We start from the raw sequence: 72,089 nt of genomic DNA on the forward strand, positions 1-72,089 counted from the left end.
GAAGTGTATACATATTTCGTCGCTGTTAAATGTTGTTGTCGCATAGGGGTAGTAGATAATAAACTCTTGCGATTAAAAAATACTCTATCGATGACATAATAGATGTAGAGAATGATGTCCGACATCTACAACTATTTTCCATACTATATTCCAGGGATGGCCAACAAGTCGACCGCGGTCGACCGCAAAGGCTTTAAAAGTAGCCCGCGAAGCCAAAGTTGAACAATTTGTTCTAACTTAAATAAATGATTGAAATTCTTAATTCTATAATTTAATCTTACAATAATAAATTATTTGTGAAACATACACATACTGTTTATATTTATCCTGTAAGATAAACAATGTAGTAATACTGAACGCGCTCTGTCGGCGCTAGTTGGTAGCTGTGTGGCCGTGTGTCTCAACTTGCTTTTTCTCTGTAGCGAACATAGACAGGGCGCATATCAGTATCAGTGTGTGTTAGAGAGTTAGATAGTAAAGTGACAGCCAGTGAAGTGACAGTCAGTGATAGCGAACAGAAGTAAGTATGTTATTGTTTTAAATATTCCGTAATAATATCTTTAGTAGGTAAATTCTAAAATAGTATTTAACCCTATTATTTTAGAATGAATAATCCAAGTACAAGCAGGAAAAAACGTATCATTATCACAGTGAATGGGAAGAAGATTATTTCTTTACTATGATGAAAGATAAATGTATCTGTTTTATTTGCGATGCAACAGTAGCTTTGTCTAAGAAAGAAAACGTTAAAAGACATTATCTAACAAATCATAAAAATTACGAAAAAGATTATCCACGTGGCACTGCGTTAAGAAAAACAAAAGTGCAACAACTGAAGGCACAAATATTTGCACAACAAAATAGTTTTTTAAAATACAATACAAATTCGAAGACAGCTACGATTGCTTCATTCAAAGTTGCTGAAACTTTGATTAAACACAACAAACCGTTTCAAGATGGGGAAATATGGAAAGAGGCATTCATTAAAGCTGGAGAAGAATTGTTTCAGAATTTTAAAAATAAATCTGAAATAATGACATTAATCAAAAATATGTCGTTATCGCGAAATACAGTTATGCGTAGAACAGAAGGAATGAGCCGAAATCTTGAAGACATTAGACATGAAAACATTAATAAATGCGTTGTATTATCACTGCAGTTTGACGAATCTACGGACTATATCGGTACTGCACAATTATGTGTTTTTATTCGAATGGTTTTCGATGATATGTTGGTTACAGAAGAATTATTAACTATTATTCCAATGCATGATCGCACAAGAGGTCAAGATATCTTTGATTTATTTAAAAAATTATATTGCACGAACAAATTTTCCAATCTGCAAGTTAGTATCAATAACCACTGACGGGGCTCCATCAATGATTGGCAACAAAAGTGGCTTCGGTGCTTTGTGTAAAGGTGATGATGACATTCCAAATTTTATTGACTATCATTGTATCAAACATACTCAAATATTATGTTCAAAAGTGTTAAAATTCAATCATGTTATGGATGTTGCGTTTAAAATTGTAAATTCCATAAGATCTAAATGTTTGTCACGTCATCAGTTTCGCGCTTTGCTGAATGAATGCGGTGAAGAACACAATGAACTGTTACTTCATACTGATGTAAGATGGTTAAGTCATGCTACATTTTTAGCAAGATTTAGAGAACTTCTGCCACAAATAACCTCATATTTACAATCTAAAGGTGATTCATATCCGCAATTAAATGATCAAGAATGGCTTCTCGATCTTGCTTTTTTCTGTGATGTTACTGAAAAAATAAACCAATGAAATCAGCAACTACAGGGTAAAAGTAAAACAATAATACATATGATTAACATTTTAAAGTCGTTTAAGGAAAAATTAAATATGCTTGCAATGCAACTAAAGCGTCGTGATTTAAAACACATCAAAATCTGGCAGATGAATCTAAAAATAACAAGACTGTTGCTTACGACAAATATACTGAAGTTATTGGAATGCTTCTAAATGAATTTAATAGAAGATTTCTCAAACTAAGTGAACTTGAAGATATTGCCTGTTTTTTATCTTACCCATTTAATGACATCGACGTTGAAAGTCTGCACAGAAACTTCACAATTTTCTTAATACTACAAAGATAGCAGAATTAGAAGAAGAAATACGAAATATTAATTGCGATATAAATCTAAAATCAATGGTTTCAGATAGCAATTTTTGGAAACTAATAAGCAAAGATAAATATCCAAATATTTGGACAATTGTTGCTCGTTTCAATGCCTTCTTTGGCTCCACATATTTATGTGAATCCGCATTTTCTTATATGAATGCGATCAAAACAAAACAGCGATCGGAAATAACGGATCTGCATTTAGAGTCATGCTTAAGAATTGCTTTAAGTTCATATGAGCCAATTTTTGAGAAACTTGCTGCTCTTATGCAATGCCAAGTTTCATCCAAATAAAAATTGTATGCTTAAAATTTGTTTTGTTCGTATTTATTTTTTGAAATTTTTTTAAAAATTTTAATTAATATTGTTGGAATTCATAAAATAAAAAATATGTTTTGTTCGTATTTATTTCTTAACATTGTATTTTTCAAAATTTTAATAAATACTGTTTGAATTCATAAAATAAAAAATATATCGTAGGCTTAGATTGCAAACCTGCTAACTCATATTCAGCATATTTTGCACAACTTTCTTAAAACGCATAAATTTTTTGCTTGTCACGTGATTTCAATTAAATAGGTGCATAATAGCGGTGTTTCATAGCCAATGTAAGGTATTTTTCTCTTTCTAATAGTGTGAAAATGTAATTTTTGACCAAAAGTGGAAGTTTGCAATTTAAATCGGCGATATAATAACTTCTTTAATTATCTTCTAAAATTTTAAAATTGTTTGCCCATATCCATAGTCGACCGCAGACTATATTTTATGGGAAAAGTAGCCCCTAAAAGCTAAATGTTTGGCCACACCTGCTATATTCTATCATACTATTGTATTATTATGATTATGTACAACATACCATCTACGGACTTACATCACAACATCTATCACATACATTCTCATTTAACAAAAAACATATTACACGCACACTTACATAAACGCAGACACCTTAAACCACTGCGTATTAATACGTAACGGTTCCCAAGGCCGTCACCAATTAAAATTATAAATTCATTATTTAATATATTTTCTCTTTGTTACAGATTGCAAACGTTTTTACAACTAGCTTTAATGAGTGAAAGTTTCCTAGAATTGACTCTGAACGGCTGAAAGCTTTGATGAAATTGATATTGAAGGAATTCTCGATAGAAAGACTCATCTCGGTGTCACGCATTACCTAATAAAGTGGGAAGGTGTGGATATGAAAATAGCGAGTGGATAAGCAGGGAACTGTTGAATTGTGAAAAACTAATTGAAGAGTTTGAACGTAACTATAGAAGGTGGTTAGGATTCGAGTGTGGTGAAAGTGTAAATTCTGATGTGGAATTTATTCCAGGGCCTACCCCTCCATTAATTGACATTACGGATGAATCTATTTCATCGTCTATTACTCCTAGCACTGATTCAGATAAATCAGATGGTGTGATTTATATAAAGAACCATAGAAATAATACTGGAAATATTGAATATCTCTTCAGCAGGAAGTATATGAATGTAGTTGAGGATGAATGGATTTCAGAAGATGAATGTAGTAATTTTAAAAAACTTAGTAGTAGACTATTGAAAAATAATTAGCTTAGTGAATGAAGATGCTGTCCAGAACCGCAATATTCGGGAAATTAAATAGAATCGCACATGCGATCGATAAAGCGCAAAATGTATTAGATGGATTGAGGAAAGATATACGGTCTGAAATGCGAGCGACAGCTATAGATTTATCCAGCGGCGGAAGTGATGAGGATAATTTGTCATCGCATTTATACTTAATAACGGAGAAGAATAAAGGGATAAAATCAGAAGAAACAGATTTCAGTTTCAAAAAAGCGAATGCTGACTACAGATCTAATTAGTGCTGAAAGAGATGATGATTTATCTTCGGATTTATACTCAAGAGCGATGAAAAATAAAAGAAGAAAACGGCGCGAGATTCCAGCTGGCGAAGAAGATGTTTCAAATACATCATCCATTTGTGATATATCGAACACTGTTTCTGCATCAATCTCACGTTTGCATTATGAAGTTGATGGAAATAGAAGTAGCATTAATATTGAGAAAGATACTTCCCCACCTCAATATAGTGATATAATTAATAATGGAAGGCATCCTACACGTAATATAGACACTAATGTGTAAAATAGTACAGCAAACGTAGTAAAACCTGTGATTAATACTAGTACTAGTCCCATTCGAATAGAGGAGAGGAGAAATATGGATAATCTTACGAATACTTCTACAAACAACGCTGTCTTAACTCGACTGGAGGAGAGGAATAGTACTGCAGTTTCTACGTCTTCAGTTTCAATTCCTTCTAACACATCTAACATTAGTAGTATTCCTTTGGTAGGGATAGTAACTTCAACAGATGCAACGATCAATCAACAGATGGCATTACGTAATTTGCTAGATGAGTTCCTAGAACAGACTAGTTAGTGAGAAAAGAGTGAGCATGCGAACTACGGTTGGCAAAGAAGAAATTAGACGCAGCTCGCGAACTACATCTGATAAGTACTATCAGGGCTAATTGTTTTAGCGGATAATTTTATTGTTACACTATTTTAGCAACATCCTTGACATACCTTAATGGCGAGGTTGAAAATCGACCGATAAACATGAAGAGAGTAAATTTTCATATCACCCTATACAGAAAAAGAAAAAATGGCCGTTAATGCACATAGTAATTTCGGATGTGAATTCGAATTTTCAGAATTAATCCTCCGATCATAAATAATTATTGTAAATAACTACATTATTTTACAGTTTTTGTTTTTTCCTGACTCTAATCCTAGACTCCGCATTTTGTAATTTGATTCAGAGATGGTCAAAATGGGATATTCCCACCGTAATCTGAATTTCGCGAATACAATACTTCTTTTTCTTTCCTATTTTATTATTCGATAAATGACAAGTAGTGTGTTGTTAGGCAGTCAGATGTGTTGAAGTATTTCAGATACATTTTTACCTTTCTTACATATCTCATCAACATTTGTTTTCACTTCATAGAAAAAACTATCAGTATCTTTCACACGTGCGACAATTCATATCGTCTTCTGAAGCAATACCTAACTGTGACCCCGGAGGATAATAAACAAGAAAAATGACTAAGATATCCGCTCTGCTTACCTTCAAAATATGCCTCTTCTCAATGCAATGATTCGAACGCGGCTTCTATCGCGTGTTCGATATCATTTACGTTGATGACCACAAAGTTTTTTGTTTTGAAGCATATGTCTCTATACTCATCAACCAACGGCTTTTAGTACGTTAGCTCGATTAAGATGTTGTATTTTATAGAACCATAGCATTCAATCGATTCGGTCATCAACGTAAATGATATCGAACACGCGATAGAAGCAGCATTCGAGTCATTGCTTCGCGAAGAGGCCAATTTGAAGGTAAGCAGAGCGGATATCTTGGCCTTTTTTCTTGTTTATTATCCTCCGGAGTCGCAGTTAGTTATTGCTTCAGAAGAAGAGATGAATGAATTGTCACACGTGCTAAAGATACTGATTTTTTTATGAAGTGGAAACGAATGTTGATGAGATATACAAGAAAGGTAAAACTTTACCTGAAATACTTCATCACATCTAACTGCCTAACAACACACTACTTGTCATTTATTGAATAATAAATAGGAAAGAAAAAGAAGTATTACAATCGTTAAATTCAGATTTCGGTGGGAATATCCCAGCTGACCATCTTTGAAACAAATTACAAATGCGGAGTCTAGGGAAGTCGGGAAGAACAAGAACGGTAAATAGTGTAGTTTGCGATAATTTTATATATGATCGGAAGTTTAATTCTGTAAATTCGAACTCTCATTCAAAATTACTATGTGCATTAATACCTTTTTTTGTTTTTCTGCAAGAAGTGATATGAAACATTAACTCTCTTCTTGTTTATGGGCTGATTTTCAACTCTGTCATTAAGGTACGTTGATGATATTGCTAAATATTAAATTAGACTTAGCGGTTTAATTGTGATAATAAATTATCCGATAATACTATTAGATGTAGTTCATGGTCTGTGATCATTTTCAGCACATCATAAATTACACATCGAACATTATGAAAGGAATGCTGTATTCAAGTGCTAAATTCACCAGCTTTTATATTCTGACGCATATTTTCTAGATTAAAGAGATTTCAAAGTTTTTTTTGTTTATTTAGAAAATAATGTAGTTAAGTGAAAGAATAGTAAAAAAATCTTCAGCTTATATTCCAATGCATATTTACTAGATTAGTTTGTATTGTTTTATAAAAATTTATTTAATAGAGCACGGTGTTGCATTTCTTTTAAAAATAAAATTTGAGAGGATAAGCACTAAATTCAGTAGCTTATATTCCAGTGTATATTAAATTAATAGAGCACTATGTTTTCTAATAGTACTCATAATTTTATATAGAAAATGATATTGTATTCAAGCACTAAATTAATTAGCTTATATTTCAGTGTATATTTATTAGATTAATAGAGCGCTATGTTATGTTAGTACTCATAATTTATATACAGAAAATGATATTGTATTAAAGCACTTCATTATCATTAGCATTGTATTATAGCACATCAAGCAATTCATTAGCTTATATCCCAGTATATAGATTAATAGAGCACTGTGTTATGTTTTCTTACCATATTTGTCTCATTAAATACAATAGTACTGATAATTTTATATAGAAAATAATGTTAAGTGAAAGGATTGTAGTAAAATAAAATAAAATTTTCAAAATAAAAAAAATTAAATAAAAAGATTTAATTTACCCTTTCTTCCTTTGCTTCAATTAAATAGTGAATATAACCTCTACAAAAAGGACATTTTCTTTCAAATATTGATTTTTTATTGTCAGCTTCTAAACGATCATTACATGATTTACATATGGAATGACCACACGAAACAAAAATTACATTTATTAAATTGATAAAACAAATTCGACATAGATATTTTTCTTTTATTTCATCCTCCGTCAATGAATTTATTTCAATATCCTCCTCCTCCTCCTCCTCCTCTTTTTTATCAGATTCGTTTTCTTCATGTTTTACAATACATAATGTTAAATTGATTGCATTGTTCGTATATGGATAAACAATATATTCTCCGTCTTCTATGATATATTCATTTGACTGCAAAAAGGGAAATACAATAAAACTATTCAATTTAAATTGGCTTAAAAACTTTTCTTTAATGCTACAATTAAAGTATTGCATAGACGACATTCAATTGGTAACTTTTTAAAATATAATGACTTGCACCTAAAACATAATGGATGCGCACATGGAAAAGTAATAAATTTAATTATATTTATTTTACAAAACTGACATGTAATAGCGTCTCGCTCATTTAAATATTTTGTGTTAGTTAATCCGAATGGAAAACTGTCTTTTGCAGGCTTCCTCCGCAATTTTCTCTCTTCAAAACCTTTACTTAAAAGTTTATGTAAAATAATACCATAATTAATTTTATGCGCAAATCCTTCATATTTTTTTATCGATGAATTTTTTGTAGTTAATATCATTACTGCAGTATTGATTACCTCGTTCATTGGCGAATTTTGTATTTTTATTTTCATTCTATAACCCGCTTCTTCTTCTAGATTAAGAGAACGCTTAATTGCAAAATAAGCCTCCTGCTTACTAGAAAACTGGAATTGAAAAAGAAAATTATTAATTTCTCTGTAAAACTATTATTAATTTCTCTGTAAAACTAAGAAATATATTTTTGATCAGATAAAAATAAATAATATTTGCCTTTTCAAATTGACATGGTTTTCTAAGATGAATGATGTTGTTACAAATGTATTTGGTTTTGCTTCCCAATTCGGCTTCTCAACGGCTTCTCTCGCTATTTCCTGCAGTAGCAACATCTTCTCTTGCATTATTCTCTGCAACAGCCTCTTCTACAAAGTTATCATTACCATCATTCAATAAAGGATGGTATTCTTGGTTATTTTCTTCCATATACACTAACCTTTGTGGCACTGATAAATACTTCTGCCGATTAGGAGTCTCCCCCACTTCATCCTGTTCTTGCAAAACTTCATTAACAACTTCTTCTAGTCGCTCATCATTGACTGGAAACATTTCTTGAGACATCTGCGAATAAATATTTACATTGTACTCTAACAAAATTAACAAAAACTATATAATAATAATAATATATATAACTTTTAGGAAAAACTTTCTTTTCTATAAAGGTGACGAAAATATAAATATAATCCAATACAAAAAGCCAGTTTTCAATCTTGACACTGAAAAAGAAAACAATTACATTACTATTATTTTAATTTTATAAACTAAAACAGAATTATTTTAAGGGATTAATTTTAGAAAACAATTACATTATTTTAATTTTATGAACTAGAATATAAAGTAAAACAGAATTATTTTAAGTGAATAATTTTGCATTTAAATATTAGCTGGAAAAATAATTAAAGAAAACAATTACATTATTTTAATTTTATGAACTAGACTATAAAGTAAAATAGAATTATTTTAATTTAATAATTTTACGTTTAAATTTTGACTGGAAAAACAATTTAATATTTTATTAATTAATTAATTTAAATAAGTTTTACTTACCTTTTTAAATGAAGATAGCAAGTTGACGACGCAAATCTAATAGCGAAAAAACAACGTGACACAAAATAACGTAACACAGTACACAGTACTGCAAAACGTGGTATGAATCCGTTAAAATTTTGGCGGGTATTTATATGCATCGGTTATCGTGACGCAAATGCCTTATCAGTTGACTTTAAAACTGGTAAACAAGGTTAATGCGAAGTCATCATTCGGTTTTTCTCCACCCTAGCAAGCGAACACGTGCACCGCGCGTGCTTTATCAGCATTTTTTTCCCGCGAAATTTTTTTTTTGACGATCACGAATCACGATTACGTGACGTGATCGTCACGTCAGAGAGGGGTGGTAGTGGTGGTGGAGGCGGGGTGAGTGACGTCATTGATGATGGTTGAACGGCGGGGGTGATGACGTCTGAGGGGGATGAGATCATTGATGATGCTTGTCCTAGAACCGGCATTTTTACACTTCTTACCCCTTCACCATATCAAGCTAGGATTAATGAAAAATTTTGTAAAAGCATAAAGAAGAATAGTCCCGGATTATTATACATAGGCAGAAATTTCCGAATGTAAGTGAAGGAAAAATTAAAGAAGGAATATTTTTTGGTCCTCAAATAAGAGTGGGTCAAAGATGATATATTTAACTCAATGTTAAATAAAATAGAAAGTGCAGCTTGGGCTTCATTTAAAAACATTTACAAAAGTATTCTTTGCAAAAAAATCCGACAATTACCACGAAATTGTTAAAAAATTTCTTACTTCGTACAGAGCTATGGGATGTAATATGTCTTTGAAAATACACTTCCTCAACTCACATCTGGTTTTTTTCCCGGACAACCTCGGAGATGTAAGTGATGAACACGGTGAAGGAAAACCGCTGTGAAGGGAAGTGGAATAATAACATGCTAGACGATTAGTGTTGGACATTAGTTCGGGATGTGCCTGAGACTATTTATACAAAATTCGCGAAATCATTCGTGCCCAGGTATAGCCATGCAAAATTATTAAGTTTACAGATTTTAACTCTACTTTCCCTTAATTTTTTTTCGAAGCGTAATTTATTTTAAACTATGGGTGATAGAAAAATTGTATTTACACACCTGTAATTTACGCAAAAAAGAAATTAAAGAGATGGTATCACAATTAGAGAAAGATTAAAAAACATTTTTTGTCTACCAGTGTTATCAAAAAACTAAAATATAATTAACTAATAAAAGAGAATAAATGAGAATATCGAATAATTATGGTAAAGTAAAAAAATGTAATTTTATTAGTATATTACTATGTAATATACATATGTAATGTAATTACATATATACTATGTAATTTTATTAGAAGGTTATTTATTATAAAAATACAGCATAACTTACATAATATACTCGTATTTTATAACTTATAAGAAATAGAATATCTTAGAATAGGGAAGAAAGAATACAAAACATATAAAGGCATAAAAGAAAAGTAATTGTGTGAATAAGATAAAGCGGCTGTTTTTTAAAGGAAATACAGAATAGAAGAGATAAATGGTATTGAAAATTAAAGAGGTTATTAATGATATGGCTGAATCGATAAAGAATGGAAAGTAATGTACAGAAAAGATGTATTCCGATTTAAATTATTGAGTTTGATCAGTGAGATTGGAAACCACTTACATGAAGTTAAAGAGGTTGAAAGATTAAGGCTGCGGTAAGATATACCATAAATCTATCTTTGGATTTAATAAAAAAAGGATATAAAGAAGGAAGACTAGGATAGAAAGAATAAAACATGATAAAAAAAGAATGTTATTATTTAAATGAAACTTCTTGTAATTTAATTTCTGATTAGTATTACATTCTAATCAAAGTATGGAGAAACTTATTGTTTATTAATAAACAACTTTTTGTTTGTTTATAGTTTACACATTCTTATCGTGCTGGTGATGAATCATTTTATAACGTAAGTTATGGTTAGTCGGAAGGGTCGGGTGGATAAAAAAAAAAAAAAAAAAAAAAATACTATTCAATCTATCCGTCTTACATAATAACGATAACGGGATGATTTATAATATCAGTCATCGTAAAAAATGAAATTTAAATCACGTAACCTATCCTCTTTCAGAATTTTACATTAAGCGAACAATATAAATGTACGCCATTTGTTTGTTAACTGTTTGGATAAGTTACCTGTACTTTAATTTACTTCAACATAGCTACTTACTGATAGATATGCTTGCATGTTTACAAAAATAATACCATAAAACTTAATGTTTAATTTGATTGTTCTTTGTAAAGAAATACAAATCAGGAAAATAGCGATATAAATAATAAAATTATTTTTAGCATATATTATTAGTATTAAAAATTATGAAAATATGAATCTGTGTATCTACAAATAATAATAACGGAATTCGATAAGGCAGCAAAATATAAAGCTGCTTTAATTAAATCAATTTTAAAAAATATGAAAAACTGAACTTAAATAAAAGATAAAGCAACTTAAGCAATTTGTTTTTGCACTACAAAAAAAAGTACTTTCAAGGAGATCAAAGTTAAAAGCGATATTATTATTTCCCGACATTTGGTAAGAGTTTAAAATCTTTAATTAGTTAAACTCTTAAAAACCCTTAAAAAGTTAATTAGTTAACTCTTAAATTAGTTAAACAATTAACATTACAATGCCTTATAAATTTAACCCTATACAACGGATTCTGTGTCAAGACATCATAAAATATTATTATATACGAATCAAATGACTTTATTTTGGATTATTTTAACAAAAATTACTTAAAAAAAATTATTCCTACCCTTTTGATTTATTTTCATCTTGGTAACACCTCATCTAGAGAAAAACTGTCAAGTTGATAAGCTGAAATAGTGTTGAAAAAAAAATTATAGATTTCCTACAAAAAGGGATGTGATAAATTATATCCGAGATAAGGGATACTTCTATCCTAATAATGAGCTAAAATTAAAATGAAGATTAAAAAAATGATTGTTGACAGAAATAATAAAAAAATATGGTATAAAAAATATTTTTTCCAATGATGGAAATTTAAAACAATTTTAAAACTACATTTCTGATTGTAATATTCTGGAAATATAAAAACAAATAGAACACTAACACATATACGTAAAAACATGAAAATGAATAGAATCTCTTAACCAAGGTTAATTATATCGTATTTTAGAAACAATAAAAAAAAAATATGAAGACATTTTTTTAGTCTTTTGAAAACAATTTTATATATTTTACGACAAGTTTGAATCTAGGTCAGCCCGGCCATTTAAAATTTATACTGTTAAGAAGAGACTCATCAATCTGTTGCATGATGTTGGGCGCGGAATGGTGATACTCTCTACTAATACTGCAGCTAATATTCGCCGCAACTCGGGTTTAGAATTTTGTTCGGGGATAACTTTAACGTATATGCGTTAATTAAATTCTGTAACTTCGTCATAATCACACAAATGTCTCATGCCATTATTCCTTAATTCAATCAATAAAAGCTTGATGTTACTTTACAAAACGTTTCTGAATACAGCTTAAAAAAAAATACATTCAAAATGTTTCATTACAGTTTTTTGAAACTTTTCTTTTGTTAATTCTACAGCTATAAACTGATATAAAGTAAAATTGCTAAAAAGTCCTGTTTATGTATTATAAATTTAATAGCGTCAAAAGAGACATTGTCCAGCAAGGATGCTCCATAATAACAAGAAAAGTATATTAGTAAATTTTGATATCGGTATAAGATGTCTAAACTCATCGTCTCTAATAAATTTCTCTGCATCACTAATATTTTAGACAGGAATTCCATATATCAGAGGGTGTCTATATTTCTTGTCAAAGGATTTGTATCAACGTTAAGTTTGAATGTATATCGTCAATAGATAATTTTTAAGTGTATCTTTAATGTAAGAGAATCATTTATGTAGGCCGGTAAAGCACTGTATGGGATATACATTCTGGAGCTTTATAATAATTTATAAGAACTGAGCTTCGTGGGAGTATATCGCTGAAATATATATATATATATACATATGGTGGAAAAATAAAAGTGCAACTGCTTTGTTGATTATTAAATAAATCTCTACTTTTAATCTGAGACAAAAATCATATCTGAAGTGCTTTACATTAAAACTACTACCAGTAACGTATTTCCAACCTAAGGACGCGAATTGTTGAGCGAATAAGTGAAACAGAATCGCAGAGGACCGAATAAATAGACACTGTAGTAAATGAAAGTAATGCTCAGAAAAGAATAACTGCTGTATTTTTCTTTTCATAGGTATAACTTGAAATATTAGAGAAAACTGGAATCGCAGATACATTTTTTGTCGAGTGAGCAGGTACGTAGATACATATGTGATTTGTTGATCACTGTATGTACAATGATTGCATTGTACTTTATTAGTAGTATAATTTGAGATATTGGTTAGCTGGCATCTCTCCCGTCACCACCCCATTCGGTCGCCTTAGAGCATAGACCAAATGTCCGTGCCAAAAAACGGCTACTGTGCCTCAGAAACAGATTTGCGACCTCGTATCCTAAATGCTCCTAATGAGCTCCTAACTAGCGTGAGCGGTTAAGCAGGGTGCCTTACAGCACCCGCTTAAGTGTCCCTACCACTCACTTGTCCACATTAAAACTAAATCGGGGAGGCGCACCCCTTGTTACAATTAAAACTATATAGTCATACAATAAGACGGTAATTTAAACCGTCACGCCTCGGTCGCTGTCAGCCAGCTAGTGCCTGTCCACCATTTAAAGCGCTTGGAGCTTTTACTGGCTGGTGGCCAGCCATTATTTCGGATAAGGACTTCCCACAGCTCCGCTATAGGAATCAATAAATCCCATTTAAATTTAAAATCTAACGATGACGGTTGAACATCGCAACCTCATCGAGGAACCCCCTCACGGTCCGACAATGCGGCTCTCGCCACATCGACTCGCCGTTTATGAGCGGCCAGTTTTCCCCCTGACCTCTAAGTTCCAGGGTGGCCCGGTCTCTGGCCCCCCCCCAAGAGCAGGGCAGTCAAACATCAAATGTTCGTTCGACTGGACCTCCCCGCAGACACACAACTCATCAGCCGCTAGGCGAAACCTGAACAGATATTGCATCAAATTCACATGGTTGGTGAGCAATTGGGCACCCGACGCTCTTAAAAATAAATTCGAGGCATACCATCCCCTCAGATCCTGTATAAATCTATACAGGGATCTTCCCTTATTCGTGGTGTGCCATTCATGCTGCCATGCATCCATCGCGAGGTTCCATAGCCGCTTCCGCAGGCGGGAAATGGGCAACTGAACGAAATTTGGACCCGGTGCATTGTGATAGTCGTTCCGCTCCGGTTCTAGCCCGGCTCGAAACCGCATCCCAAATACCTCGGTTTCCCGACCTCTTCGCAACTTCCACATGGCTGCTCGAACTTTCACCACTAAATCGATTGGGAGAGCCTTTCCCAATACGGTGGTAGCCTCGTAGGAGGTTGTTTTAAAAACACCAGTGAATACTATTAAGGCTCTGCGCTGGGCACTCCTTAAATTTTGAAGCAGTGCTCTATTTCTATCCAACCTGTGCGCCCAGACTGGCGTCGCGTATGCGATCATACTCTCGAAGACACCTCGGTACACCAAGTACATTTGGCGACCCGACAGCCCGTAGTCTTTCCGAGCAATCCTTCTAAGTTTGTGCATCACAGAGACAGCGTCCGCCGCAACTTGCTTAATGTGGTTGCTAAAAAGCAACTTATCATCAAACAAAACACCTAGGCACTTATGAACCCTTACTCGGCTGATTACACAGCCTTTATATTTAATGTGGGGGTTTCGACTGCATGATAATTTGTCTGCACCCTTCAGAAGCATAAACTTCGTCTTGGGTACAGAAATCTTTAAATTTTGCATGTCGATCCAGCCCTCGGCGGTTGACAAAGCTGCCTGCGCTCTACTTTCCAGCTGCGGTCGTGAATTACCACGAACTAAAAGGAGACAGTCATCGGCGAAAGCTTGGGCCGTGACCCCTTCTGGAAATGTCAACCCCAAAAATCCATCAAACACCAGGTTCCACAGCAGGGGACCGAGAACGGAACCCTGCGGGCTTCCCCTGGTGACGGATTTTTCCACAACTAGGTGCGTATCTTTAAACAGTGCCGTACGGTTAGACAAATAGTCTCTTACCACGGCCTGCAGGGCTCTGGGAACATTGCGGCGTTCCAAAGCATAGAGGACAGAACTTCAACACAAGGAAGGAAATGCTGCCTCTATATCAATAAAAATAGCCAAAACATATTTGCAGTCGGCGCTTTCCACCTCGGTAAGAGCATTTAAGATGCAATCCTCGGTGCCAACCCCTTTCATGAAGCCATATTGGCCTCGATTTAGAATACAGCTCATATCAATGTTTTCCTCGAGCCGTTCCACAACCAGCCTTTCAAGCAACTTGCCGAGAACCGGCAAGAGGCTGATGGGTCGATAACTGCCGACCTCACCAGGATCCTTTCCAGGTTTCAGGAGTACCCTTACCAAGGCCACCTTCCAGCAAGCCGGAAAGCAGCCCCAGCTTACGCATCCCGTGAACAGTCTGCCAAGCGGTTCTCTTATGACAGGCAGTAGATGGTAAAAAATATCCGGGTCAAGTTGGTCAATCCCCAGGGCCTTCTTCAGTGCCATTCGAGAAACCACTCGGTCTATATCATCGGGTTCCACGGTCCAAACGCCAGGGAATGGTGTTTCACCCGCCCTAACGCCAATTTCCGCTTCACCCTCCGGAGCATCTGGAAACAGAGTATCCAGGAACGCCCGGTAAGTCACCACAGATGTTAAAGTGTGGTCACGACCACCTAACCCACACCGGACGCTGGACAACACGTGCAATGGCCTTGGCTTGTAACAAGTCTTTGCGAGCTGCCAGGGATCGCGTTGCAACTCGCGCATGGAGTCTTTCCAAAACTTGAGTTTGGCTTCCTTCATGGCGTGAACATATGTGTTACGGGCACGCCGGTAGATTCGAAGACGCTCAGCGCTAATTTGAGATATAGAAGTTGTGCGTAGAATTTACAAAATCTTACATATTAATATCAATTTCTACACATATGTCAACTAAATTAAAGCAATCAATTCCGCTGCTGAAATATGCCCTCTGTTTCCAGAGGATGACAATCAATAAGATAAAATAAAAATCATTATTTACATATTTAGTCAGCAGTGTTTGACTAGGAAATATTAAAGTTAAAAGTGGTGTATCTAATCTTTTATAGGAATAAGTAGCTCTGTAAACATTTTAGTTAGCTGATTCATATCGTGTTTGGCTATTTGGGATTCTTAAAAATTTAATAACATCTGCATAATAGAAACAGTCATAACTGTCTTTGTGAAATTAATACGTTTATTTCTCAGCATATTCGGCGATTCCTACATTTAAAGTAGACGCAGGAAAATGGATTACAATAGCCTTATTTTGAGGTATTGTTGCTGTTGATTAATGTGGAAAGTGAAGATCAAATTGTTACTGTTATCTTGTATAGTTAGGTTTTGTCCTAAGCTTAAGCAGCTATTGTTTGCAACTGATGTACTGTTCAGTCCTTAAAGTACACGGTATGATTGCAAATATACACATCGCATGTAGAAGGAGGATATTTGTTTTCGTAACAATCTGATGTAAAATGAGATCCGATATAATGAACACAACGAGGCGGCTGATTGTAGTAGGGTCTTCGGTGTTAATATTACAATTCCGTAATGACAGTCATTGAAAATAGTTTTTATTTCGTATAATATTTTTTCTTACGTTCATCAAAGTAAAAAGTAATCTTTTGAAGTGCGGCCTACGAGTGGTAGTGTCTCGACCTTTCATCCGGAGGTTCCGGGTTTGAATCCCGGTCAGGCATGGCATTTTTGTACACTAAAAATCATTCATCTCATCCTTTGAAGCAATACCTAACGGTAGTCCCGGAGGTTAAACAAAAAAAGAAGAAGAATCTTTTAAAATACAAATTTGTAATTTTTTATTTTACCAGGGTGCACATCAATGTAAAAAATCAACAGGATACCTACTTGAAATAATATTTTGGTATAACGTTGCAATTAAATATTTTCTAAATATTTTATTTTTATTATTGATGGGAGGAGTGATAATATGCATCCATGTATCTGACTGGTACTGGTATGTATAAAAAATTATTTTTAAATATATCTTTCTTTATTTATCTTTAAATATTGGTATATCCGGAAGGGCAAAATAAAAATTACCAATCACTACACTTTTACAATGGAATTTGTAGTCGTCAATTGGATTTTTTATGTTTGTGTTTAGTAACTCATTATTTGTTTTATTGATAACATGGATAGATTGTGGCTTTTTAAATATTTCAATAATATTATCTAGTAATACGTATTTTAACTGGTTCTTACAAGTAAAACATTAATCTTATTGCTAATAATAAACCTATTAATTCATTTCGCTGTTGCAATACTCATTGATCAATAGTTAATTTAATTGTTGCCGTAATCCCAACAAATAATCTTTGCTTGCTAATGTAATTGGAGTAAAGTAATAATGTAATTCGGTATGCCTAGTAATGCAATTCCATAATTCCATTAAAAAAATTTATAAAAATGTAGTATTTAAGTTATTGAGAACACAGTTTTGTCCGATATTTAAGCATTTACACAATTTTTTCTACGAACTGTGTAAATGAGGTAGCCATTTGAAAAACGTATGGTGTGTCGTTTCCGTTCTCAGAGACTGAAAGTGTGGTGGTAAATATTTTACAAGAGCAATTCAAAATTTTATTAATATTAAAATTAAAATCTTTATTGAAAACTTGCGTTTACAAATGTACTCGTAATATACAACTAATCCATGTAGAATAAAAAACCTAAAAAAAATTTACGTGCATTGTAGACTTAAAGGTAAATTTAATGGCAAAGATCAAACTTTTTATACCTTCTGGAATTTTGTATAAAGTTTTAACTGGTGCTAGACTTATAAAAAAATACTCAGGCCCAAACTAAAATAATTACACGTGTATCTTTCTAAAAAAGAAGCATATTTTAAAACGTTAAAATGCATTTTATTTATACAAAATATTGACTGATACGGATTTATATTTACACGATATAAATACAAATATTTACACAATATATATATTTTACGCATATTGACACGTGTTTACGGATTTATATTTTTTAAACATCACTTCCTGCATCAATACACTAATATACTTAATTTTGAAATTTCCGATCCTTAACGCTCTTGATAACTTAGCCATCATCATCATCAGGATACCTTTCAACGAAGTTAAAAGAGTAAAAATATATAAAAGAATAATTAAACTCAATTAATATAAGTCAAGTATTTTAATTATTTAATTTTAAATTTTTAACTTCGATCGAAAATGTGAAAATGCTCTGATGATAATGAAAATGCACTAACATTTGAATAAAAAAAAAAAAAAAAATTAGTTTATATTTGTGAAATATAAATAAGATTGCATTTAATTATGATATGAATGTATTTTTGTATATGCGTGTGTATGTTTATTTATTTAAATAATTAATTAATTCATTTATATGTTACACGTTACAGTAATTTACCGTAAAAAAATTAAAAGTAAACTGTTGTGTTTCCTGAACTGATATTTAAATTTAATTTTCCTACGATCATGACGTTATGTCACTGGGATAATCTGGGTAGAAAACAGCAAAGATAAGCTGGTATTTCAAACAAGTAAAAAAATAAATTCCAAACGTAGTTGAATGTACGGTGGAGGAAATCCTGTGTTACTCCTTTCAGATCTTTTGTGCATCAAAATATGTTGAAAGATATTTGGAATATTTCCAAAAATTTTACCTACTTGTTACCCGAAATTTCATACTATTATATTTGATGCGTAATATAAACACAATATTGAATATTTCATGAAAGATTTGTTGAATAAGATTTACTTTAATATTTAATTTGAAAAGTGATAATATAGATTTAAAGAGATAAATGATTTTATTTATTTTTTTATAAATAGCAATGTTAGCTAGAGTAAAAATAAGTAACTAATTTAAAAAAAAAAAAACACAAAAAAAAAAACGTTATTATAAAAAAGTCATTATATTTAATTACTTTTAAAACTTTCATTTCTGATTAAATATATAAGGGTAGAAATATTTTTCATTAATATGCTTAAAAAAAGTAATCGTTCAAAAAATAGATCAATACATTAATTAAAACGGAAATGATACATTTAAAAATAGCTAATGTGTTATTGTTTATTTAAATAAGTAAACAGGAATCAATTTATTCTTATTCTTTCCTTAGTATAGTTATTTTGAATGCTGTTTAAATTATTTTAATAAAATTAAGAGTTTTATTTTAATTTTACAATTACAATTAATTCAAGATAAAAATATGTATTGACTGTACTTGTGGAAACTAGTAGGGAAGAAATAATTACTTCTTGGCTAACACAGTCTCAATTTTTTTTGTAGAATTAAATATAATTTAACCATTATTAAAAAAATGAAACATTACATTTTTTTTATGCTACCAAACATTATTCTATCAGGCTGAAAATATTTGAAGTGCTTTTGTGTTCTTGAATGATAAAAACGTTATTATTATGAAAACACTCTTAATAAGTTTCACTGAAATTGGTTGTTACTGGTTTAGAAGCTAATCTAACATCTCTCCCTCTCTCACACAGACACAGACAGTCACACACACCCTTACATTAACATAAACAAATAATCTTTGTCAATTGTTTGTAAGTAGGTTTAATATTGATAACATAGGAGTAAACAAATAAGTTATAACGATAAAATAAAAAGGACAAAGTTTATAAATGATATTGTCCGATATAAGAACTATAAATAAGGTAGATGTTCTATTAAAAGGATAAAAATAAGCAATTGCTTTAGCCGAAAGGATCAAGGTAAACCATAGAAAATATCTTTCTTAGAGTAGCATTAGCTATATGAGAAATAGTATTTTATTATATACCTCCTCTATGAATCATGTGAGACCTTGCCAATGGTGAGGAGGCTTGAGTGCTCAGTGATACAGAGTAGCTGGACTGAAGTGCAACCATATCGGAGAGGCGTCTGTTGAGAGCCAGACTAAGGAATGATTCCTGAAAGAGGGCAGCAGCTCTTTAAGTAGTTGTTAAGGGTGTAGGTCAAAAGGACTTAAATGGCCATATCAACATCACCCAATCTTCTGAATACTGCATAGCTGAAAGCAATGAGAAACTACAGCTGGTTTTTTTCCAAGAAAATGTAACTCTCTGCATTTTCATATAACAAAGATGGAGGCACCTTCCTTGGTAAAATATTCTGAAGGTAAACTAGTCCCCTATTTGGATCTCTGGGTGAGACTGCTAAGGAAGGGGTCACCAGAAAATTAAAAAGTAACATTCTACAAGTTGGAGCGTGGGATGTTAGAAGTCTAAAAAAAGAATGGTAGGTTAGAAAATTTAAAGAAGAAATGGATATGTTAAATGTGGATGCAGTAGGAATTAGCGAGGTTTGGTAGGAAGAGGAAAACGACCTTTGGTCAAGAAATTTTAGAATAAGCGACTCAGCTTCAAATAAAGGGCAGGCAGAAGTAGGTTTCATAATGGACAAAAGATAGGGGAGAGGGTAGAGTATTTCAAAATGCATAGCAATAGAATCATTGTAATAAGAATAAATCAAAACTGAAGCTGACAATGATTGTTAATATGCCTACAAGTGCACATGATGATGAGGTAGAGTGTGCATACAAAGAAATTGACTAAGCAATTAAACACATAAAAGGGGATGAAAATTTAATAATATTTGGAGATTGGAATGCAGGCATTGGAAAAGGCAAGGAAGGAAATATTGTTGGTGAATACGGGAGGGCAAAAGGAATGAAAGAGGGGACCGACTTATTGCATGAAAGTATAATTTGCACGATGTTTAATTTAGTAATTGCCAACACCCAGTTTAAAAGTCATAATAGAAAAATATACTCATGGAAAAAGCCAGGTGATACTGCAAGGTATCAGATGGATTATATCATGGTTAAGCCCTCTCCCCTATCAAAAGATAGGGGAGAGGGTAGAGTATTTCAAAATGCATAGCAATAGAATCATTGTAATAAGAATAAATCAAAACTGAAGCTGACAATGATTGTTAATATGCCTACAAGTGCACATGATGATGAGGTAGAGTGTGCATACAAAGAAATTGACTAAGCAATTAAACACATAAAAGGGGATGAAAATTTAATAATATTTGGAGATTGGAATGCAGGCATTGGAAAAGGCAAGGAAGGAAATATTGTTGGTGAATACGGGAGGGCAAAAGGAATGAAAGAGGGGACCGACTTATTGCATGAAAGTATAATTTGCACGATGTTTAATTTAGTAATTGCCAACACCCAGTTTAAAAGTCATAATAGAAAAATATACTCATGGAAAAAGCCAGGTGATACTGCAAGGTATCAGATGGATTATATCATGGTTAAGCCAAAATTTAGAAATCAATTCGTCGACTGCACAGCTTATCCTGGAGCAGACATTGATAGCGACCACAATTTAGCGATAATGAAATGTAGATTGGGGTTTAAAAACCTGAAGAAAAGGTGTCAGATGAATTGATGGAATTTAGAGAAGATAAGATAGAAAATATAGAAAAGAATGGGAGAATGTTAAAAAGGAAATTATTAAATCAGCTGAAGCAAACTTAGGCGGAACAAAGAGAACAGGTAGAAAACCTTGGATATCAGAGTATACATTGCAGATGATGGATGAACGTAGAATTTATAAGAATGTTAGGGATGAAGAAAGTAAAAGGAACTATGGACAATTAAGAAATACTGTATACAGGAAGTGCAAATTAGCAAAAGAAGAGTGGATTAAAGATAAATGTTCAGTAGTGGAAACAGTATTGGTAAAATAGATGGAATATACAGGAAAATTTTATGGTACATAAATTAAAACCTAATAATGTATTAAACAAAGGTAAACCGATTTATAATACAAAAGAAAAGGTTGATAGGTGATGGAATATATTGAAGAGTTATATGGAGGAAATGAATTAGAAACTGGTGTTATAGAGGAAGAAGAAGAGGATGAAAAGGGAGATGCAATACTGAGATCTGAATTTAAGAGAGCATTAAAAGATTTGAATGGCAGAAAGGCTCCTGGGGTAGTCAGGATACCTGCAGAATTACTGCACAATGCAGGTGAGAAGGATTGATAGATTATACAAACTGGTGAGCAATATTTATGAAAAAGGAGGAGTTCCATCAGACTTCAAAAACAGTATTATTGTCATGATACCAAAGAAAGCAGCAACAGATAAATGTGAAGCATACAGAAGAATTAGCTTCAGATGCATGTTACTCATGCATCTAACATATTAACTAGAATTCTGCACAGAAGAATTGAGAGGAAAGTGGAAGAAGTGTTAGAAGAAGACCAATTTGGTTTCAGGAAACGTATAGGGACAAGGGAAGCAATTTTAGCGCTCAGATTAATAGTAGAAGGAAGATTAAAGAAAAACAAACCGACATACATGGCATTTATAGACTTAAAAAAGCCATTTGATAATGTAGGCTGGATAAAATGTTCAGCATTTAAAAAGAAAATTATTAGGGTTCAAGTAGAGAGACAGAAGAACAATTGCTAACTTTTACAGGAACCAAACAGCAACAGTAATAACTGAAGAACATAAGAAAGAAGCCGTAATAAAAAAGGGAGTCTGACAAGGATGTTTTCTATCCCCGTTACTTTTTAATCTTTATATAGAATTAGCAGTTAATGATGTTAAAGAAAAATTTAGATTCGGAATAATAGTACAAGGTGAAAAGATAAAGATACTACGATTTGCTGATGAGATAGTAATTCTAGCTGAGAGTAAAAAAGATTTAGAAGAAACAATGAACGGCATGGATGAAGTCCTACGCAAGAACTACCGCATGAAAATAAACAAGAACAAAATGAAAGTATTGAAATGAAGTAAAAGTAATGTAGATGACCACTGAATATGAAAATAGGAAGAGAAAAGATACGGAGGTGGAAGAATTTTGTTACTTGGGATGTAGAACTACTAAAGATGAACGAAGCAGGAGCGATATAAAATGCCGAATAGCAAAGGCAAAACGAGCCTTCAGTCAGAAATATAATTTGTTTACATCAAAAATTAATTTAAACGTCAGGAAAACATATTTGAAAGTATATGTTTGAAGCTTAGCTTTATATGGAAGTGAAACTTGGACGATCGGAGTACCTGAGAAGAAAAGATTGAAATGTGCGTTTGAAATGTGGTGCTATAGGAGAATGTTAAAAATCAGTTGGGTGGATGAAGTAACAAATGAAGAGGGTGTTGTGACAGATGAAGAAAGAAGCATTTGGAAAAATATAGTTAAAAGAAAAGATTTATAGGCCACATAATAAGGCATCTGGAATAGTCGCTTTAATATTGGAGGGACAGGTAGACGGGAAAAATTGTGCAGGCGGCAATATTTGGAATATGTAAAACAAATTTTTAGGGATGTAGGATGTACGGGATATTCCGAAATGAAATGACTGGCACTGGATATTGAATCCCTGAGAGCTGCATCAAACCAATCAAATGACTGAAGACAAATAAAAAATACTATATTTTTGGAAACTATTCGTTTTTTTATCGCATTCGTAAATAACATTATGTAATTTCGGTTTTCACTACTCATATTTTCCAGGAAACAAATACAGATTTCACAATTTTGAACCTTTCAAACGCGTTCGGATTTTTTGAATTAGCTCGAAGGTATAATATATATTTTAGACATGATAAATACTCGTATTTAATAATGATTTGTTTAGTGAATCGATTTAAAACGAAACAATTATTATCATTATTACAAATTAAGCGAGATTAGCGATATTAAGTACAGAATTGTATCGTTCAAAAAATAATTCAGTATCCGATATAAATTTGAATGAAATAATTTAGTTTAGCAATTATTCTGTGTCGGAACACTGAGAAGAACGGCGTGCTGTTTTTATCCATACTAAAAGTTAGATAATTACAATCCACCGTAAAAAGAGTTTTTAACTTCTATGGCCAAATTCTGAAAGGCAGAAATGAGTAATTGTCTCTGATGTAGTTGAAGTGGCATCATTTACAAAGTAGATTATAATATTATAATTAATAATAATTTTGTCGATTTCCCTCTGTCATCTTGGATAAAATCTATGGATGAGTATATTTTTACATAATTTATTCATACAATCTTATAAAATCTCTATTAGCATTAATTTTAATGAAATTATATAAATAAAATCTTACTTAAATAAAAAAGGAATATTATTTATTAATTTACTTGTTTTTATTCTATTATTGTAACTATCGTTAGTAAAGGTTAAAGATTAATAAATTTATGACCTTCTCCACAAAAATAAATAAAATAAATATCCGTTTGTAAAATAAATAATATACTATGTTAAACCAAAAATTAAAAAAAAAAAAAATTTCTATTCTGCCTTTATATTCGTTTCTTCATCAATTAAACATAAGCAGCTGCAATATCTTGATTCATTTCAGATGCAAGGCAAGTTTTTTTTTGTTGTAGCATTAGACCTTTCACTAAATGTATTTATTTCATTGTACAAGACACAGAAGAATTTCAATTAAATTGACTGAAAGGTTAAATAAAATTATTTGTACTGAATAAATAAATGTACAATGAAAAAAGGAGATAAAAAATAAAACGTTCTAATGAAGCTTTAATAGTGTTTCTAAATTATACATTTTATTAAAATCAATTATTGATTCTTTACTGACTAGATTTATTTATAATACTAAATTATTTATTTTTTGTAAATTACAATTTTCGCTCACAAAAGTAGTTGAGAAATTCTTCAGAAATTATTTAATGGTAAAATAAATTTGGAACTGCTCCATAGTCAATTCTTAATTGTTAATTTACATGACTGGTAACGGATAAAAATGTCTGACCGTTAAGAAAACTGGCATGAAAGTAACAGCTAATAGAAATCAAACAGAATATAAAAATGTATATAAATATAGTTAAAATGTATATAATATATATATGTACTATACGTGTTATAGAGATATAAGTAAAGTCAGGAATCAGGGATTTTTGAGTAATTTGTAAACGTTTACACTCAAATTTACAAATAAAAAAATAAATAAAATCACAAACTTACTTTTTTATAGTTTTCATATTGTATACGTTAACAGATTAGAAATTAATAAAATTATAGAAAAAGATAATCTCAAATTAAAAATTTACGAATTGATACGGGAAAACATGAAAATGTTACTTGTCGTTGAATATAGATCATTATATTCCCAACTGATATCCGTTAATGATATGAATACCGTTTGTTTCTTCACTGGTAACAAAGAAACTCATTTACCTTTATTTAAATAATGTTTTGGAAAATAAATGATACATTCACTTCAATTAATACGGTTAATTTATTTACGAAAACTTATTTTGAATATTGAAGAAAAATAAATTCGGGTGAAGGATTACGCTTTGACAGGCATAATTCAAATTTAACGAAATTTAGGTTTGCTGAAAGACTAAATTATAGCAGAATAACGTAGAAAGTATTAATAAATGACGTTTACTACAAAGACTGATTTCATTATTATAAAGTACTATAAGCTGCAAAATAATAATCTGTGCTTTATACTCTGCAGTCTTGCCGATGAGTTTGAAGTTTAATAATAAAGGTTAAAAGTACCAGATGGTCTTGTTTTATTTTTTTTTTGTTAACTTATGCGATTTTATTTCATTACTAATTTTATTACTAAAATCACGAATTAAGATACCTATTTTTCTCATCCTCCTACCCAGTTTCGAAATCTTACAATTAATAGTTTTCCAGTCGCTACCCATTTTACAAGTTAAAGCTATTTCGGTCAGTAACGGTTATTTTTAAAAATTCAAAAAACAGATGCTTTTGATCAGTATAACTAAATAAAACTAACCATTGTTACAATGATTTTTTTGTGATTACGGGCTCAACTTCTAAGGTAATTAGCCCAAATGAAAATTCTTAATAAATATCTTAATTTCATTACTAATTTTTTTCGAAAAAAGAAAAATGTCTAATGAGCGCTTTGATAGTTTACATACCCGTCTGAAACACACAAAATATTTCAAAATGTGCTTTTTTTTAACTGCGTAAAGAAATAATTTATCTTTTTTCATTTTCTTCGCCAAACTTGTGTGCTTTCAACCAGTTTTTGAGTATTTTTGTTATCAGCGATTTATTAAACGAATAGTGATTTAATTTTAAAAATTAAAATAACTGATATGTTAGTTTTGATAACCTGATTAAGAAGATTTTTATAATAATGGAAAAAAATAGGAATAATTACTTTATAGGTAAAGTTAATTTAGAAATATATGTTATTAAAATTCCACTCACACGAGAGCGTTGCCAAACTCTAGCAAGAAAATTATTTGCTAGTATATTGTATTAATAGCAGCGTTCCACTAAGTAGTCCATGTAATCTATGTTATTATTTGATGTTACACAAAATTTTCCCTAATGAGGCAGTTGTTTTAAACGAATTTTTTCTTCCAAATACTACTTCACCTTCATGGTTAACTCGGCCTTTCATCCGGAGGTCCCGGGTTCGAATCCCGGTTGGGCATGGCATTTTTCATACGCTACGAATTTCCATTTGGGCTAATTACCATAGAAGTTCAGCCCGTAATCACAAAAAAATCATCGTAACAATGGTTAGTTTTATTAACTTATACTGATCAAATTAAAAGCATCTGTTTTTTGAATTTTTAAAAATAACCCCTACTGACCAAAATAGCTTTAACTTGTAAAATGGGTAGCGACTGGAAAACCATTGATTGTAAGATTTCCAAACTGGGTAGGAGGATGAGAAAAATAGGTATGTTAATTATTAGGCTTTTGAAGGGAATATTTTTAATCTTTCGTACTCTTCAGACGTGTATGAAGTTGCGCTTTATTAAAAAGTAGTAGTAAAAAAGGGGTAACTTTTTTATACTTTTTCAGATCACTGAGAAAAAGTTTAGTAACGAAATAAATTTGTACAGATTAACAGAAAGCGAGATTAGGAAATGAAATAATATCATTCTCAAATCTATAGATAACACTAATCGAGTTCAACTCTAACTCATAGGCACAGATTTAATGCGACTCTAGAAAATTAATTAGTAATAATAATAATTGTCCATGTGTGGGCGCAGTATGCCCTCAGACATATACCCATTTTAATACGCAGATTTATACAAATTTGTTAAAAAAATATAATAATTTATAATCAATAAAATACTACATTAAATTACACTAAACTAAATTTTCATTTTTGTGAGGAGACTGTTTCTTTATGTTTTATCTTATTTCAGCTAAGTGTGTACTTGCAGAAGGGTACTCCTTTATATAGTTTGGTATTTGATACAGAATACTGATTTATTAGAAATTATAATATTAAAATCTCATTAAATGATGGTTCATAAAAAAAAGCTTGCTTTTTCTTGTCTAAACATCAATAGATTTTCATTACATGTACATTAATAAATAGTAAATAGTGGTAGTTCCACGTACGAGCTCTACTTCTCGTAAAATACTCTTGACTAAGGATGTTACTTCCTTCAAATACATAATAAGAATGTCATATTCTAGTATTAAAAGCCTGGGAATACTAAAATTCTACAAGAATTGAAATGAATATTCTACGTTATTTGGTTTCTTTAATTAAATATTTTAAAAATATTTTTTGTTATGATATTATAGTAAAAAAAGAAAGAAAGTTGAAAGTTACTATTTCTGAAAACGATCACATGTCTTAGGTTGGATTAGAGTGAAAGAAAATAATCGTATATTTTTTAGGAAATTCACATGATATAGAATAACATTGGAAAATGTCATATTTATTTTGCAGCCACTTTCTGTTAATAAAATATAGAGATATTCTTGCTCTCATAAGGTTCAAAACGAATAAAAAAAAGGAAAGAAAGAGAAAAAAGTGGAAAGGAAAAAGAAATACTTTTAAACGAAACGGAAAATACATTACTCTCGTAGAATTAACGACGAAGAAGAGGAAATAAGTCGGAACTGAAAAACTTCAATTTCATTTCAACATTATAGAAATAATTTTATTTATTTATTTTCTGTAATAAATTACGTCAGTTGATAATAAAAAAATAAAGTTATTTTATTTTAGCGATCTATATAAAATAAAAATGGAAAAATAATTTATAAAAACTTAATTTATTTATGTTACCTTCAATGAAATATTTTCTTCCAGTGAATTTCCAAAAGCTGCCATACTGTAACAATATTAATACCGGTATAGAATTGGTTTTAGTGGGTTTCGTTAAATTGATTGCAACAATAACATAAATATTTTATAAACGCTTTCATAAGTTCACTTTTTTACGGCTCAAAAATTTAACAAAATAAAGTACAGATATTAATAAAATCATTCATTATGACAAATGATTTTATTTAGTAACCCAACGGTAATTTAAAAAATAAAACAAATCAATAATAATCAGATAATTACAATAACTGTGTACTCCACTTACAAATATATATGTTAAACATAATTAGGCAATTCAAAATTATTATCAGATTCCAAATAAGCAACATTATAGAAATAATTTTATTTATTTATTTTCTGTAATAAATTACGTCAGTTGTTAATAAAGAAATAAAGTTATTTTATTTTAGCGATCTATATAAAATAAAAATGGAAAAATAATTTATAAAAACTTAATTTATTTATGTATACTGAAATAAGCTAATAATATATAATGGAAAAAAAATACTGAAAGCTGGAATTTTAAAGTTTCGGAAAGGCATCGCTTTACTAACTTTGATGTTATATTCAGTCTGCTAGGAAATGTGAGAGGTCATCACAAAAGCTGCAGCGATTGGTAGTAAGCGTGGAGTTTGAGTTTCGACAGTGCTAGTAAATGATTCACTAGGCGACTGAGCATCCGTTGGTAGGTCAAACAGTTTGTAAAAATAAGGTATTTGTGTAAAGGCGAGAACATAGGACAAATTTGAGTGATAAAACAATGTAAAATGATTGAAGAGTTCCACCGCGAGTTCTACGTCAACCTTTCAGGTCAGCGGGAACAAAATAGTTCACAGACGACTGTCTGGTATATTGTAGACGCTGCTTGATGTTGATATTCAAGTCAAAGCTACGTAGGCTATAAGCCTTGCAGAGAAGTTAAAGTTTCTAGAATTTTGCTGACTCATATACGAAATCTCCATTTTTTTATGTAATTATATTTAGTAAAGAAGTAAGTAAGCTTCATTTAATTGATGAGGTAAACCGTCACAATATTGGAGGATTATGTACAAAAAGTTCTTACAGACCAATTCAATGAGAGTGCTACTCATCAAAAGTTAACTTCTTCGACTTCCAAATGACAGGTTTTTGGTCTTTTATTTCTCTCACGGAAAACAAAATGATGTCTCACTGAAACTGTTACTTCCGCCACTGGAAGAGGGTTTCAACGATTAAATTTTCCAATACGAAAGGACGCCATTCACTGACATGTAGCCAGTGAATTTTTTTTGGTTAGTCGTAGCGGATCTTATGACTTGGTTCTCTGTAGTTACTTGTTTCCTGGCTTACCGGTTCTTACATCGTGCGACTTTATCTGAGATGCCTAAGGGATGCAGTGTACGTGCTACTACTCCCCACTACTTAAAAAAAAAAAATCAGATCGATACTGGCATAGTTCACTGACAATAGACATGCTGGAGCGATACGTAGTAATTCGAGAATTACGACGCGTTTCCTTTAGCTCTAATAGTTAACATTTCATACGGTATGAAATAATTTACAGTGTCGAGTTGGATAAAGTATAATAGTGCAATTTTTACAGACAAACCTTTACATATCATAACGCGTCAGTAATTTACCCTAATAAGAGTTTCAAAATTGTGAAGTTCTTGTTTCCTGAATGAGTCGAACGTATATTCTACATTAAAAAGAACATTATTGTGAAAGAAGTAATATTACCTGATCGTCCCTGAGGGACGATCAGAAATTAAGTTACACCCCCTATATGAAACAAACACATATTTATAAGATAACTTTTTTTTATTGAACAAAAAACTACATATTTTATCTATTTTTCGACATAATCACAGAGTTTTTCTAAATACTTTTCATACCCTGAGAAAAGTTTTTCAATTCCACTCTCATAAAGATTTCGTCAAATTTCCTTCAACCATTTAAGGACCCCTTCCTTAAGTTTATCATCATTAGCGAAACGCTTCCCTCCCAGGTCTCGTTTGAGAGGATCAAACAGGTGGTAGTCGCAGGGTGTTAGGTAAGGCGGATGAGACCATACTTACCACCTGAATTTTAATGAGCCGGTAACTCAAGATCATTTCATTCACGCGTTTCGCGTTACCCTCGAGTTTGCAGTTGAAGGACGCCTAGCACGCAGTTCGTTACTCACGTTTGTTCTTCCTTTCCTGAACGTTTGGCACCATTTTGTGATCATCAGGTGTGACATTGCATTCTCACCGTATACCTAAATAATTTGGCGATGAATTTCACAGTAATTGTAATTTTTTGTCCACAAAAATCGGACTCTTGCACGCACTTCTATAATGGACGGAACCTCTAGAGCAGGGGTGGCCAACGTTTCTGTATATAAGATCGATTTTTTATCTTAAAAGTGTGTCACGATCGACTTGTCATAGGCGTAGTCTAAAGGGGAAGAAGGGGTGTGAAATGCATACTGTTTATACACTGTGTTTCAGTATAAGGTCCATTCCAGCGAGGTATGGGTAGTTAAGTAAAATATATTATTTTTTAAATCGCTTATTAATTTTTGGAGTTATAGGCTCATGAAGAAAATAAATTTCCAGACCCAACTTTTGATAGCAGCATTCCGTACATGCGGTACTTAAAAAATTCGATTTTACGACATTTTTCAAGATAGATTTTTACTAACTTAAAATGCAATTTAATGTTTTTTTTTATCAACCGCAATGTATAAGTTGTACTAATTTATTTTGTTGCCTTAACATTAATGGGAAGGCTGAGTTTGCATGTCTCTAACCAAGGATTCATAATTAGGTGTATATCCTGACAGAGATAATAATAATGAGTCTTCAGAATGGGAATCGGTCAGGACAGAGCGTTGTTTCAAGTTAGAGCGTGTCTTCCTTAGCTTCAAGTATGAAAATGCCGATTCGCAAAGGTATGTAAATCTGAAACAAGAATAGATATATTCCCTACATTTGGTGATACTGGGATATTTTTATCGGTTGACATATTTCCAAAAATCTTCTTCAGATGATCTGACTTGTAAGATTAAGTCAGTTTGTATAATTATAATTTCATTTTCTAATGCCCTTTGATACATATGTAATATGTCTGAAATTTGTTTGCTAATGCTTATCACACTTAAATATTTTTTAAAAGGAAAAGATATAAATTCCACAATTTCTTTAATTTTTTAAAACTCCTGGAATCTTACCTCAAAATCTTCAATTCCTTTTTGGATTTCCGCGACGTATTTGTTGATCGATCTTTTAATTAATATTTTATGTTTTTGTAGGTTATCTGCCATATTTTGAAAATGATTCAGATTATTTTGTTGCAGATCTTCTATTAGCAAAATAAATTTTGTTTTATATGCGTCTATACAGCTGATCATATCAATTACTGTTTTATTTTTACCTTGTAATTCTAAATTTAAACGACTTAATATTGAAGTAAAATCGGTAAGAAATGCTAAGTCGCTAAGCCAAGTTTCATCATTTAAATTTTCACAGTTTCCATTTTGTTCGTGAAGAAAATTTATAATTTCAGACAATATCACGAAATCGCTACAGAAATTTACCTCTGCTTAGCCATCTGACATCGGTATGTAGTAATTCAGGTTGGCCTTCATCGAGCTGCAGTTGGAAGAGACGCCGTTTGAGGGAACTTCCTCGAATTGAATTAACAATTTTAATGTCCATTACCTCTTTTGTGTTTAATCTCTTGCTAGCTTACACTTGCTGGTGAATTATGCAGTGATAGCTCAAAAAGGCTGGGAATTCATCTTCATTTTGACATAGGACTATAAATCCAATTCTGCAACCTATCACTGCAGCTGCGCCATCCGTTGTTATTGAGATTAATTTAAAAAGTGGTACTTTCAAATCATTGAGCAAGTTTTTAAAGGCTTTGAATATGTCTACACCTCTAGTCCTTTCCTTCAAAGAAATCATGCCCAACAATTCTTCTTTAGATGTAAAATCCTTAAAAACCATAAGAACGAAAACAAGTACTTGTGCTGTATCACTTATATCTGTCGATTCATCACATTGAAGGGAAAAACAAGAACATCTATTAATATCATTATATAACCGCTCTTTTACATTCCCACTCATACTTTCAATTCGTCGCATCACTGTGTTTCGAGACAATTGTAGATCTTGAATTGCAGCAACAATTTCACTCTTGTTCTTAAAAAGTGAATCTGATATTTCAAAAAATTTCCTTTACAAATTCACCGTCGGAAAATGGCTTACATTTTTTGCTAAGAGATAGCTTACTTTGAATGATGCAGTAGTTACTGCTTGTGACTTCAACCTTGGCTTTTAAAAAACGCTTTGTTGATTTGTTAATTGAGTTTTAAGATCCTTAACTTTATGTTTTCTCAGTTCAAAATTTTGTGGATAATCTGTTTAATACTTGTTATGTAAAGCTATAAAATGTCTCTCCAGATTACCCTTTTTAGCAATGGCTACCGAGGTAAGGCATATTAAACAATAACATTTATCACTCACCATTGTAAAAAAGTAATCGTGTTCCCATTCGTCATTGAAGTGATAAGTTCTCGATTTTTTCGGTTTACTACTCATACCCATGGGTATACTAGAATGCAAAGAAATATGACAATTTAAAAAATAAACATTGAATTAAATATTTTCCTAGAAAATTCAAAAACTGATGAACTGCCGCAATTATTTCCGTTACATTGAGAGAAATAATAACAATACTGCATATTACGATCGGGGACGACAGCAATACAAGTATATTAAAATCTAATATTGATATATTCAAGTTAAAGTTACAATATATTTATTACGGTTTACAATACCGACTTCTTAATTTAAACAGAATTATTATTATTCCTAATATATTTGTAATACTGTCCCTTATTTTTTTCAGTGTAATGACCGCAGTTTAGAGATCTGTTGCAGAGAATGCTCACTTATCAAGTAAATAGATAGGTAAGAAAAGCAATTTAATTTAAAACAAAGAAAAGGTATTTACATTTTAATCAGAAGAAAAATTGAAACTCAACCTGGTCACCGAGGATAAATAATATTGATTAATAATAATACTGTTACTACAAAAGAAAAGAAGCTACCGTATGACACTACCAAATATTCAAGCTAACCGACTGTGTTCTTCGACGAGTCGAGTCGTAACTGTTGCGTTCACGCGTTGCGTCCGGTGACAAGTGTAACGCATAAGTCAATTTGTATTGTGCTTGGTGGAGGAGATCACAGTGTCAGGCTGTCAGAATTCTAGGAATTTATGACCTTGGCAAATTCCCAGAATGCATTAATCTATTGCTAGAAATTTTGTCTTCTACAATCGATTCAAAATCCATGGTACACGGAATTCCATTCTAGACATTGTGAGCGATCGACGATCGACCAGAATTGGCCTACCGATCGATCGCGATCGACTTGTTGGCCACCCCTGCTGAATATCGTACAGAATTGCTGCTGGGGTAGTGTGAAGACAACAACGCAACCAGTGCTGTCACCACAAGACATTAATATATCTTTTTCAGTTCAAGAACACAGCAAGGGTGTAACTTACTTTTTGATCCACCTCTCGTACATTTTATAAGTAACTGTTTCTATAAAGAGGTAATCTCTTTAATTACATTGAAATATTAATGAAGTTAGCAGGAATAAGGTAATTGGTAAGATTCTTGTAACAGATAAAACAGAATTCTAAATATCGCTCTTAAAGCAGTTACCACCATAACGTATATGTTCTGGATTAAAACAATTCATGTCTCAGGAAAGGGGTTTTCCGTAGAAGAAGAAAGAGACAAACATTTTCTATGTGAAAAAATCCTAACGAGAGTTTGAAAAAAGTTGTTGAAATATAAATTTATAATATATTGTAGGAACAATAACTGCATATGAAAAACTTTTTCTTTGGCATAAGAAAGGGATTAAAATAAAACGAGATCAAGACTTGATGTAAATGTGGTACTGTGAGAGGCGAAATCAGGCAAATGGTGAATACGAAGTGTGTATGATGATATCGCGTCTCAGGAAATGCACATACTGCTAAAGCAAAAGAGTATATTAAATTTTCTGACAAGTTACCTTAATTTGTAGAAGTCCTAATTCCAGACTACAAAGAAGATCCTACCGCCGATGTACATTTTATCAGGAGAATAAAAAAATTGAAGGTACATGATTTAAACTACTTGTACGTATGAATGACAGTACAATGGTCACATAGGAGAGATCCAAACATTGTTGAAAAAAATAGAATATATTTTTGGTACTTATTTCCGTCAATTGAAAGTTTTTATTTATTTTCTATGAACTATTATTTTCAAACAGTAAAGAATACTTCGCTCATGCCTGTTTATTCGCTCGGCTGTCTATATCGTTCTGAATATTAACAAAAATAAAGCAGTCGGTTATCAGGTATGGACTCATTTACTCTATATCCCTCTTCTTACTCTAAAAAATAATTAAAATTAATTAGCTTAAAGTAATATGAATTGCGGAAAGAAATTTAAAATAACAGAATAAACACATTCTACTTGAAATTTAATTGACTGTATAAAATAAAAAGAAAGCTTTGTAATTTCATGTAAACTAGATCTCTACTTTGTTGAATTTACTAAAACTCAAGATAAATAAACCCCTTAGAAAATTACCTTATCCTTCTATTCGTGGTATAATTAATTACCCAATCAAAAATCCACACTGTAACCTACTTTTCTTAATTAAATAAAAGAAAAACTAAAGCGAAGAAAAAATACAAGCAATAAGAGAACGGCTGGAAAAGAAAAAAATTAAAAATAAATAAAAGGAAGCTAATTTAATATTGCTGTTGTTTTAATTAAGTATTATTATTGCTTAGATTGATTAAATCTCTAACTTTTTAAGTGGAGTAAATTTTCTCAATAAATGAATATAAATTCAATGATTTTGAAATAGCAAACGTTTACAACTATTTCTTCAGTTATAATTTTTTATTTTATTTTATTTTTCCGCTTTTAATTTCATTTTAAAAATAAAATTGTGTCTTTTCATTCTTATATATTTTTAGAAAGTAAAATACTAAGAAAAAATTTAATAAAATTTCTTATTTTCAATGAGAAATAAATATTTTTTTCATTAAATTAAATCAATTTATTCCCGCTTTGTGTATATGCTGGCAATTGGATTAAAGGGATATTATTATATATTTAGCATACACTTATGGTTTTAAGCCCTATGAACATATGGAATTAAGGTAGGTGCAATTCTTTTTGTATTAATTCAGGTTGTATAACCAGAGACATAATGATTATACAAATCCTGCAGTCAAATCTCGTTAAAACTTCATCATTATTACAAACAACTACATTGAAACGATATTTTCAGTGTAGGAAGGAAAATTTTTGTAGAAATTTTCCTTTGTAGGCGAGGCTTCGAGGTCGCCTTTGGTAGATGTAGAGGCTTATCGTCCTTCCTTCCAAGTCTGTCTTTCTCTTTCTTATTTAATAATTTAATACGATCCCTTTTCTATTACTTTCCAACAACTAAATTATTTAATTTCTTTCATTTCGCGAAAAAAAAATCCATCATCATGTAATTGCTATGTTTTATTTCTTCGTAATTAATTATTCTCATAGAATAATAAATAGATTAATTTATACTAAATTATATTCTCAGAAATATATATCATTAAAAAACCCCATTAAGATGCTACAAAATTTTAATTTGAGTGTTAGTCGTTTTTAAATATTTGATACATCTACATCGTACTAATGTAAAATTTTCTGTTTTTAAACATACTTTTTTCTAATAGGAAATTCTGAGTAGATATTGTTCCAGTTTTTGGTTATACTTTATATTATACGTTTATAACTGTAAATAAAAAGAACTGTGAAAGAAATATGCCTAAAATATTAATAAATTTAAATATATGTTTTAAATTAAATAGTAATAAACTAAACTTATAACATAAAATAAGGAACGATATTTGTGGTACAAATTGCGTTCACAGAAGAATGAAAAAATAATAACCGATTGTCATGTGATTAATTTTTCTAGTAATCAACTAATTAAGCAATCTAATAATTAAGGTGTATAATTCTAAAATAATAACTTCTAACGAAAGTATTTTCAATTTATTGTCAAACGGACATTAAGTAATTTAAAAGAAGAAAAAGTTTGAATTATTTATCCAAATTCACAAATTTCAAATTTGTGATTTGCATAATTTAGTTTTTGATTTAATTTAATTTTTAAGTATCAAGCATCTACTAGTCTAATTTCATTATCCTGGATCCATGAGCTAATAACCAGTGTACTGAATGTTTATAACTTGAGGTTAGGAGATCGTAACTTGATACTAGTTAAATACTTATGTTAAGTAGTATATTAATTAACATAAGACGTATTCGGAGATGGAAGAAATGATCTTTATTCAGAATTTACTCTTTATTTTAATCAGTTTTATATTGCAGTGTTTCGTGGGTTTCTGCGACTTTTAAATTTGACTGAAGTAGTTTTTCCCATTCTTTTCAGACGTCTAAAAATATTTTAAAGTACGTAGCATGCACGCATAACGGTACTGATATTCTGATTCTGGGTTGCCAGTTCATTTTATTCTGTTATACTTCATCAAAATAGTGTGTAATAATACTAGAAACAAGAAGAAATACATAGGAATTAACCGCTTTCTAATGATGCGGAGGGTTATATATTCTTCTAGGCAAACACTTACAAAGTTGTGAATTTATTGTACTACTACTGGTCTTCAGTATCTCAAGTAGTATTACGTCAAAATATGTTTGACATCCTTATATGAGTTAGTTGAAACCCGCATCTGAGAAAACTTTATTCTAGTTTTCATTATCTTTCGTGTCCACTCACTTACTCTTTGCTCGTTATATACATATTAAAATTGCTATATTCCTGAAGGCATCGAAATGATAATAGATGACTAAATAAATGAGTTCTACTAACTTAAGTTAGGGATACTCGAACTTCAGGTAGTCAAATTTTTACACCTTAACGATTGGGCATCTTCTTCCGGTCAAAAGAGTGGGAAAATAACAGCGTCAATCAAACTTGGAGGTCGCACAGATTAATTATAATTAATAATAAATCATTATTAATATTATTAATAAAGAAGCGATATATTTGTTACAAGGATTCTTAAATTAAGAACTTATTTATACCAGTTACAAAATAAATTAACAAATATGAAATTTCTTATTGTTTGGTATTCAATTTAAAACAAAGTTAAATTATTCAATTTCTTTTAGTTTTTATATTTTGTAACAGTTTCATTTTCCCATTTTTCGTTAGCAAACAAGTAAAAGTGATTTGAAACAATATTAATGAAAATAGAAAGCACAAATAAAAAAATAATAATGTTAGGTTTTCTTGTTCCCAAAAAGAGTTAGCGCTTTAGTTTTGACCAAGATTTATTTTTATTTTAAGTTCTGATAATTATTTAGAAGATAATAAATCTTTAATCAAATATATCTAGTCGTATATTGTTTTAAAATTCCTGTTTGTAGTATAAAATATTTATATTTCGCAAAGCTCTTCAGTTAACGATAACTATAAATTCACGAAATAATAATTTAAATTTGAAGTATTAAACACGTTAAATATTGTCAATACAATAGGTAAGTACCTTTACTGCGTTCCTATAGTTAAATTAATATTTCAAAACAATTGTTATCATCTAAAATCTGAAATCAAATTTATAAATGCTATGCTATTCTATTTATCTGTTGAAAGGAATGATTATTCTGGATATGACATTAAATCCATTTTAACCCAATATTTTATTTATGTTAGTATCTCAAAACCAAATAAAAAATATTTGAATGGAAAATTTTCAACAATGAATTTTATTGATAAAATTAAACTTTCAAAAATATTATTTATTACTAAAACATACAATAATAAAAATTTGTTAAAGTAATCAAGTTAAGATGTAACAATAATATTAATAAGGAAAAGAACGTGCTGTATTTTACTTATATCCACCTTACAATTACTATGAATAAAAACAAAAAATTAAAATGAAAAAATTTCGTTTATTATTGAGCTAGATGAAATTAAATTCTTTTTTTAGTTTAATCTTTATTAATTACTCATATTTACAAATCACTTAAGTGTCTTCAAAAGATGGTGTGATTCTCACAATTTCGATTCGTAGGAATAGTAACTTTTTTAACACTGCCTTCCGGAACCAGACCCCCAATTAAGCATTAACACGGTTCTGAAAGGTGCCTTCGCCTCAAGTCGCCAGATGAGGGAAACGCCAGGCCCGGCTATGCCGTTCCCGGCCTCCATCATCCAGCAACCGGGACTCCTTCCTTTTGTGCTTCGCCTCTTTCGGGGACACCCCCGAAGGGGCGGCCCCGCCGGGACTTAGTCTTTTAGCTCAGGGGCTCGAGAGTTCCCGCACTTCGTCACCACCGCCTACCCGTGCAAACATGGGCGAACGGCAGCTCCATACGGAGCTGTCTCTTACCCCCTCGCTTCCCGATCTTTCATTTGACGTATTCCCGACACAAAAACCGCCACAGTGTCGAAGTACACCGGACTGCGTTACGTCGTTACAACGATGGTCCCTACCACGAGATATCCAGACGGCAGCACAAGTTCCGAATAGTAATCTAAGAACAATAAGATCGACTTTAAAAAGAGTGCCCTAATATAATACTTTTTGAATTCATAAAAATCTATTTCTGAAGTTAACCCTCAATTAAAAAAGAATATTTCTTTAGTCATCCCGGTCTTTGAATCGCTTCCTATAATCTACTTGTCATCTTCCTAATACACATTAACATTAGATAAATGTCGTAGAAATTAGCTTAATCTAACTTATTGTAAGCTAACTTAACGTAATCTACCTAATCTAATCTCTGCCAATTCTCTTGTATTTTGTTTATACGCTGACAGTAGCTACTTCTCAGGTAGACAAAAGGTTTTTGTACCTTTTAGCAATTATTTAAAAAGGTGGAAGTTCTGATGTTGTTTGCTTTACATGAACTTAGAAATATAAGAATCCAATATTTCTTGACTTCTTCCGTATTCCATTCGATTCCTTCGTTCGACAAAATAAAGAGACCCATAAAGATTCAATTCATTGATTATGTTGAATTGGGTCACTAAAATTCTGCGAGTGATGAATTCATAATATGCCTCTATATCCATAACAAATATTCCTTTCATTCAGGCGTTCGACTTCTAGATATGTGGTAAAATATTAATACTGAGTGGATTTACTCTTTAAACATTACACAATTTACTGGTGTGTCATCAACGACTGTTTATAAGAAACATTAGTTATCCTTCTGTTAGATTCCGCCGAAAACTCATTGATAAAGCTGGTCATTCGAGGTTCAGACGGATAGCACCTAATATAAAACCCCCTTTTACTCTTAATTTGGCACAAACTTCAAAACTTTTAAATGTGAAGGAGAACTGAAAAAATTCTATTTTTTAATTTTAGGGGTGTTTTATTATTTTTTTTTTAGTTATTTTAGTTGCATTTGAATTCTGACATTACGAAAAACGCTGCCCATGTAGAAAAGAGCTGTTTGCGAGAAAGGGTACCACAAGATATAACTTGAACAAAATAAGAAAAAAATAATTAATAGAAAGTAAAATATTCCTACCGAACGTGAGCAAAGGCTGTCTGATATATGGGGTATGCATTGTTGTTATCCAAGTCTTCACTTGTTTTGTGTGAATGTTTAGAATATAATTATGACTTTAGGCTATATATATAGCCTAAAGTCATATATATATATATATATATAATCATTACCCAGTAACAGTTCATTATTGACTAATGGCGAAGATAAATAATCTCCTATGTAATTTATTTCAAGACTTTTTAATACTTATTTTTCGCATATTTTTAAATCAGAGTTAACTTAAAAATTTAGTTTTACATTGAGAATCAGAAACGTAATTCTTTTAAAATGGTTTTTGTTAATTTAAATCATTCTCTATTGTAATAACTATTTTAAAATATATTTCCATAAAATATTTTTTATATACAGTTCAAAATAAAATGAAAATATCCTCATATTTTAATAAACTATCATTGTGTAAAATATACATGTACAAAATACCAGGAATAAATAACAATGTTAAAAAAAGTTAGTGCTTAGTTGAATGAAAGTGAACTTTCTTTATATACTAATATATAGTATAACTTTACAAACTATTGTGACTACTCGTGAACTAAACATTTTTCATTCTCACCAAAATCTTAGAGAATGTATATTATTCTTTAAAGAAAATTGTTTATTGATAAAATAATCATATTCATATTTCTTTAGAACATTTATTTTCAGTCACCGTGTAGATTTAAACAGCGATGAATATTAATTATAAAAGAAAGATGGAATATTAAGTAGTGTAAGGTTATTTAAAAAGAAAAGTTAAACTAAGAAACAACAAAAATTGATATACTAGAATGGAATGAAAATAAAATCTTATGCAAATCAATGATTAAACCTTTTTGTATAGTTGTGCTTAGCATTAAACTCATTAAATTAAAATTAATTTATGTATTAAATATTAACGTATTAGAAATATTTTTGCAATTTTCTATTAATCTCAATAAGTTTTTTTGTTTAAAAGAAAATCCCAAAACCAATTTAAAGTCTCATTTCAGAGAAAATATTTATTTAAAATTTCATATATTAACCTTATAAAAATTGCTAAAAGTTTTGCTTAATTGCATTTCATTTTTATGAAAAATTACATCGAAGTAGCCTCCACAGTCACCCTTCTTTTATACCGAAAAAATCTAATCGGCTAAAACCTGGTCGGATCTTAAAAATTAATTTTCCTTTGCGAAAAGTTTACTTTGAGCATATTAAATTCTAAATAACTGTTGCAAAGCTCCGACGGAAAAGCAGACAATTTAATTTTCACTTAACAGCGTATGGTTAAAAAATCAATTTTTATATTTTATTTTTAATAATTAATACTGTGAATATTATAAGAAAGTAATTTTTATTAATCAATTGTTATTGAAAAAGCTAATAAAATTAAGTTCCTCACATTTTAATTATGTTTAGGCTCTTACTACATTAATATTCTATTAGTTTATTAAATTATTTTGCTCTAAAAATATGAACTTTACAGTGATGAAAAAATAGAATCTAATAATAAAAATGTTTAAAAACTTCAAAGTGGTTTCTGTTGTCTTTACGACCATCTTCAGGACTAAAAAATAAAACGGAAACTAGTTTATTTGAGCTATCCATTCAACATATCAATTTTTGTTATTAAAAATGCAATACTGTGATGTTTTGTCCTGATAAAGTAATAAAAATTATAAATTAATAAGAAATAAATTATAAGTGATTAATAAGTAATAAGTATTAGTAATTATATTATATATACAAGTATTTATATAATACATATCAATTGTATTTAGTTAGTGAGTTATCAAAAATCGTTATTTATACGAATATTGTCAAGGGAGTATAGTTTCACTATGAATGTTTGCTTACGAACAAATTTGTTTAAAGTAAAATATTAGTCCGAAAATTAGGATGATAAACATTGAAAAATTAAGACTGAAGTACACTGAAATATTGTGATCACCTGTTTCAGGTTTTTGATCCCTTGCCATCTTGAATCACTTATTTTCTTCAGGGACTATTTGAGATTTCCTCGTCCAAAACGAAACCACATCTAGCCGTGTGCATTCTATTGTAACCGATAATTATGTCTTAAAACCGCCTTTACATACATTCTATTATAATATTCAAGTTAAATCATGAGAAGAAAACCCCGTGAGAAGGCAGGGGGATTCCCAATCTCATGGGTCAAAAACAAAAAAATAGAAAAAGAACGAGTTCCGGCGATTGGGGCAGGGTCCCGGGAACGGCATAGCCGGACCCGGTTACCCCCGCCTCTGAAGTTATAGGCAGGCAAATTAAAATAAGAAGGTCCAGAACCGGCGGACCAACCTGCCATGCCGGAGACCTACTGCCGGCAGGTGAGGAGGCCCGTTACAGTCGCAAGGACACGCCCCTGGATTGAGTCATGCTTGACTGCAGATCCGGTCCGGGGGTGTAGGGGGAAAACATGCAAACGAAGCATTTTAGGTCATATGTTTATAAACGAACTTTTTTCCATTATTTTAACGAGTAGAATAGATTATGAAAGTCCCGGGAGTACTTAGTGGTACACTGTGCATTTATTATAATAAAGAAGTAACCTCAAATTGAAAATTAAATAATATATATATACTCCAATAGTAGATAATTATCATTATTATTTTACATAAGCTAATATTATTACGTGCTAGTTGTATTAATAAAACTTAATGTTAAAAGAGTGTTATTAATATGCGGTTTCCTACAGCAGTCAAGAAATAATTACATCAAAAATGGTAACAAATTTTATGAAATAAAACTAAAACTACTCTACACCTTGGTTACACTGACAAGTGTCAAAGTATTTTTAATTAAGTGTTATACAGTTGTTTAGTTGGATCTAAACTTTCTTTTATGTTCAAATTTTTATTTTTCTGGATCAATCATTCATAGATCTGGAAAAAATAAATTACTTTCTAAATTATTCACTTCATTTATTTTAATCTTGAGGATGAGAAGGATTGATATGAAGTTTGCACAAAAAGCATAGCAAATCTCAGTAGCTTTTTTAATTTCAAAGATACATCTAATACTCATTAATTATCGTAAAAAACACGTATCTAGCCCGCACATGTTTGTATTCTTTAAAAAATATTAAATTATTTTTCTAAAAATACTTATTATTCACACTTCTGATTCATAAGAACATCAACAAATATAATACGGTTTAGTTAGGGGCCACTAGAAAATAATTTACTATTCATTTAAGTGAGTGAAAAAAGTGAGATAAATAATTAAAAATTTTAACTCTTAATTTAAAGATGAACCTTTTATATAAGTGTATTCAGTTGGATAAATTTTAGAGCTATTTTACTGGTTAGGATTAATTTTTAATTGGTAATTTTAAGGAAAAAAGATAAAAGATAAGCTGTTCAAATCCAATTTGGAGAATGAGCATGTCTAATACAGAATGTAATTTAGTAGAAAGATCTTAATAGTAAGATTAGAGGTAATGCTGTCGAGATCGGATTGAGGATCAAGCCCACTATTGTAGAATTTGATGCCTTAGGGGGACAGGGCAAAGTGGAATGGCGTATGCTGCCACTAATATTGTGTAAACTACAAGGGACTACACTAGATAGAACTGTCGTACATCTGAGCACTCACATCCTTGGCAAGAGTCAGATCTACGCCGTACTGAGTCGCGTGAGACAATTGGTGATTCGGGGGTCTTTAATATAGAATAATTATTATTCAAAGCTCTTTAATACAGGACAATTACTATTCAGAGCCCCCCGATGGCATTTAAATATTTCGTTGAAGGACAAAACTTTCTTATCGATATAAGACCTGGTGAGAAATTAATCATTACACAACCTTAAATGCCTGTTATTTCTACAACTTGAAAAATTTATTTAAACAAATTAAAACTGTTTAAAATTTGATTGGTTACCCATTATTTTATTTAATTAAATACTGCTTAACGATGTTTAGTTCTTTATTTTTGTACCTTGTTTTATTTTTTATTTTTAGTTCAATTTATTGTAGTTTATTTAGTCCAGTTTTATTTTCTTTTGTAAATATTTATTTAAATAAATAAATAAATATTTATTTATTTTTTCTTATTTTTTAGTAGTCGTCTTTTACTTCCTTGTACGAAGTAAAGGAACTATTTATTGTAATCGCGAAAAATTTCGGTTTTCAGATTTCAACGGAAAAATTCATTTTGACCTTCCCTGAATTCATTTTGATTAGTTTCGGCATGACGTCTGTACGTATATATCTCGCATAACTCAAAACCGATTAGCCGTAGAATGTTAAAATTTTGTATTTAGGACTGTTCTAACATCTAGTTGTGCAGTTCTTCTTTTTATTGCAATCGACTGGGTCAAAAAATAGTCAGACCTCTAAATAAATTTGGATTTTGAACTTTTTCTAACTGCAGTAATAAGCCCTCGTTGAGATCTTTTAAACAATATATCATAAGTAGTACTTATTTTTATTAATGTGATATTTGGATCTAACAAATATCTAATGGATATTTGTGATATTTGGAAGGCGCATCAGTTCGAATCCGAATTCATATACATATATTTTGTTAACTTTTTTTAAATTTAGATATATTGATTTATTAATAATTATTAACCTCTGATTGTAATAACATTTTTTCAATAAATAATATTAAAACTGTATTAACTTAACTGTATTTTCAATAAATAATAATTCAATAACAATACAAAAAGGAGAAAAAATTCAGAAGTTTTTAGTGAAATAAAATTTTATGTACTTTTCATTTTAATTCAAAAATCTTTATCGGAGGTTAATAATTATTAATAAATCAATATATTTAAATTTAAAAAAAAGTTAAAAACAATATATGTATTTAAAATCGGATTCGAACCGATGTATGCATGGTTACGGATCCGACACGTTCTCACTTACACCACATATCTGGTTGAGCGTGAAACAAAATTAATATATAAACTAAAATAAAATGCTCGTACGAACATCATAAAAAAATGTGATGCAATGTGGTGTCCATCATAATGCAATTGCCTAAATTTCCACTTTATTAAAGAATTGGAGGATCATACCTCGCTTTCAAATGAACAAAGTTTAAGTGAAGTACAGCAAAAAATGTGTTGAAATTTAATACGCGTACAAGGGAGTCATGTGGTGGCCACATCAGATTGTTTTAATTTTTATAATTGTTTATATTATTTTAAAACGATATCGAGGGTTTGGCTGAACGGTTTAAGTTGAATACTCACACACGCTAAGCAGTAGCTAGGATGGGCAGTGGATTACTGGGATCGATTGTTCCTACAACGCCCATTCAAAGTAACTTGAGGTCGGATTTAACTACAAGTCCAACAAGGAATAAATGGGAAATTTCAGATCTTCAGTCAATTTAATTAATTAGAGATTAATGCTCAAACTGGTAAATAAACGTGAGCTATAGTAATTGTTATTATTTTGAATGACTGATTATTAATTAGTTAAAAGGGAAGTTTATATTGTTGTAATAGTACAGAATAATACAGAGTTATGTGAAATTCTCATACACCTTAATGTTGCTGAATGATTTTATTAAACACGAGAATTATCAGTATAAAACTGTTTATTATTAGGGTAAACGTTATCAGTCTACTTTTTTTTGTAACAGTTGAAATTTGTTTAAAATTGTTTTATTTCTTTTCAATTTCTTTGCTACTTTAAAATAATCAAAAGAATACGTTTGTAAATATAAATCAACCTCCCGGCATCCGCCGGGAGGTCTCACGTGGGGCTGACCAGGGAACGTGTTCCACCTTCATCTGCTACTTCTTCTGCTGTGCCGTTCGGCTCTTTTATAGGCACTTGCGAATAGTGAGCTGCAGCTCCCTGTTGTGGGAGTGTTGCGCGGTCAGCTGGCTTGGTGGGAGTGCCGTTTGTGCAGGCGTTTAAGTGTACTGTACAACCGCTGACATCTGAACGGTTAGCTTTGCGCTCGACGATATGAAGCACATCATGTGCTTCATATCGAAAAGAACGATTCCTCATCCTCAGTACGGCGTAGTTAGAAAAAAAAATTCCACCGACTGATTCTCTATCGCCAAGAATTTCTTTTCCACTTCGTGGATATTAGGTATATTTCTCATTTACGAATATTTTTCCTAATCATTATGTATTTGTTTTACTGGATTTTTTAAAAATTCGTTAGCAAACAATATAGTAACTGATAAATCCTTATTTACTGACAACAAAATAAATAAATAAATTAGTCAGTGGAACAGTTAAAAGTGACATTGAGTTACATTTTATTTCAGATAGTTTAAAACAAATCATGTTATAAAAATTTTTAAAAAGTGATTTAAGTACAAATTCTTTTAATTTATGTTTAAAAAGATTAAAGGCATTATTATCAATTACATAATTACTCAAAAAATACGCGCGAAGTATTAAAATGTTATTATAAGATTTCAATATCAGATAGGAAAGTTTGAAAAATTTATTTCAGCCTATTAAGAAATTTACGTAACCAAGATTTAGAAAGGATTGAATCTCAGTATTTTCTGTAATATTATAATTACCTTATTTACAGGCTGAAGCGTACGTAAATCATATAAAGTTTATCTGTTTTGATATAAAACATTATTATTATTTTATAAAATGCAATTATTTTTTAAGCAACTTTGTTTCATTATATTTATTTTTAAAAGCCTGACTAAAAAGTACTAATTCAGAAAATATTTTAATTCCTTTATTTACGTAAAATAGAAAACTTTATTATTAATGTTTGAGGCACTTAGAAATTATACGTCGGTGTTTGACGCCACCTAAAGGATTATCAGCTTTAGTGAATTTAAAAAGTAATTTTTCATACTTTTTTCTTTATACTCGGGATTACATGATGCTCCAGTTTGTCTGAAAAATTTATAAATTACACAAATTAATAACTTTCGTTACCTACGTTATAAAAATATAACTCTAATTATTTACTTTTTTTATGAAGGATTTCATTAATGGGAAAAGCAAAAGTTTCCTTACCACTAAAAAATGTATTTTTTACATTCCATGAAATCGGGAAACATAGAATATTATTACCAATTAATTTTTTTTTACAATAAAGAATAGTTCATTATTGTTTTCTAAGAAATGTTATTATATCATTATATTGTGGAATTTTGAAACGGAGAGGTTGAGCGAAAATTTAAACAACTTATTTATTAAATCTGTTTATTTCATAAAAATTGGAAAAAGTGACAGACTTTAAAAAAGTTAAATATTATACTGATAACAAAAAAAAAACATTTTTTATGTTTCTTTAAGTGTGATACCATTTATTGAATTGCTTTATTGCGTACATTACAGATCTGTAAATAAAAATTTTCTATCACCCTTAGTTTTAAATAAATTACGCTTAAAAAAAAAATTAAGGAAAAATGTAGTTAAAATATGTAAAATTTATAATTTTTCATGGCCATACCTGTGTTAGAATGATGTTGCTGATGCTTTTCTTTTATAAATAGCCTCAGGCACATTCCCAATTAATGTCCAACAGTAATCGGCTAGCATGTTAGTTACATTTACAGATATTTTACAGTATGTTTAGATTTTTTAGAAATTCCAGGCACAATTGTTTACAAAACTAACAATCGGTTACATGATCCTTTGGTTCACGCCAAACCATAGATACACCAAGTGGCAAAGCCTTACGTGTATCTTTCAGCCATCCTCTTAAATATACAGAACAATTAGTCCATACTATTTGAGGCGCCCACGTCATATCCTGATCACCAGCTTTACACAAAGTATAAATGACATGCTTTTTAATTAAAGGTGTAATATTTTTTCTATTCGATTTTACGATAAACTCACCACATATATAACAAAAGGCATCTACATAATTTACACAATTTCGAGGCATTAAGACTGTTAACAAACTTAACACAGTAATAGACTGAACAAAATTAATTCATTCCTAAATCCAGTGCTTAATACAAACAACACAGCTGTGATTTCAGCTACATGTTTTGACCTGCACAGACATGATTAATTTTTTCCATGAAGGCTCATTCTTTACAATTAGATATGATGTGACTATGATATGATTTAATTCTTTGTCTAGTTTTGTTTATTTACAGCTTACAAATTATGTTAACAAAGTTAAACAATAAAAATTGAGCTAACAAAATACAGTATAGGAGCTTAAAATGCTAACTACGAGTGTAAGTTGAAAATGAAAAAATTCTTTAATTAAAATTAAGAATTTTTTCAAAAATGGTGGGTGATGGAATATTCTGAGTTCACATTCATTTTTAGCATCAAAATCAGATTAAAATCATGTATTGCCGTTAGGAAACAAAAATTATGTTTATCAGTGTTATTTGTTATATCAGTAAATATGTTGAACTAACTTGGATGATAATGCAAAAGTTATTTTTTATCCCAAAAGGGGTTTTAAACAAATTTTGATTCGTAAAACATATATTTAAATATGTTTTATACATTAAACATGTTTTTTTTTTAAATTTGAATAACCAAAAAATAAAAATCAAAGTAAAGACAGAAACAGAGTGGAAGGTAATGAAGGATTGGTTAATGTACAGCGCTTAGGAGTGTAATTACACTATAGAGTTGCTAAGGTCCAGAACACGTTTCCGGTTAAGTCTTCTAACATCCACACCGCTGTATAGGAGGTTTAAGGCCAAATGATTAACGAGGTCATTTAGCTGAAGTTCATATTTCAAACTAAAACTTTGTATTCTTCTTTGCCGTACTGTAGAGCCAAATATTCGTGGATTTCACTGTTTTTAGCAAATAACGGTGCCTCAGCTATACACCTCGCTAATTTCTTCTGAAACCACTGTATGATTTCAACATTTGACTAATTCTCTGTGCCCAATAGTTGAACGCCATATGTCAATATTGGTTTCAAGATTACCGAGTATAAATTGCTTTTAAACAAAGATAACTCAGACCTTCTGTCCGGCAATCAGAATATTTTTTGAACTTCAAGTTAATTTGCTTTCTGCTCTCCCTTACTTGAACCTTTCACGTCAAACAACGATCCAGGAGAAAGATCCAAGTACTTTTCACTTTCAGTATGCGGGATTAAAATGCAATCAACGTGAACCGTGATATGACGACTCTCATATGGTTCAACTTAGCTTGATTATTATTATTATTATCTCCCATGTACCCAGCCACCTGCTGACAAACAAAATCCTTAATAATCTGTTATTTGAAAAATAACCTGCACCATTATAAATCTGCTTACAAGTATAATAATAAATGAATGATTTGAAAAAAAAATTACAGAAATAATTAATACATTAATTTACATAATTATATTTAATGAAACTTGCAAGTTTATATGATTTTATTCCTAATTCAAACTCTGGCTATATACGATTACAAACATATCTATTAGTGCCAATCCTTTCTGTAAGAGACTGTTTTTTGGCCGTTTTTTACTTTAAAAAAAAATCAGTCTGGGGAAACATTAATAAGAACGTAATTATACAATTCTCAAAAATTTCAAAAATAACTTTGATACGAAACACTTTTTACATATATGCCATTTATTGAGTTATTGATATCCTGCTTAAAGCAGAGGATTCAGATAAATCTATTATAAAATTGCTTGACAGCATGATAGATTGTTCACTTTGAAAAAGAGAAAATAAAGAAGCCGAGAAAGAGTTGCATAAATTTCCAGTCTTTATCCTTGATATTTAACTTTTTTGACTGAGTCAGTTACTAAATCTTAAACAATTACTTGTATCACTATGATGTAAAATTTATCTTAGTGGTGTTCAATAATTCCTCAATTTATAACAGAGATGGTGATAAATTATACACGGAACAAAGAACGGACAAACTATTAAATATTCTATTTATCGTTTTTCAGCTTAAGAAAATTATTTCGGAACATTTCTTTTAAACTAATTACTTTTATTTAAATATTATTAATACGTTAAATGTAAAGGTAATTAACAAACTTGTAAAATCCATAGAAATAGTTTAAAAGCTTAGTTAATGGACTAAATTTACATCAATTTAAATAAAATAGAATATTTATTATTTATTTGATGCAAAATGCATGAACGCAGAAAGTTTTATTATTTCTGCAGTAATAATTCCTACCTAACTAAGCCATTTGGAAAAACAACAAAAATAATAATAATAATACCCTGGATAACACCCAATTCCATGTCCGTGCAATAACACCTACGCACATGTCCGGGACGGACAACCTAGTACTTTGGTACCTTCGCCAACGGGGCAATGCCCCGTTGGCCAACGTCAGCCAGTGGGAGAATGGCTCGTCTCAGAAGCTCTCCTGAGGGGTAATCCCTGTCGGGATTGGCGATCTCGAGCTGTCCGAGCCGGTTGTGGTTTGCTTTTCGGTTTTGTTGTTTGCAGCGGAGGCGGGAGGTATGACGGTGATCTGTTTTGCCCACGTTGGGCGAAATGCGGATGGGGAGTGCTCGTCCCTCCACATCGTTATGTAGCTGGGTTGGGGGTGGGCTGATATGAGCTTAGTTCTGCCGAAGTCTTGCGCCGTTCAGTGTGTCAGTCACTTCGGCCCTTGACAGGGATTGTCCTATGGGTAAGGGTTTCGGTACCAGCCCTGGAATGTCGGTTTCGTGGGTAAGGCAGTATCAGACTCCCCGACCCGGGTTAAATCTGTGGGAGGCGGCTGACTGGAGGAAACCAGTTAGTATTAATGATGTGGGGCACGCCAATCCGCCCGCATCTTGTGACATATTGACCGGCGATAATATAGGCTATGGATATTTCAACATTCATGGCAGAGGGTCCAAATAAAAACCCTCGCCTTGGAAAGCCTTCTCCTGAAGCAAACCGAAGGAAGAGTGAAGAGTTTACGATATAGAGAAGCCGGATCAAGCAAGTTTCGACCGAAAGGAAGTACAGTGATACCAAAATATTTGGTTATTTGAATAAAGGAATTGGACTTTTCGTAAAAGTCGTAAACTTTTGCATTATAAATAACACTGAATTAATCTTTAAATGGTGACATCACTTCTGCAAACGAATAAGTATGAAAAAGCAATTGAATAGGATGCAATAAGTAATTGGTTTAATGACAATAGTTGTTTTTCAAATAAATTCTTATCAAATGGAAAAGGGTAAAATATAAAAGTTTAAAATTATTCTCTTCTTTCCCTTCAAGTATGTATTGTTATAACTTGATATCTTGTTCTTCATACTAACGTAAAATCTGTGGTAAAGAATTACAAACTTTTGCTAAATAATTTATTGAAATTATCTCAAATTATTACTTACATTAATTTTCTTATTTCCGTTACGCGTCATTGTCGCAAGTTTAAACTAACGTGCGACACGTGCAAACAATTCTTAGGGATAGTGCAGTATTATCTTCTCTTTTACGATTTCTTAGAGCTGTCCGTTTATATTCAAATACATAAATTTTCGTAGTTTGTTCCAAATATTCATGCCATTTGGTGTAATGTGATTGCGATTTTCTTTTTGTCTTGTTTTTCGAGAAAAATGAAAAAAAACTCAAATATGATATATCTTTGTGTTGTTATTTCGCTTTCAACATGAGTTACAGCCTTTTTACTTTGAAGATGTACTTTGGCGTGTCGGGGTTATTAGTTTTTAATTAAATTTAACTTTTTAGTTTTTGTAGAACAAATATCGTACCCGGGCGATGATAATACGGAAGTGTTTTTCACTCTGAAAAAACAAAACAAAAAAAAAAATCTACAGAAAGGGTACATTACTGTATTCCTATACTTAATGTTAATATTTTTATAGTTGTGACTAATGTAAAGCACTTCAGTGTTTAAGAAACACTCTTCAGAATTGTTTACTCATAAATCATCGTTACTAAAGATGTCCTCTGTTGAACAATGGAACAATGGTGAACAATTATAAGGTGACTCTTAGATCTGAGCACCTCTATATTTCTATGAGCTGGCATGGATAGTTTAAAGAAATGAAAGCCTATTTCACTCGTAACTTTCTTTGTTAAGCCTGCCACGCGGTGTTTGATGTCCTGGAAATAACTATGCCAATTTTTAATCTCACGCCAATTAGTCTATACCCTTTGTCGAATTCGCTCTATACCCTTTATGGGAATTCTATAATAATAATAATTAAACACACACACACATATAAATATATATATACACACACATACCTCTAATTATTTTTATAATTGAAATAACTGGATCCGGTTTGCGGCATTCTACCTTGTACTGAGGTGCTGCTTCAATGAACGTATATTTCACTCTTTTTGACATTTGGACGACGGTGGGAAGTAAGGAGCAACTCAAAAATTTCAAATGGGATCGTTGATCGTTTGATATATCATTTTATAGAGCTTGACGAAACGAGAAAAATAATACAATTAAAACTTATTTCTGATCGCCAATCCAAATTGGCGGCCAACAATATGTTTGTTTCAGGTAATTAGAAGAACTACGTTGGCATTGGAAAAAATTAATTATTAAAATATTTCAAATATTTAATTTTTTTAACCTGCCGAGTTAGTCTAGTGGTTAAACTCGTCATCGCAAAATCAGCTGATTTTTAACGTCGAGAGTTCTAAGGTTTAAGTACTTGTCAAGACAGTTGCTTTTGTATCGATTAGAATGTTAGACTGCGGATACCGGTGTTCTTTGATGATTGGGTTTTAATTAACCAGACGTCTGAGGAGTAGTCGATGAGTCTGTTCCGGACTACATGTTTACGGTACATTTAAACTTAAATTGCACTATTGCTACAGCTATATCAGCCCTAGCAAGCCGGAGCACAAATTGAATTTGCCTATACATACAAACCCAGACCCGCCAGTAGCTGGAAAACTGGTTGAAGAAAACAAACAAACTTCTTTTAATTAAACTTACAGTCTTTAATTTAAAAATAATTAAATTACTAGATAATAATTACTTTACCCATATTTTAACATAAAAATTTTATTTCATAAGAAACTTTTAAGAAAGTAATTTTTTTTCGTAAGTTGGCAATGACAACAGCTGATTAACAATTAAACAGAGGTGAGTTACATTTAAAACAAAATTATTTTCATTGTTAATTCTGTGATAAGTAGGAAAGAAATATTGAAGTGTAACTGCATTAGCGTTATTTTTGGATGAAGCTTTGTGTTTTTTAATTAGTAAGCTTAAAGATGTTCACAAACGTTTTTGTTACAAACGTCAAAAAATTAAAAATCAAAAAAGATTAAAAAAATTAAAATTAAAAAAAAATTAATCTGGATTAAAAAAGTTTAACCTGCTTTAGAAACCTGATTTTGTTTTTCAACTTAGTTAAAAAACAATAATTTATGAAAAAAATTCTTGGGTATGAAACAATGTCTTTTTTCAGTTTAAGGGAGTAGAAATATTATTTTTATTTTGAGAAATAAAACCATAAAAAGGAGCTAATTTCTTTAGTGCGTGGCGTCCTAATCATTCAATTTTCAGGACAGAAATTTGATAAAAAAATTTCAACGCAATGGTAGCGTTTTAGATGATAAAACCGTGACTGGCCCAGTGCAGATAAAGTTATTGAAGAAGGAATATTAGCAGAAATTTCTGTTCATAATCAATAGTCGGCAAGAGCGATTGCACGAAATAATAATTTATTTAGATGGTCAGTGCAAAATGTATTAAAAAAACATAAATACCATCAATCCATACAAGATTGATGGTATTAATCTACCATTAAGATTGATTGTATTATGTACAAATACAAAAACCTAATGAAGATGATTTTGATTGAATTCAGTGAAGTTTTGAAATAGAAATTAACAGGAACAACTATTTCTTGCTTCAACATATTGTTCACTGATGAAGCCACATTAACCTTTTATATGGGATTGTTAATAGACATAATATCAAGTACTGGTTTCAAGAAAACTCTCACTGGTATCATGAAAGTCATACCCAGTATCCACAGCGTTAAATGTATGGGCTGGAATAATAAATGACAAACTTCTTGGACCATTTGTCAATAGTAGTAACTTAGATGGTGATAAATGCTATGTTTTGCAGAACTATCAGATAATTTCAGCTTTGATCAGTCGCATTTTTCAAATCGTTGGGTAGGTCGACGTAGTAGTATTGAATGGCCGGCCAGGTCATTGACCTGAATCCGCCTTGTTGATTTCTTCCTGTGGGGGCATTTAAGATCAACTTTTTATAACTCAGTCAACTTCTCTCGATGAATTAAGGGAACACAATGAAATAGAATGTAGGAAGAATTCACCAGAAATTTTTCAAAATGTGAGAGAAACTTTCAAGCAGCATCTGTATTATTGCATACAAAGGGGAAAAGGTAGGGCAGTTTGATCATTTAATATGATGTGGGAAGCAGTAACATATTTAACTGAAATAATTTTATTAAGCGGTATTTTTAATTCATGAGATTAGAGGATCTTTTTAAATAAAATATAAAATTAATTAGGCATAAAAAAGTAATTAAACTGCACTATTATTTACTTAAATTAAATAAAATTCTTCAAGACTTAAAAAACGTATTTGAAAAATTTTAATAATTAATTTTCTCAATTTTTAATTAACGTAATGACATTTGTGGTCGTCAGTTTGGTTTAAATAGTCAAAATTTAATTTTTTTTATTCCGTCTTGCTTGTCTCGTAAAGACCTTTAAAACAACCTATCACATGGCCATATGTCCCATTTGAAAGTTTTTGCCGTTCCTGCTCCTTCAGAGGGAGCGGGGTATTCATTTTGAATACTTAAGATTGGGACTTACTGAGAGCCACTCTTAGTGGAGTAGATATCTAAAGAGAGAACTAGGATACCTCAGATAATATAAAAATAAGAGAAGCATACAGCGGTACTTCTAACTGTTGGCCGCCATTATGGACTGGGAGATCAAAAATTAACTTTGTTTTACACATATTTTATTTTTTTCGTCTCAGCGAGCTCTTTGAAATAATATATCAATTGACCAGTGTTCCCATTTGAAATTTTTGAGTTGCTTCGTCTAAAACACAAAAAGAGTGAAATGTTCATTGAAGCATCCCCGAGTACAATGAGAATGTCACAAACTGGATTCAGTGATCTCAGTTATAAAAAAAGAGGGGGTGTAAGTTACTATTTAACCACGCCGGTATATCTATATAAATAAAAATGTAAATATTCGTTTTATTCAAAATCTTAAATCTACGAAAATTCTTCACCGATTGCTTTGAAATATTGACACGTTTCAATCGAATACGCGCGTTTTTTTGTATACCTACTACTTATATACCAAAGATGTCATACCTGCGACAGGTAAAAACATACTTTTTTTGAAAAACAGTGCTACCTGTTGGACGTAAAAGCGACACACGCTATACTAAATATTTTACGATTCAATGTTTTCGATATGTGTGTCTGCTATAGACTAAAAAACTACTGGACCGATTTACGCGCGGAGAAAAAGGAAGAAAGGGAAAAATGAGAAAAGAGAAATAGGGAAAAATCGGAAAAGGGAAAAATCGAAAAAGGTAAAAAGGGGAAAACGGGAAAAGGAAATGGAAAGGGGGAAAGGAGGTAAAGAGGAAGTGGAAAGGGAAAAGAGAAGGAAAAGGGGAAAATAAGGGATATGGGGGAAAGGAAAGGGGAAAAGGAATATGGTAAAAATGAAAATGGAAAAAGGTGAAAAAGAAAGGGGAAAGGCGGAAATGGAGAAAAGGTAAAAGAGAATGGTTAAATTTTGTGAAGTTCTGTAATGTTCATTTTGTTAATGTTTTATCAAAGTTTCAATTGTGTTCATTTATCTATCTATATATATATATATATATACTCAAATCTAGCAATAGTGAAGCATTGCCGGATCAACTAGTATTATATATATTTATTTCTTCCTCTTAATTTTTGATAAAAGGAAATTGTAAACTGCTATATAATTAAACGAATTAAAATGTTTTTATCAGTTGACAGTAGCCAGTTACGATGCACTATTTGATTTCACCACCTTTAACACCTTTGGACAGGAATCTACTGGTGGGCTCTAAACAGTAATTTAAAGTACTCTATAAAATATGGAAAGCGTTCAACAGTGGGATATATTTTAATAAATAAAACCCATTCACACGGTGCTAATACATAATGTATAAAGTACACGAACACGTTTGATTAATTTTCATTACTTAAGAAAAAAAATTGTACTCACGCAACAAATGAATTAAAATTCCTAAAAGCATTAAATGATCATAGATATGGTTGAAACGAAACAATCATTAATGAATTTTTAAAATGATAACTATATAACTTTTGTTGGTGTGTGTAATGACAATTTAAATTTCTAAAAAGCAGCGTTTTAACTTTTAACGATAGAAAAATTCAAAATTCCTTATTTATCAATTAACTTGAATGGTTGGTTAGATAATTTATAATTCTTGCAAAATATAATTTTTTTCAGAGTATATTGTATTCAAAATTTTGTGAAAATGTTTTAATGATTTACTTAATTTATGTCAACAAAGGAGCTCGGGAATACATGTTAATAAGCTTTATAACTTCGTTTGTCATGAGACACATTTGTAAAGTACTCACTGAACTGAGTAAGTGGAATGAAGACACTCAAACTTTTCAAATTAATAAATTTGTTATGAGATAACATTGAAAATATGAAAACTTTTAAGTGGAATCGAGTCTATTCCATTGTTAATTATTATATCTATGTATGTGTATAAATATATATATTTTTTGGATTTGAAAGATTTCACGGTAATTATTTTATTAAATTTTTATTTACTTATTTTAATACTCTCTTTGTAAAATTTTCGAAAAATATTTTGTGAGTGCGTACTTTAGGTTCATAGAATCAGCAAAAACGAATAAACTAATTTATCCAAAAAAATAAATTTCTGCAGCTCTTCTTCAAAAACAGATAAAATGGATAGTAAAAATAAAAACCAAACTACTTTTTGATGTACATCAGATTAATGCAATTTTCTTAATTATCCCGAAAACAAAAATAAGACTTGATGGGGGTTTTTATCCTTTTAGTTTTACAAAGTAATTTATATATCTGAATGATCTTATAAAGCTACGTCAATGTAAAGCGAATTATTGTAAATTGATTTAATATTTAGGCAAATAACAATTTTAATTAATATTATTACTTTTTGTTTTTACTCAGCTTATTTCATGAAACATAGATCATAAAACTGCTTCTATTCAAACAGTAATATTCTTAAAGAACAAAAAACAAAACGCAAATAAAACCATCTATCAATGAAAAGTGTAGTAAGACTTCCCGGACGAACATTTTTATTATTAATCTCAATTATTATTTCATTTCCAACAAAGTTATTATCTTTAATGTTTCACGTTTCTTACTAAATTAATACAATTTATCTTGTGTTCTGACGATTTTAAGGCATATGTTTTTTTTCTTTTCAATTATTTAAATGTTAGTTTTCTCGCCATTTTGGGGCTCTTACACTTCATATAAAAAAAATTATATTTATATATTTTACAAACATTGGTAAACCTTCCGATAGTGCGTTTAAACCAGTTTGATATCTTGCACCATTATTGCGTAGTGATTATAAAAAAATCAAGCTTAACGGCCGTTTTGAGGTGGGCCCGAACGCCAATCGCGATCATTCATGTATTTTTGTAATACTCTGACGATGATTAATCCGAAATCAAAATCAAAATCCGAGACAATAAGTAAGAACTCATACATATACATAAATATTGAATTCAATACGATCTGTTTTTTCGTTGAAATTCGCAGATGGCTTTTCTTTTTACTTCCTTGTACGAAGTAAAGGAAGTATTGTGGTAGCGAAAATATTCGGTTTCCAGATTTCAACTGAAATATCCATTTTGACCAACCCTGAATCTATTTTGATTAGTTTGGGTATGGCGTCTGTACGTATGTACCTCGCATAACTAAAAAACGATTAGCTGTAGGATGTTAAAATTTTGGATTTAGAATTGTTGTAACATCTAGCTGAGTACCTTCCCTTTTCATTGCAATTGACTGAACCAAAAGTGTCCAAAAAAGACCAAATCCTCCAAAAGTTGAATTTTTGGCTTTTTCTTAACTGCAGTAATAAGCCCTTACTGAGAGCTTTTCAACGATATATCATAAGTGATACATATTTTCATTGGTTCCAGAGTTAGAGCCAAATAGAATTTTAATTAATGAAATATTTCATTAAAATATCAAAATATTTGGATGTTAGGGAAAGGCACATCGGTTCAAATCAGACTTCATCTCCTTTTTTTATTTAAATATATTGATTTATTAATAATTATTAATCTCTCATTGTAAAAAAAAATACGATGAATAATAATTTTATTACAAAAAAAGAAGAAAAATATCAGAAGTTTTTAATGAAATAAAATTTTATGTACTTTTCATTTAAAAAAAAATGTGTAAATGTAATTTAATAGGCATACAAGGAAGTCATGTGTTGTCCACATCAGATTTCTTTTGTTGTGATACATTTTTGTATTTGAATAATATTCAAAGTAAAATCCAATATTATAGTAATTCAAAATAAAATCTATGGAAAGAAAACAAAAATTCTGATTTTTTTTAGATTTAGGTCTGAAATATTTAATTGACATTAAAAAACTAAAAACATAATTTCGCAAAATAATTTACTTTGCTAAAAATATTCAAAGATTAATTAGAAAATCAGCTATCTACGTGGCGTGTTAGTTTTTCTATTTAAGTGATCTATTTTCTACACATTTTTTTTTTAATTTGTGACTAAGGGATTTTATTTGTATTTAATTCGGCCTTGGAGGTGATAAGTTCTAGATAATATTTGGAATAGCCCGCTGGACCATAAATATTGTGTAATTGGGGTAACGCGACTAGATAACCCCCAAAAAACCTTCAACTATTTCGATACTCAGCATAGCTGATTGTCGTAAACAAATAACTCTATTCTGCTGCTTCCTCTGAGTACAAGGTAATAGTTATGAGTATGAGCGACCAGGATACGATTTGTAAAAATTATGTGAGAAGATGCCAGACATTAACGAACCACAGACAATATGGAATAATTATGGTGAACCATTGAATGAAGCTGACCGTTCAGGGAATCACAACCGTCTTACTGGACAGACGAAGAAACCAGGGAGTTATGCCACCGTAGCCCAGAAACTAACTTGCCCTAATAAAAAGCCATCGTACTGGATGCCATAGGAGATATTCCGATTAGTACATATATCGTGGCCATCGGTAAATTAGTTACTTCCAAGAACATCTAGTATGCGTCTAAGATCTCTATAGCCGGTTGTGTATCCACCTGGCGAATGGTGATCTTGTTAAATCAATTATCAATGAACACAATAAAGTTAATGTTGGGAACCACCTCCTGAAGATACGCCCTTTGTTGACTAAATTCAAAAGAGTAGTCGTCTCTGTATGCCCAGTTATCCCGAATGAGGTATTAGAGGAAGAACTTAAGCGTTCTGACATCAGCCATGGGTCGGCTATAACCTCCCTGCGTGATGTTGTCCCAGAACCGGGTTAGGAATATGTCCTGAGTTTTCGTTGCCAAGTATACGTACACCCTGAAGATCTTACGAAGTTAGCACCAATGACCATCATGCTCCATGAGCCTAATCTATGATGATTCGCAGTACTGGATATATCTCTTGGCCGATACTGTGTTCTGCTTCCTCTGTAAATAATCAGGGCATGAAAAACTGCAACCTGCAAGAAGGAAACCTGTGCAGCTTAGGAGCGTTTCCAAGGAGTACAGCATCGGATTTCAGAGATAGATTATCCTAGCTTTCGGTAACCTCCAGATGCGCTGGGAAAGGCGAAGAAGAGGGTGCTGTCCACCAAATCTAGTACAGACGATCATCGGGGAGACAGTGGTAATGCAGTAGGGAGGGACATCGAATGACCTCTCTAACCAGAGAGCTGTCAGGAAAACAAGATCAAAGAAGCCAAAAAAGGATAATGACAGTCTTGACGCAGGCCTGGATCCCCTAGTAGAGATCTTGCGAGCGGAGGATAACTCTTATATCCTGAACTACGTAGACTTCAAAAACTTTCTGGAACGCTGCAGGGTATTCGGCAGTACTAGAGCTATCACTAGAATACATATTTAATACGACGGAACTGATACGTATGCTTCGGGAAACATACCTGAAAGTACCAAAAAGGAGTATTAATAATAGGTTCACGCGTGTAATAAATAAATTGGCGCGTCATGTCTCGATTACTGAGTCAGTTGAGGCTGCTGAAGCTAGGAGCATGTCTGATGGGATTACAATGACAACACCGCCGAGTTACCTCTTGAAGATAGTCCGCTATTACCCTTGCAGAGAATTTCTTATACACAGAAAATATTAGACTTCGGTTCAGATTTGAAATCTTTTTTAACCCGGAAAGAAGGTATAAAACGTCTACTGCGATTCTTCTCCTACAGTGGAATGAAGAATGCAATTTAGTGATTTTTGTCCGAGTTATGTAATTTAGTTTGTGTTTGCAGTTTCTTGTCTTTATTTTTTATTGTTCTTGTTTCTTTATTTCTGTTATTTATGATCATTTTAGTCGCTAATAACTAATTGTTGATGCGACTATAAATAAAAGCATTAAAAAAAAATACTGTAGTTACAGAAGCTGCTGTCTCACATTATATCTCATAAATATTTAAGCTCTTTTTCACTAAATTTAAAGTAGTATGAGAGTAGCTTGTATTCTTTCGGTAGAAAATGAAAATAATAAACTAGTTCTAAAAAAAAAAAAAAAAAAAAAAAAAAAAAAAAAAACAGAAATTTTTTTAGAATTATAGTATTTTTTTTTTCCCCTACTCCCCCGGGCCCGTTATGCAATTAAGTATACGCAGCCCGAGGGAGTGTCCTTTTACTCTACGGGGGCCTCCCCACCTACCGGCTGTACATCCGGCACGGCAGTTCGGCCTCCCGGGTCGGATCTTTTATTTATTTTGCCTGCCTCAAATTCCCGAGACCAGGACCGAGGCTGGCTATGCCGACCCCAGCCCCAGCCCCAGGAACCGGGTCTCGGTCTTGAACATTGCCTGCCTCTAACCCCGCCGGACGCATGCAAGGCCCGACGACTATGTCGTTCCCTACCGCCCCAGCAGGGCCGGGACTCGGTCTTGATTTTAATTACCCCACTATTAATCATTAAAATCTTCTTCGTCTTCCCTCATTGTCCTTTATCTTTATAACTTGAGAAACGTAAGATTCGAAGTTGCTCCAGTTATTCTTGTCGGCTATCAGGAAAGATAGCATATCAATAGCGGTCAAGGCCTGTAACCCATAGCGCCATCTCAGGGGTAACCATCTAATGCATGTGAATAATGTATGTTCAAGAGTATCCTCCTCATCACAAAAAATACACGTTGAGGAGTCACGACGTCCGAATCGATTTAGATATTTCTCGAAATTTCCGTGTCCTGTCATGGCCTGTGTAATATAATAGCTCAATTCACCATGACTTCTTTTAGTCCGTATACGGATGTCCGGAACGATTTGTTTAGTCCAAGAGTCAGTAACACATCTGTTCCACCTCTCCTGCCACTTATCATATATTGCTTCATTGGCCTCTCTCCTGTCCATACCATGAAAGCTAAGCCATCGCTCCATGACCAAGAGCTCTATAGGTGGGACAGAGGCCAACACGCAAGCAGCCTCATAAGAAATGGTTCGGTATGCACTAATAACCCCGATCAGCGTCCTCCTGTGCACACTCTGAATGCATTTAACGTTTTTATTAATGCTCATGGCTCTATGCCAAATCGGGGCGGCGTATAACAATGTAGAGGTCAGTGCCAACGCTATGATCCTACGTTTAGAGGCTTTCGGCGCAGCTATTCTTGCCATGAGACCCAGTAAAGACTTCAGTAGCCCCTCGGATTCCCCGCATTTATTAGCAATGTGTGAACTGAAGGTAAGCGTCTTGTCAATGATTACTCCAAGATACTTTGTATGTTGAACTCTCCTTATATTATATCCGCCTATTTTGAGGTCGAGATTCCGTATATTTCTTCTACCTGCAAGAATGTTATATTCACATTTATCTAAAGACAGGGTCAGACCGACACTAGTCAGCCATTCGTGAATGGCACCCAGAGCGAATTAATGTATAAGAATTAATGTATTAGAAGAAATTAAAAGCCGAGTTTGATTCCTGAGTTGGAATTACAGTTTTTTCATAATTTATACTTTATAAAACGATTATGAAAAACGTTACGTGAAAAAAAGCTTTCAAAGATTAAGTAGAAGTACTTTCATCAGTGTTGACTTAATTATTGATTTAAATTTTCGTCTATTATTTTATTTCTGAGTTTTAATTTTAAGTGTTCTTACTAAAGAATTAATACATAAAATATCAACTGGTTTGTCGTACAAAAAAATTAATGATTGAAGGGAATGTTTTCCTTCATACAGTTTACTAAAATATATATAAATCATGACCAGATTATCTTGATATATACTTTATGTCATGGCAAAATGGAGAATTCCCTTGCAAAGTAATAGTAGTTAAAAAGATTAAACGTAATATTTGATCATTTTATACGTATGAACGGATATAAAAAGTGACGAAATTAAATGAAGGTTCAGTAAAATTAGTTCAAGTCAATTTTGAGGTGATATTGGAGGGACTTATTTGAACGAATTATGTTTTTACTGAATAATAAAAATTCTTGATACATGTCTTTTTAAATTTTAATTAAAAAAAACAACAAAAAATAAACAAGAATTTCTGGTCGGTAGTGCAGGGAAATGACTAAATTTTTTTGCGGGGGATTGCCTCTTATATTCGTACTTGTAAGCAGCATCGCTTTACAATCCTAAAAGAAATATTGACGTAATGCCATTCATAAGATAATTAAGAATCTACGTACACGTAATGGAAGTATAAAAGTATTTGTCAATTTTCAATATTTCTCTCGCTTAGTGGGACAACAGAATTAAAAAGTTGGTGAGCGTACTCTTGTATTAGATTTCGTAAACGTTACCTCAGTATAAAATAATAAAAAGACCATCGCTAGGGGATTAAAAGTGTTTAACATTTCTATTAGATAAATAAAATATTGAGATTACGGTATTGAAACTCTGAGTTTTAATTTCTGAGTTTTAATTTTAAGTGTTCTTACTAAAGAATTAATACATAAAATATCAACTGGTTTGTCGTACAAAAAAATTAATGATTGAAGGGAATGTTTTCCTTCATACAGTTTACTAAAATATATATAAATCATGACCAGATTATCTTGATATATACTTTATGTCATGGCAAAATGGAGAATTCCCTTGCAAAGTAATAGTAGTTAAAAAGATTAAACGTAATATTTGATCATTTTATACGTATGAACGGATATAAAAAGTGACGAAATTAAATGAAGGTTCAGTAAAATTAGTTCAAGTCAATTTTGAGGTGATATTGGAGGGACTTATTTGAACGAATTATGTTTTTACTGAATAATAAAAATTCTTGATACATGTCTTTTTAAATTTTAATTAAAAAAAACAACAAAAAATAAACAAGAATTTCTGGTCGGTAGTGCAGGGAAATGACTAAATTTTTTTGCGGGGGATTGCCTCTTATATTCGTACTTGTAAGCAGCATCGCTTTACAATCCTAAAAGAAATATTGACGTAATGCCATTCATAAGATAATTAAGAATCTACGTACACGTAATGGAAGTATAAAAGTATTTGTCAATTTTCAATATTTCTCTCGCTTAGTGGGACAACAGAATTAAAAAGTTGGTGAGCGTACTCTTGTATTAGATTTCGTAAACGTTACCTCAGTATAAAATAATAAAAAGACCATCGCTAGGGGATTAAAAGTGTTTAACATTTCTATTAGATAAATAAAATATTGAGATTACGGTATTGAAACTCTTGAAAATGCTTGAAATTGAGATAGGTTTGCTGCTGCCCATTTAAGTTTAATTATTATTTTAAATTTAATAGATAATAGATGTAGTAGTTTAGTGAACAGTAGACAATCTCATTTTGAAATGAATTTAACGTAAATGTAACTAGACTAAATTAAAAAAGTGCAAAATGGAATTGTATGTCATAATAAACTGTGGATGGTTAAGCCAGAGCCAAAAATTATCTGAGTTAGCAGATTCAAAACACTATTTTCAAGAACATCGAATATTGTTGTTTGATTTGCAGTGTACCTTTCATTTATCTTCATGTTCTTTGTTTTTCTTTTTTTTGTGTAACTAAGATGTTGGAGGAAAAAACGACGAAAAATTAGTTACTCGAAATCCAATGTTTCGAAATTCTCTCTTTACGTAATTTCGTAGGCCTGTAATTCTCTTTCCGGCAGTTACAGGCCTACGACCAATTACAATTACCCTATCCCTTTTGTTTTAATGAGAAATGAATTTTTGTTGCATATGAAAAGTATCAAGAGTGGCTGGGATTAAAACCCAGAATCCTGGAAAAGCAGATACGCTACAATAGTCGGAACTATTAAATTAGGTATTTAATAATGTCGAAAGAAAGACACGGCGCTGAGGATTAGTAGAAGTAGGAAAACGGTGACGAGGGACAAAAGATAAACATAAGTATGGAATAAAACGTTGAAAAATGAAGTATTTAACGCATAATCGCTGAGAGAGGGAAGGAGAGAGAGATAGAGAGAGAGAGAGTGTGTGAGACTGAAAATGCTATATGACATTAATAGTACACCTGTCAGGTGTGAAGAAAACGATATCAGCTATCGAGTATTTTGTTAACGATCACTTCTACTCCGTCATCACATTTCTTTATCAACGCCGTTAATAAAGATGGCAACCGAAAATTTGTAATGTATCATTTTATGAAAAATCCTTACAAATAATCGTTTCTTCTGATAGCTAGAAACCTAACTGTAGATTTTAATAAAAATCGGAGAACGAATTTCGCCATAACATCGTAAACAGATGTGATGTTAAAAGGTCGAGTTAAAACGGGATAACGGGTTTCTCTGTCAGTTAAGCAATAAAATGAATTTAATGATACAAAAAAAATTAAACCATTTTAGAAAATCATTAAAATAATGAAATTTCAACAAAAACTCCGACATAAGTTTAGTATAAAAGTAGATAAATAAATTTCATTATCATGATAATGGAATCTAACAAGACTGTTTGAGTAACTCCCGTTGTATGGGTTTAGAATACAGTAAATATTATAATGTATTTAAATTTTATGCATTCAGCTACAAAGGAAGAATTTAAGTTTTAAAAAAAATAAGAAAGCATGTATTCCATGAAAATTTATGGTAGTAAATATAATTTAGAAAAACTAGCTTAGATTATTAGGTTCTAAAACCTACAAATAAACCTAAGAGCAATAAGTTTCTTTTTTAAAGAAAGTATACTTCATTTAACTTTGAAGAAATTTAATCGAATAGATTAAAGGCAGATTATTAGGTTATTTTTAAAATAGAATCTAATGGAGAAAATAGGACAATGAATCCGAAAAAAACATTTGAAGTTATTTAAGGAATAAAATCGTTAAACAAACGCCGTGTAAAACAACTGAGTTTATTTGGAAAAAAATATGCTTTATATTTACATAATATAACCGATATTATTTGAACTGAATTCTACAAATCATTTTTTCTCTGTTTTAATCTATTTTAACAAAGAACGTGACATTTCTCTTTTTAAAACGATTTTCTGAATTTAAAATGTTTAATTTTGTTCATATAATACTCGTAGAATTCTAGAATAATATATAATATGCCCAGAACTAAATTCTCACTAATTTTACCTTTTTCTTTAATCTAATTTTTTTTTTATATTCTAATCTTACCTAATGTATAATTTCAATTTAAAATGCAACATTAATCTCACAATTAAGAAAAAGTAGTTAATATTATTTTTAATTAAAGTATTTTAAAAAAATTACGGTTTTTAGATAAGAGTGTAAAACTTAACCGCAGGCTTTTTCTACGTAAGAAAGAGTGATCAGTTAAATATTTTAGCTTCTGAAAAAAAAAAATTTACAGAAACATAATTTCGCCAAATTAAATATTTTACTTTTTTTACTTTATTTACATCTCCAACATTAACTTTATTTTTAACTGGAATCTATATAATTATGATGATTAATAACTAAATGGTAACAAAATGAATTTATCGATGTAAACGAAAACTTCATCGAGATTTTTTTATTATCTGTGATATATGGGTACCGCTTTATCAAACGTAATTTTGTTCGTAGGATATATTTTTTGTATCTATTTTCCAATATTTCATTTTTATTATATCACTGTATGAGATATTGTATGTTTTAGGAAACTATTACATATTTGTAAGGAATTACAATTTAGTTTTCTTATCTGTATTAAGATAATGCTAATTGTAGCTTTAAGCCGCATCAATTTCTGAGATTGCCAGCCCAGTGGCGCGCGTGGTAGCGTCTCGGCATTTCATCCCGAGATCCCGGGTTCAAATACTGGTGAGGCATGGAATTTTCAGTCTTCAAAAATTGTCATTCATCTTATCCTGTGAAGCAATACTAAACGGAGGTCCTGGAGGTTAAAAAAGAAAAAGAATAATATTCATAATTAAATAATTAATTCATTAATTAATAATATTAATAAAGGTTAATATTATTTGCATTGTTTTGAAATCTATTTTTTGAACGTTATAGTCATATTACTTTAAAATATTCTGAAATAAAAATTTTATGATTTTAAAAAAAATGAAAATGAAAAAAGAGTTTAAGAAGAAAAATGTTAGCCTAAAGAATAACAGAATTATATAAAATCTATTAAAACAGACTAAAATATGATCAATCATATATGCCCGATGATATTTTTATTTACTCGGTAATTATGTTGTGTGTGTGTGTGTGTGTGTGCGCGCGCGTGCGCGTGCGCAACAGTGTTTATTAATTTTTATTATTGTTTTGCTTATGCCTGGAAGTAGAAAAAATTAACTCTAGATGGAATAACTACCACTGCCTCAGGTGACATATAATTAATTAAAAATTTATGTAGGTTTGTATTATTGCTTGTATAACGTAATTCTTACTATAGTTTATGGCAATTTTTACAATAATATTTAATATTTTCTCTAAATTGTAATACAATCTAATTATTTAGATAAAAAATAATCCAATAAGTGATTTGCGAAATTTCTTTTTTTTAAGTTTCCAGGTTTTATCAATTATTTCAGTAACAATTCAAGCTAAAAGGTATTCAGAAGGTATTGATAGAGCAAAAGCCTCCATTCCTTAAAAACAGATGGAGATAAAAATTTGTAAAAATGGATTGTAATACGTACACCACTATTATGCATACATTACAGCTATGCAGTCTATTTTAGTTTGAATAATAAAAGTGCAGCTTTCACTAGAGAGAATTATGAATTGTCACAATTCTACAGATTTTTATTAAAGTATTCAACTAGAACCTATTCTGACGCAGAAACCCTGAAAAAGTAAGTTTTATCAAGTCGCTAGCAACATCTTACACGAAACTTAAAATCACGAAATCTTAATAGATTTGTGGGTTATGTATTAAAACAACCAGACTTATTTAATTTAATAATGGGAAGAAACGTAAAAGCTGTAGGGAGAGATATTATTTAGAATTCATAAATTGAAGAGGTGGGTTTAACAAATATGTTGAAATTAAGGGATTAACGCAGACTATTTGGTAGAGAAGTGATTTATTAAAGTAAATAATTTTTTTTTATTGTTTCAAACCTTATTTATAATCTGTTACATTTACATAAACCTTCAGTAAATTGGATCGCATCCTAAATTACATTCTCAAAAATGTACACATACTCGTAAAAATGTGTAAATTACATTCTTACATCATAGAGTAATAAAAACTTCTATGCCAAGCGCATTAAATTAGCAACTATGACTGACACTCAACATCACAATAATAACACGAAGCAAACTAAGATATAATAATAGAAGTAAAAAAAAAAAAATGAATCGATGAAAAAAAAAGTGTATGTAACAATTTGAAATTAAAAGTCGAATAGATACTCACTACAGACATATTGAAACAGACATATTAAGACACTATATGGGCACTTAGGTCTAGAACGTGCAGTCGGTTTAACCTTCTAATGTCATCACTATTGTCTAGTAGGTTTACTGCCAAGTGATTTGTGTGATAGTTAAGCTGTTGCTCGCACTTTGAAGTGAAACGTTCTCGTATGGATCGAAATACTAAATAATTCTCATTGTTCCTTGTAAACCAAGGTGCCTCGGTTATACACCTCGCACCTTATTCTGAAACCGCTGTAAGATATTAGATTGCTTCTGCTCGCGGTGCCATACAGTTCGATCCCATAGGTTCAGATAGGTTTCAGCATTGTTGAATGCACCAGCAGCTTCTTAGACATGGACAAACGAGAACGTCTGGCTAACAACCTGATCATTTCCTTGGACTTTATCTCAAGTTGCCTTCTCTTCTCCCTTATATGAAATTTCAACGTTAGTTGTCGATCGAGGTACCTCACACTCTGTTTGTGGAATTAGAACGACATCAAGGTGGACCCGTGGGAAGTCATCTCTCCTCATCATGAATGTCTCATGGTTTGATTTTGCTTGGTACTTATTCTCCATTTACTCAACCAGTACTGTTGATTGAATTTAACTCAAATTGTACCGTATTCGATGCTATAGATGGGTTGGCATCTACAGCGAAGGAATCCTCAAAGGAAGCGACAGTAACCTCGAATGTAGTCGGAAGGTCTGTAATAAAGATAGAGTATAACACGGCTTCCAAGAAGAGCCCCCTGATTTGATTTCGAAGAACGTGGACAACTTCTGGTTATATTTCACTTGAGAGAAACGTGTTCTTCTATGTAGCCGCGTAGAATAAGGTAATATGGTTTAGGAAGGCTCATCTTCAATTAGTATAAAAGGCCAGGGTATCAGAACTTGTCAAAGGCCTGTTGGATGTATAAGAAGGTTGCAAAATAGTATCTTTTCTCTTCAAGGCTTTTCTTGATTACGTTTACAGGCCTATGGGTTTGACTAGTGGTAAATGCCCACAATGGAAACCGAACTGATAGAAATTATACTATATAACTGATAGTCATCTCAACTTATGAGCGGTCTTGTTTAGAGATGTCCTATCCTCGGCTCTTCTGTAACCTTTTCCTGAGTCTTCTTTTCGTAGCAATAACGTATAAAACCTCCATCGGGTGGCCTGTATTTGATCGGCCTTGTTTAACCTCTGGTGTCCATCGCCAAGCAGTTTTCTGTAGAATGGAGGTCAAGTATTGTGTTGCGTTATTAATATCGTCGGAGGTTCTCAACCAAAGAGGCACTATCAACTCATTCTCAATCCAACAAATTCCAGTCTGTTTTGTTGTTCTGGAATACTTGTGACACTACCTTCTTAATTACTAACGTGCTGACACACTTCTTAATTACTAACAGCTGAGTGGTCACATGTTGAATTGAAGTTGCTATCGACTTCGATTTATAGCCGGGAAATTCCCGAGGGTACGAAAAGTCCAACAAGTCAGGGATCTTATTAGGATTCGACGATCAGTAGCTCGCATTTCGGAGATAATGCTAATATCTAATCCTTCAGAGCTATGGCTCAAGGTGAAATTGATCGAGATCCTTAAAGAGGATGCTTAGATTCTAATCACCACCCACAATAAAACATGAAGCTAGAGTTAAGAAGAAATTAGAGAATGAGTCAACCATTGTCAAGTTTCGAGCAAGATAGTACACTTCAAACACTATAAACCAGTGCAGAATATTTACTGAGCTCGCCTGAACGTAAAATGTATTACTAGGGCAGTTGATGATATTTTATGACGTCTTTAACTATAACCGCTTCCTGTGCTCTGCCATTGGGATAGTTAGTGCAGTAGATAAAATAACCCCAAACACGAAGGAAATTCCGATCAGTGAGATGCATTTCCGAAAGCGTACAATGTCACGAGCATTACTAACCAATAAAGCTTCTAGTTCTTTTTTTCCGATCTGCTGGTTCATTAATATACCACATTGCAACTCTCAAGATCATAGTTATTAACAGAATTTGGTAATTACTTTCGTAAGAAGTCCTATTAGATTTTCTATTTGTTGCATGAGAAAATCTATACTGGCTTATTTAGCTTATCTACTTTGTCTTCAGAAATATTCTAGACATCATGAACAACAGCCGCAGCGTAAGATCTTGGACGAGTCGAAGAATTGATGTCTCGATCACCACTCGTTTCCTACCTAATGATGGGAAGGTTGTATTATCCAAATTGAAGAAGGAAACCTGAGTATCTTGGTTACCAATAGTAGTTAGTTTCCTAGCCGATGTAAGGCTTTTCTTCTGTTTTCTCTCCAGTATATCCCCGGTAGTTTGCCAGCTGGTTACACTGAAATACCGAGCAAACAACTGGAGTGTTCCTATCTTTAGTGCAATCAGTAGTCCTATGTCATTCAACGCATTTCATACATCGATAAGGCAGCAATCAGTTCTTTTCAGTTCTGCTGACAACACATACACTGCACCAGCCCTGGAGGCTGTCACAGCGCCTCAATAACAATCCTACAATTGGCAATGTATTTTACTGCATGACTGTGACTCTCAATCTCAAGTTCTTCCCTGGTAGCCTCAAATGGAACAAAGAAATGTAGGTTCCTCACTACGTTACGAAAGGCTCTTTAGTCCTACCTGGTAAATTTTTTTTTAATAATATTTTCAGTTTTTTTTTATATTGTGTTTTTATTTTGTACTTGTATTTTATGTATCAAATATAGTTCTTTTTATAAAATTATTATTAATAATGTGCTTATCTGTTTAATAGAAAAAGCAATTATTTGCAATTCCATTTCATTAAAATCAATATTACAAGAAAATTGACATTAGTGAAAAGCTTTTCAGAACACTACAACAATTGCTAGATAAATAAAGTTACTGATATGGATAATAATTTAGAAATATTAGAAATAAATAATAATAATAATAATAATGCCATGATGTAGATAATCCCCGCGTCCGGAACATAACATCTACGTTCCACGTCCAGGGTGGAAAGAGCTGTACATAAGAACTATTCTTAGTGCTGGCTAACGGGGTTCCGAGTTTTTTTTCTCGATGTAATTCGTCAGCCTGACTACACCTATAGGCCGTTTTCATGGACTGGATTTTGCGGCCACCTGCAAATAGGAAAATTTAGCATATTAGAGAAATGGATTTGTACCACCACCTTCAGAGCTGGCGATGTGGCGGCCAGGGTCGAAGTGATTGCAGGTGTAACGGAGGCCTTCTGCTACCCACATGCCCCCGAACTGGCAAGCATGTGAGTTAAGGTGCCGATGTATGTCGGCGAATGGGAGCCTTGAAAAACTCGGTGTGTAGAGGCCTGTTATCAGTGCAGAGCCTGCGCATCCGCTCTCTGCCGAGACATATGCCGGTTCCACGGGAGTACCGGACCGGACCTCCAGGGTTGGTAGCCCTGCAGTGGGGGTGTACCCCGGCGACTAGCCTTACTACAGAAGGGATCAAGAATCATGCACATTGAACAACCACCAAACGTGGCAGAGGGCTCATGTAAACACCCTCGTTTAGAACCAGCCGTTTCATCTGAGGCAAAACGGAGAAAGAGTGCTGAATCAAGACGGCTAGAAATTGAGGCGGAGCTTGCAAAGAGCTTTTTACAACAGCAACATACCAAAACCAAAGTATTTGGCAATTACAATGGAAGATGGAAATTTCTCGCGGGTGAGCTCTTTTCTCATTGCTCGAGAAATAACTAAATGTGCTGGAGGCCCAGTTAAGGAAATCAGGAAAACCTTTTATGGACTTCATATATGGACTACAATGAAGCACAGTCACAGAAGATCCTAGGGCTCAAGAATAATGGAGATTTGGCTGTACGTGTTGATTCACACGACACAATCAACAGCTCAAAGGGTGTAGTGGTATGTCGGGATCTTATGAACTGCACAGAGCAGGAAATAGTTGAGGAATTGATACCACAAGGGGTTATAGAGTGCCGCAGGTTGAAAATGAGAAGGAACGGCGAGGTTATTCCTTCTGCTTCTCATGTCCTCACTTTTAACCGATCAACTCTGCCTGAGTAAATCGTGCAGGAATTCACCGTTTGGATGTGCGGGCAACCTATGAGATGCTTTGTAAGGAGCCTCCTACACGTGTCAATTGTGAAGGACATCATTTATGCAGATTCTGAAACTGTCCTATCTACAAAGACGAAGTAGCTGTGCAGGTCGTAAAAACCCTGCAGAAAATCAGCTACCTTGAAGCAAAAAAACTGTAAACGCCCGCAAGCCTAGAGCAACAACAACTTATGCTCAGGCTTATCTTCTTAGACAGACTTATAGAAACAGACTTATATGCCACATATTATGCCACATCCTGGAATAGTCGTTTTTATATTAGAGGGTCAGGTAGAAGGAAAAAATTGTGTAGGCAGGCAACGTTTGGAATAACTAAAACAAATTGTTAGGGATGTGGGATGTAGGGGGTATACCGAAATGAAACGATTAGCACTAGACAGGGAATCTTGAAGAGCTGCATCAAACCAGTCAAATGACTGAAGACAAAAAAAAAAATTAATTATAAGTAATGAGTTTTGTTTT

At 31.8% G+C, this 72,089-nt stretch overlaps 1 protein-coding gene across 1 annotated transcript; it reads left to right on the plus strand.

Annotated features, from left to right (window-relative positions):
* The first annotated feature begins 1,379 nt into the window (after window positions 1-1,379).
* On the plus strand, window positions 1,380-1,796 carry LOC142321198 (general transcription factor II-I repeat domain-containing protein 2B-like). Its single transcript, XM_075359194.1, has one exon. The coding sequence runs from the start codon at window positions 1,380-1,382 to the stop codon at window positions 1,794-1,796; it is 417 nt and encodes a 138-aa protein (XP_075215309.1).
* The last annotated feature ends 70,293 nt before the right edge of the window (window positions 1,797-72,089 follow it).

This window comes from Lycorma delicatula, chromosome 3 (assembly GCF_047948215.1).
Source record: "Lycorma delicatula isolate Av1 chromosome 3, ASM4794821v1, whole genome shotgun sequence".
Classification (NCBI taxonomy): domain Eukaryota; kingdom Metazoa; phylum Arthropoda; class Insecta; order Hemiptera; family Fulgoridae; genus Lycorma; species Lycorma delicatula.

Excerpts from the sequence above, each read along its gene's own strand:
- LOC142321198 (XM_075359194.1), top strand. The coding sequence starts at position 1,380 with ATGATTGGCAACAAAAGTGGCTTCGGTGCTTTGTGTAAAGGTGATGAT.